The sequence below is a fragment of the Lissotriton helveticus genome, chromosome 2_2 (assembly GCF_964261635.1).
Source record: "Lissotriton helveticus chromosome 2_2, aLisHel1.1, whole genome shotgun sequence".
In the NCBI taxonomy this organism is placed as follows: Eukaryota; Metazoa; Chordata; class Amphibia; order Caudata; family Salamandridae; genus Lissotriton; species Lissotriton helveticus.
Genome location: NC_136060.1, coordinates 6308482 through 6380570, shown reverse-complemented (window position 1 = coordinate 6380570; position 72089 = coordinate 6308482).

The window sequence follows — 72089 nt, the reverse complement described above, 5'->3', positions numbered from 1 at the left end:
CAAGCTTTCTCATTGGCCTTTAATTTCCTTGATACCCCTCTGCCCAAGTGGATTCACATTGAACGGTCCTTGTTAAAAGATTTTACTTTCCAACAATCTCTTTTTATGTCAAATTGTTCATTTCTGACTACCCACCCTGTACTGAAATACTCACATACTCTGCTACACACTGTATTCTCGAAAGGTTTATCTCCCTTACAATGTTTTCTCTCATCAAGTGTGTGGTACAACAAATATCTTAAGTATAAGGGTAAATCTTTCTATTTCAAGTATTGGAAAGAAAAGGACATTGTATTTGTATATCAATTTTTTTCTGATTCATCCATTATTTCATTTCCTGTAATGCAAACCATGTTTGACCTACCTGTTCATTTTCGCAAAGAATATGACATTATCACTTCCGCCATTTTATCTCACTTATCTACCCTTCCTACCTTTGATTCCCTTCCTTCCCTTACTCCTTCCACTCCTCTATACCCTTTGTTTCCCCAACAAATCCCCAAAGCTGCTCTAATTTATAAACTTTTGTTAGATACTATTGTGCTTAGACCTAAAATTCTTACTGAAACTGCTTGGGAAACTGATCTTTCTACTTCATTTTCTGTTGATGTTTGGGATCATCTATGGTGCAAATTGTTTAAGACATCGATTTCAGCTTCAATTACTCAGTCACTTTTTTTATATATCATAGAGCTCTTATCACCCCTGTTAGCATTGCAAAATTCTCGCCACGTCCTCCCCCCTCTGTTGGTCCTGCGCCTCTCTCCCAGGCACACTCAAGCATCTACTGTTTGATTGCGCTTCGGTTCTTGCTTTTTGGAACTCAGTTTGGGATTTTTGCATGCGTATTTTCCATCTCCCTGTTCCCTTTTCCCTGCTACATGTTTTTTTAGGCTCTCAATCTGATATTTTAGACTTACATTCATATAATGCTAAACTATTTGATCTTTTCATTGCAATTGCCTTTAAAGTCATTTTGTCCTGTTGGAAGGATAATACTAAACTGTCTGTTCATACATGGTGGAATTTCATATGTGATGAGCATAGAATTGCAATTGCTTCTTCTTCTTCTGTCACCTTAAAAATTAAATCTGATCTTACCTGGCTTCCTTTTTCTACCTACTTATCATCCCCCTCCTCTTCCTAACTTTTCCTTCTTTTCTCCCTCTCTCTTTCTTTTCCTCTTTCTCTTCCTACTTTCTTCTGTTCCTTTCTTCCCTTTCTCCCATTATCTGAACCACTTCACTTCTTCATCTCCCTTTCCTTGTCTTTTCACATTGGTTCTGCTTTTTGTATACTGTTATATTATGCTGTACTCTTCTTAAACAAAATAAAACTTTATTAAACTGAAAAAAACAATTAAATTAACAATTTCAAATTAAATAAATGAAATGTAATTTAGTACCTTTTGTATATTTACATGTTTCCAGAAGTAGGAGATTTGGGTAGCGGTAAAACATCGTTCCACTTTTCGGTCTGTAAAAACAGGGTAATATGTGGCAGCTGCACATGTGTACCTACAGTGTGTGCTGTTTGAATAAAGGTATAGCCCAAGTGCCACCCCAGAAGTGAGCAAGCCAACTGACATTCAAATTATCAGTGTTCCACTGGCTAATATAACATTGTCTTCTTTTGCATCTGGAGGACAAGAGCACTAGGCAGAAAAAATATTGCCTGTTTTCCTGACATGAAAAGCATGGACAGAGATTAGCACATCGTGGTTGCATTTAGAGTAAATAAGCAAACATCCTCAGAAGCTCATAGCACAAATAGTGCATTAGGCATTGCAGAGAAATGACAGCGGCACTGGGGTAAATTATGAATATCATTTTGCATCTTGAATAACCAACATCTGCAACATAAATGACAATCAATCCAGATAACTATGCATACAATTCTCACAAAAAGTGTCATTATGTTTTCTTGTGTGTAGAAAACAGTGGATTCTTTGGTATAACAGTTTTAAAGGAATTAAAATGTGATACTGAAAATGGATAATAGTATGCACAACAATATTTCACTCAATGAAAAGTCATGATAGCAAAGTAGACAGTAACTGGTATTAGAAAGTATGTAACTGTTCATGGCATCCCGTCACAAAATAAAAGGTACTATAGGTGCTTAAAGTGCAGGGAAAGGAGATTCGCATGAAACATGTTGAAAATGTTATACACAGAAGTATCCATTTATGACCTGGCCATTGGGAAAAAGCAACTGGTTATCCAGAATGATAGTGCACAGCACAAAATGCATAAAACCACAAGAAACTAGTCCCTGCTTCACATGAATGGTGTTTTGAACCCAGGTCAAGTGTGCAGGTAATCAACGGGTCAACAAGTTATTTAAAGATCAGAAGAAGGCTAATAAGGAGAGAGGAGTTACACAAATTAGAGAAATAGAGAGTCCAGCTGCTGGATCTAGCAAACAAAGTGCAGAATACACTTAAATAGCTAGGTGGCCAGAAAATACCCCTTTGTGAATGTGCCACTAGAATAAACATTCTTATAAATGGGCACGTCATAAAATGGTCTTAGAATGTACATTTTGAGAAAGGAAAGAAAAATCAATATTTGCTCAGGAAATATGTTGAATTGTTTTAGCTAAAAAATAATGTAAGAGAGTGAAATGGAGTTGGAATGGTGGAAAGGCTTATCATTTTATATAGAAAGAGCCAGGCCGGGCTTTTTCATTGCAGTCTTCCTTTCCCTGCCCACTCAGTGCAGGTAGGGTACTACATCCTGCAATAGCTGCACAGGTTCACTAAGACATGGACAAAGGGAGCCAGGGCAATTCCACTGCCATTGGGGGGCATGACAGCGCTCCTCCATTCTTTTTAAGTGTGCTGGGGCTTCTAGTTGGGAACCTGGACCCCATGCTTGCTCCAGTCCCTGTGGAGATTGGGGCCCTGGGGGCTATCCATCCATGGAGGAGAGGTCCCACACACACCTTCATCACCCAAACTAATGAAGTAAATAGCTTCCCCGGACCCCTGCGCCATAGCACACTACCTGTGTAATCCTTAACTGGTGCAGTGGGGCCCCAAACCCTTGATCTTCTGTGGGGGTCAAAGATTACCACCCTCAAAACAGCCATAGCTCAGACCCCATTGGGCATATTCAGATTATTCTTGGATTGCTTCACACTTGGTGGAGAGGTCTACACACCAGGAGCAGTTCCTGGCCTCCTGGTCTAAAATGTGGTGCTCCTTGCAGGGAGCTAGTTCCCCTAGCACTCTGTGCCATCTTTCCTCCTCGCCTTTGTTTCTAGGCACATAAACCAGATCTTTCCCCCGACTGGTACTAAGGTGTTGCTAGGGTGTCAGTCCCACTGGCCCCTGAAAAGACTCACTGGTCCTGGACTCAACTGGGACATTGTTCTTGGTCCTTTTGGGCATCACTGGGTTTATCCTTCTACTGATCTATGGCTATTACAGTCCCGGGGTCAAGTAGCAAAAAGCAGAAACAGCCCCCTCGTTCCCTTGTGCAAAAGTTTTCAAAAATGAGTGGAAGGTTTCAAAAGCCAGGCACCCCTGGCCAATACTGGGGTGCCACATCACCTCTCCACCTCTGTCCCAACCCTTCTGCACAGCATGCTAGGAGAGTTCAAGATGGCATCCTCCAGGAATCACTGGTCATATCTGCACTTGGGGTCTCAGCTCCATCCCTCGCTGATATCACTGCCTGGGCCTTTCCCACCAAAATGTCAAAGAGAAACCCCTTACTGTTTTAACTCTTCTTGTCTGAGCTTCCTCCTTTATTCAGTAGGCCTGGGCTGTTCCCAGTCTGGCACAGTTTGACAAGTTTGACAAGTAATTACCAGATGCAGAATTTCTTCCCCATCCTTTCTGCTCAGGAGCTGGGCAAAGCACTGTCAATTGCTCCTTTTGGGTGGGGCAGCTTCCTCTGCGATAAAGAAATGCAATTAGCTCAGACCAGCAGAGTAACAAAAGGTCTGGGCTCTAATGCTGAGCTAAGCCAGAAAGATATGACGATTCTGGATGACCCATAAAATGTAGGTGTATAGTTTAGGGACAATTTTATATTGTGTGTTTGAAAACACCACTTTTAGAAAGTGGGTATGTTCTTGCTTAGGCGTGCCTCTGCTGGTTTGTGGATTGACTGTCTGGCTTTGGAGTGACAGGGGCTGAGGATGTGGATGTGCATTCACTCTAGACAGCCACTGGGGGGTTGAGGTGTGTCTTGTCTTTCCTGGGTGAGTCAGGGCTGGGCTGAATAGAAAAGGGCCGCATTTAGAGTAGGTGGAGGAGATTTGCTTATACCTAAATTGGCCTGGTCTGCCTTACACAATGCTGTCTCCACCTCCTGCCGGAAAGTCAGGCTAGAGAGGACAGAACTGGTTTTGACTGAGCACAGAGCCTCTCTGCCACATGAGAACAAAGAGAAATGCTGTATAAATTTTGGGGCTCAGACCCCACAACTTTAGATTAATTCTGGACTCAATAGGAACCTCTGCCAAGGGGAAGAGCTGGAAAAACTGAAGGAGAAGCACTGCCCCTTTGCTGTGTGCTGTCTGGGGTTGGCGTGCAGTGGCTGTTTCTGCCAAAGAGAGGATACAGGCTTTACGGTGTGCTGTGTATCCTGCTTGAAGAAGGTGTACAAGGGCTTTAAGTAGAGCTTGCCTCCTGTTCTGAAGTCTCAAAGACACTAAGACTTTGCTACATCCTTGCTGGGTGTTCCGACCTGCCAAGAGGTGCCTGATGCTGTGTTGGGCCTCTGGGGGTTGTTCCTGCTGCTAGGAGCTAGGAAAGAGACACAACGAAGAGAAGCGTGATGCATCCTCACCCGTGACCGATGCATCACTACTGTGCCGCTGAAGAAACAGATGCAGCGCCTGGCCCTGGCTGAAGAAATCGCTGCACAATGAATCCTCTGCACCGATTTCCAAAGTCCAAGACCACTGCACCAATTCTGACGCAATCCCTGTTGTGTGGCAACGCATCAAGGGACCATGACTAGAGAGACCAATGCAGCGCCATTGCCACCGCCGCCACATTGAAAACTGATGCATCCCAATCCTCATGCATCGCACTGGATAGCCAAGTCTACAAGAATGCTGTGGCTGCAGTGAGAATCTGATGCATCACCTCTCTGCACAGTAAGAAACCAACACATCACCTCCCCTTCAGTAAGGAACCCACAAATCACCTCCCCTGTGTGGCAGTAAGAAACCAACGCATCACCTCCCCTGGGCTTAAGGAACAAACACATCACCTTCCCTGCTGCTGTTTTTGTGACTCATCCAAAGTACTTTGTGTTGAAAGTGTTGCATCTATAGTTTGCTGTGGACAGAACTGTGTTTACCTTATAAAAGTCACATTTTGATTAGTGTATATGTCTTCTGTGTCAGGTGTGTGTGGAGGTGTTATGGCTGCATCACTGTGTGCCACTGACACATCAGGGGGCGGAGGTGGTAGGGCTGCATCACTGTGGCCAATGACACATCAGGGGGCAGAGATGTGTGTGTCGAAGTTCCTGCAGCAGTCATCTGGGACAGGCTCTGTGGCAGCAATGGTAGGTTGAGGATCTGCAGGGCATGGAAGATCCCAGCTACATCTCGCTGGTGTTCAGCCGTGGCAGCCATCCTTCCAGACTGCATCTGCTCCATGTTCGACATTGTCCTCCGCAGCTGTGCCAACTCTGTGCTGTCATCGCCAAGAATTGTTGTAGAGCATGGAACGGACTGTGGGTGTGCGTTAGGGACTGTAAGTGGTCCCTGATGGGACTTAGGCACCCACGTACGGCATCTAGTTTGTCTGCCATAAGGTCAAAACCCACCCGCACCTGTTCAGCCGGCCCATTCTGGCAGACTAACACATGGCGTTTGAAGGCCATGTGTTTTTCCATGAAGTGCTGGGAGCCAGCCTTGGTGGAGGGTGCTTCCTGCGGTAAACATCACTTACAACGAAACTTTTACAACGCACTACCATTACAACGCGGTCATTACAACGCAAACTATTACAACGCATTGCGCTGGGGGGCGCTCTAGGATAGGGAATAAGTTTAATTTACTATCCAACACCTTCCCTAGTGTCCACGGGGACTGGAGTTGGAATAGTAAATTAAACTATTCACTGTCCAGCACCCAAAAGCGCTATGCGTTGTAATGGTATGCGATGTAAAAACCGCGTTGTAAAGGCAGGCGTTGTAATAGCCTGCGTTGTAACATCATACATCCGCTTCCTGCTGTGTGGTCTGTGCAGGGGGTGGGGTCACCTTGATGCAGCTGGGCTGTCCTGCTCCTGGAAGTGGGGTGTGGAGGCTGTCCAGGATCCATTGGAGGGTGTCGGAGCAGATGGCCAGGGGGTCATCAGGTGATGCATCATCATTGCTGAGTTGTTGGGTCTGCTCTGCAGGAGGTGTTGATTGTCCCTCCGCAATGTAAAGGGGTGATGCAGGTTAACAGTGTGTTCCATGTATGTTGTCATTGTACATGTTTCCAGACAGACAGCATGACAATGTACATTGTGACTGTTTAGGAGGGACTGCCTACTTGATGGGAGACAGTGGACATTTCAACTACATGATGGATGTGAGGTTGTACTCGTACGTCATCATCTCAGAGTTTGCTCCTATGCTAGATGTGATTGGCCAGTTTCTAAGCCCAAGCGGCACCAGTTGTGTCCTCTGTCATGTAGTGAGTGTTGCACTTTGTCCCACATTGTCATCAATGTTGATGTGCTGTGAATACTATGTGTGTGTGTTGCATTGTGGGAGAGTCGCCACTGCTGCTCAAATTTAGCGGCCCCTTGTCCCTTTGATGGGGTGTGCCTTTGACTTGCGTGCTTTTACAGTGCTGAGATGTTAGCGACTTGGGTCATTTGTGCTCTTGGGCAGTTTTTATACTCTTGTGCATTGTTTGCCTGCAGATGTGTTGTTGATGTCTGGGGTTGTATGTGCACGTGGATGTGTCAGAGTGTGACCTGCTCCTTTGAGAATGTGATCTACACTGGGCCATTTCAGTGCCATGTTGTGCACCATGTCATGTATTTTGACTGCAGCCATGCTATCGGTCATGCAGTGTAACTTGCATTGTTAGTGTGGCTCACAGAACCGTACATTTGTTGGATTCAGCACATATGCATGGGTAGGTTGTGGGATTGGTGATAGGGAGGGGGGCCATTGTGCACATAGTAGATGGGGGCCTTCTTGGTTTTGTATGTGTGCTGCAGTGCGCCAAGCGTATCAGGGACATGTTCCACATAATTGTGCATGTGTGCTATTGTTCCCTTCTCCCCCCGTCCCCCCAGTCCCTAACCGTTACTACAAACTCTTTGCACCGTCTCCGGACTGATGACTGTTGCCACCATTTTCTCCAGCTCCTCCTGTGGCGCGGGACTCCCACCTCTAGTCGCCGTTGCTGCCTTCCTGTTGGCAGCGAGTTTCTGATTGGTTTGGCTTTTCACATCATGCCAGCGCCTCTTGACCTCCTCCAATGACCTCCTCGACACTCCAACTGCATTCACGTTGTTAAGAATGGACCGCCATATTTCTGTTTGTGTTGCCAATGACGCAGTGGAGGTGACAAACAGTTGTTGGTAGTGCTTTATCACCTCCATGACGATGATCCGGTCTTCCTGCGGACTGAACCCCGTTTTCCTCTTCCACTTCTCCTTGCCCTTCCCCAAACACTGGGTTCCTGGTTGGTCTTCCATGGGGCTTGTGGGGTTCGAGTTGTCCTCTGCACTCGGTCCTGGTGCATCCATGGCGCCACGCAGTTTGTTTTCGTTTTGGTGTGGTTTTTTTTGTTGCTTTTTTAGTGCATTTTCCCGCATGACTGCTGGGAATTGCAGGCCTGTCGCTGGTTGTCGCTGATTTTTGTATCGTGATTTGGGGGATAGCAACTTTTTTTGCTTTTGTGTTTCGCATTTTTTCGTCGTCACGTTGATTTCTACGCAGTTATTTGGCGCGTTATCGTAATACAATCGCATGGTCCCGCTGGGTTGGGAATACCTCGTTAACACAGTGTCATTTTGTCATGATGAACTGCGATGTGCAAAGTTTCGTTAAGCTAATTTTGCGATGATTAGCACCCGTTCTTGAGAATATCCCCCCCTGTTTCTTCTTAGAAGGTTAACAGAAGTTGAAGTCCTTCAACAAATACGATCCATACTTGCTTTTAAGGGCACATCCAAGCCTATATCATTTTCAACGTTTACTTTTTTCTCTCACTATTTGCACCAGGGCTGTAATATTTGTTTATGACTGGAAAAAGCAAGTTCACATATAGTAGATCTGGCATCTTGGTTTGTATTTCCCCCATTACATATATCTTTCTCCTAATTTTCGGAACTGTAAGGATGTTAAGATGCTTTCACTCTTTGCACTTAATACATTTACAGTGTGATGACGAGGAAATTCAAGGTTAAGAAATCCGATACTGCCTGTGGAGGGCAACTTTTCTGTCAAGCTGACAGAGTGTGTAGATGAGGGTAATGGCACATTTCAGTACTGTGAGAGGAGGTGGTGTGTAACAAGTGCATGGACACATGCACAGCAGTGGGCATGAAGGGAAAATGCAAACTAGCACATTCCATGATGCAACAGTGGATTGTGGAATATTGGCATCACCGACTGGGCATGCACATCTGCTCGTGGGAAGTTACTTGCAGGAAGATTACATTACAAGAGTGTAGTATCCTGGATTGCTATTATTTATGCTGTATCAGTGGAACCCTGCCTGAGTTATGCAAGATGGAATGTTGGGAGTGGGAACTCAAAGTTGGAGAAGGGCTGAGCGCCTAGCTGGGTGCTCCTGGTGGGGCTAATATCTACTGTACTACTTTGCTGTAACCAACCTGAATAAATCCTCATGAAATACTACTACCAGCGTGGACTTGGTTACTACAAAGAGCTACATCCAGTCAACAATAGAAATTATATCCTCTGGAGCTGATGTCCTGATTTAACCCGTCAACCCCTGGACCTTGTAAAGAAGCAGCTTGTTGAGCTTTCATCTGACTCTTGTCTGGTAATGAACTAATGTGGGGGAAAGGAGGAAAGTACTGCCCGATGCAGTCTACCTCCACTCCGCAGTTAATAACGGCACAGATTCGGACCCGGATCCAGACATGTTCCTGCTCCAAGTTCAATATTCTTATTCACTACCCTCTTTCAGGTTCAAATGTTAGTGGTGCATTATAATGTTTTGTTACTTATAGAGTAAAACGTGTTATCTTCATTACAGAGACAGATCGATGCAAAATCAGACTTTTCATTGGCTGCTGTAGAGCGTACTGCTTCCTAACTGAAGTGGAAGCCCCCAATATTTTATATCAGTATTCCTTGGCATCAAGCAGTACAGTACAGTGGCACTTTATCACTGAAACTGTGTCTCTAAAACAATGCTGAGTCACTAAAAAGGAGACTCTTCTTTCAGCAAGCGCTTTAATGATGCTATAAAAACACACCGAATAAATCACCCCTGGTTATTGGTGCGCAGACATGCAGCAGACATTGTCTGTGAATTGTCCAGAGAGGAGGCTGGCAGAGTAGACCTAAGGGGGCACACACATTGCAACTTTTTCTTTTTCAGGTAAACAAAAAGCTGTCTTGTTTTCCGTAGCTGAAATAAAATCTGCTGCTTGTCTAGTGCATTTTGGAAATGTATTTTTCACTGTGAAAAAACAAAAAAAAGGAGAGATTTCATTTGAGTTAAAAGAAATAATAATTTCGATTTGTAATGGCAGTTGTCTTTCATAGGAAGGGCAAGATTAAGTAACTTCAAAGACGTGCAAAATCGTCAGTTCTGCGCGGATTGGTTCAGGTGTTAAACGTCAGCGAATCATATTTTTTCCCTCTCTGGTGTGTGTTTAAACATCTGATTGGAACTACACTAAACAGGTGCAAAGTTTATGTAATATGACCGATATCTTGACATTCATGTACAGCATGACTTGTCAACCTACCATTTTTAAGATGTTCATTTTCCACAAACTTAATAGACAGACCCAAAAATGGAACTCAAAGCAGTTCTGGCAATTTTTGTCTGACCGAGCCGGGTGTGGTGGTGTTGGTGGGAGTTTGGGGGGTGGGGGTGGGATGCAAGTGTACATCACTGCTGCTTTTGTTACTGAGAGGCGATATTGCAGCCTCCTGGGGAAACGCTCCATGCCCAAAGTACGTCAAGTTCGGCCCTGTCACTGGAATTCGATGCACCGTTGATATTCCTTGAGTCACATGGGCACTCTTGGAGGCAGGAAAGTGTCCCATTATGGTTTACCTAGAATTCATGCAGGGGAGGTGCTGATACTGAAATAAGGGTAAGGATGTCTGACAGAATATCTGACCAAATATTGTGCTACACAAATATTGTGCCAAAAATATATACGAAAAAAATGTTGTCTCCCTATACTCATGATAGCAAGTACAACAATATATAATAAAAAATGTCTTAGAAACTTATTTTGTTACAAATAATAAAAGAATAAAGATTTTGATGATATATACATATAAAAGAAGCAGAGAAACTCTGGGTGGTTCTCAAGTTTAGGTGGAAAGCAGGTCCTTTATAGAGCACTATAAACACCAACGACACTCTATGTCTGCTTTTCTGTCAAAGTCCTTAAGCATAGGATTAGCACAGTATCATCCACGCCAAGATAGAAAGGGACATAGGGGGAGATTTACTAGGATTTTGCGCCGTGTTTGCATCACAAAATTGAGATAAAACAGTGCAAAATCTTTTTCTCCTAATGAACTTTCCAGCGCTACACTTGTTTAACGCTGGAAATAACGTAACAGTAATGTGAAGCAGCGCATTGCGGTGCTTCCCATTACTTTGCGCAGTAGGGGCATGCGAAGGGGGATGCATGGGCGTTCCCATGCAGCCACCCTAGCTTTCTCATGCTAATTCCAATTTACTAAAAACAGTAGATTGAGTTTAGCGTGAGAAAACTGTGTCCTTTTCAACCATGAGCAAAGAAGGAGAAATGCTTTCATTTTACCTCATTTTTCCGACTTTGCATGTGTGCTGCATGGTGCACAGCCAAGGCCCGTGGAGGGAGTTCTGGTGGGGCAGAGAGGCGGGCGGGGGAGGGGCAAGGTGGGGGGGTGCTAAAAACCGGAATATGGACAATTGGAGGTGAGTAAAGAATGTAATTAATAAAACTAATTTCGTAGCGCGCACTGCATCTCACTTTGCGATGCAGGGTGCGCCACGAAATTCATTTTATTTATTACATTGTTTACTTACCTCCAATTATCTATATTCTAGTTTTTAGCACCCCACACCCCGCCTTCCTGCCCCACCGTAACTCCCTCCACGGGCCGCGACTGATGGTGCAGCAGGCATACAAAGTGGGAAATGCTTTCCCTTGTATCTAGCATAGTATTTTCTACAGGAAGGGTACTCTTCCTGTGCAAAACCTATGCTACACTCATGCATACGCCCTAGCACTACATCGCTAAGGTGTGTGCATGGCACACGGCTGCTGAAATCAGTGCCTGCTCAAGGCAAAGGGGAGGAGAGAGCCATATCTTTGAAGGTATGGCGCTCTCCTGCTCCCTCCCTGTCGCGCAACGCAGTGCAGCCTCGCGGGGACTGCGTTGTGTGACTTTTTTGTAAATCTCCCCCAAACTCTTTTGCTATATATACATCAAAGTCTTTAAGCATAGGAGTAGCACAGTGCTGTCCATGCCGAGCTGTAAAATGACAAACGCCAATTACCACTCCAGGCACAGTATTACAGCTTTGAATTGGTAAAATACCAACCAAGCCAACCTGAAATGAGTAAAAGCAACCCCTGACACAGTGTTTTGCTCGATTTAGAGCTCTTCAGAAAGCTACAACTTTGTCCAGACACAAGGGAGCACACAGTATAAGTCAAAACAATACCCTTTCAGACATAGACACATACATTATGCAAAAAAGAAGCAGAGAACTCTGGGTAGCTCTCAAGATTAGGTGGAAAGCAGCTCCTGTATAGAGCACTCTCAACACCAATGACCTTTTGTTGAGGTAATGGGGTTCTGTGTTGTGGAGGGATTTGTAGGCATGGGGAGTAGCTTGAAAGTTACTCTCTTCTCGATGGGGAGCGAGGAGAGTTCCTGCAGGTTTTGGGTGATGTGTTGATGTCGTGGGATGCCAAGGACGAGTCTGGCCGTGGTATTCTAGATGGTCTGGAGTTTGCGGAGAAGGGATTTGTTGATATTGGCATAGGGGGCATTTCTGTAGTCCAGGCTGCTTGATATGAGTGCGTGGGTGACAGTCTTTCTGGATTTGGGGGAATCCATTTGAAAGTCTTGCGAAGGATGTGGAGTGTGTTGAAGCAGGAGGAGGCAATGGCGTTGATCTGTTTGGTCATGGTGAGGCAGGAGTATAATATGATGCTGAAATTTTGGGCGTGGTCCTTGGGAGTGGGGGGTTGCCGAGGGCAGTGGGTCACCAGGTGTTGCCTCACACTGAGGGGGAGGGTCTGAGGATGTCTTCTCCCAATTGAGCTTCAGGCAGCTGCTGCTCATCCAGGATGTGCAGTCTTTCATTCCTTCCTGGAAGCTGAGTCTAGTGGTGTGGGTATCCATTGTGAGGGAGTGGATGAGCTGGGTGTCATCATACGCTGACACAGCGGATACTATGCTGCCTCCATGGTCTCTGACGACGGCGGCGAGGGGGGCCATGTAGATGTTGTAGAGCGTGGGGCTGAGCGATGAGCCTTGGGGTACTCCGCAGTTGATCTCTGTGGGTTCGGAGAGGAGGAAGAACGTGTGCCTGATTTTTTGGGTTTCGCTGGTGAGGAAGGAGCAGAGCCAGTCAAGGGCGGTTCCCTGTGTGCCTGCGTCATGGAGTCTGGCAATGAGAGTACGGTGGGTGACAGTGTCGAAGGCTGCAGAGAGATTTAGTAGGATGAGGGCCTCACTGTGGCCTTGGTCGAGGGGAGTGTGGATGTCATCTGTGGCAGCACGGAGGGCGATCTCGGTGCTGTGGTTGCTGTGGAATCCGGATTGGGAAGGGTCGAGGATGAAGTTCTCTTCAATAAAGTTTATTAGCTGGATTTTTCGATCTTCTCAGTGACTTTGGCCACGAAGGGGAGGAGAGAGATGGATCTGTGGTTTTTTAGGTCCGTCGGGTCTGTGGAAGGATTTTTTAGGAGGGGATTGACTTCTGTGCATTTCCAATCATTGGGGAATGTGCTGAATCGAAGATGGTGTTGATAGTGTGTCGGAGCTTGGGTCATATGGTGGTGGCAGCTCTGTGGAAGATGAGCGGCGGGCAGAGGTCCATGGCGGCTCCTGAGTGAATGCTTTTCATGGTCGTGGTGGTGTCTTTGGTGGTGACTGAAGTCCAGGCAGAGATGGTAGGCTGGCTGTCATTGCTGAATGATAGGTGGTTTAGGTGTCTGGTGTCTGTTCATTGAAGTTGTCATAGAGGGACCTGATTTTCAGATAGAAGTAGGAACTAAGTTTGTTGCAAAGGTCCTGGGAGGGTGTGACATCCGTGGCTTTGCTGGGGGGTTTGGTGAATTCTTGAATGATGTTGAAGAGTTCCTTTGAGTTGTTGGAGTTGGCGAGGATTTTGTTCTGGATGAAGGTCCTTTTGGTGGATCTGTTGAGTTGGTTGTATTCAGCCATGGCCATCATGTAGGTGGCCCGGTCTTCCTTAGTGTTTGCAGTTTCTCCATAGCTTCTCAAAATGTCTATAGCTGCGTTTGGATTCTTGGAGGACAGTGGTGAACCAGGTGGCCTTCGTGGGCCACTGTCTGTCGGAGTTGCTGAGGGGGGCAAACTTATCTGCTCAATTGGTGATCCATCAGTGTAGATCATTGGCTGCAGAGTTGGCATCGGTCGAGGTGGGAGGGGGATTGTGGTTGAGGGTGGAGTTGAGGTGCTCTTCGGTTACCTTATTTCAGTTCCTTCATGGAGGGCTTGGTGCAGGTTTGTGAGTGGTGGCTTTGTTGAAAGAGAAATATACAAAGTGGTGGGCTGTCCAGGAGGGTTGCATGGTGTGGCTGAAGTTGATGTTGTTAACTCCTGCGAAGATGGGGCTGAGGGTGAGTCCTCCCTTGTGGGTGGGGGTGGTGGCAAGCTGTTTCAGGCAAATGTTGGTGTGGTTGTCCAGGTGGGGGAGGGGTTGGAGTTGCTGAGGTTGTTGAGGTGGAAGTTGTGGTCTCCCAGCAGTATGTAGTCCATGGTGGGGATGGCGTGGGGTGCGATGAGGTCGGCGATGGAAGTGGTGAATGTGGTTAGAGGTCCGGGTGGTCTGTAGGTGAGGGTGCCACTTAGGGTCTTTCTAGGGCTGGTCTGGATTTGGAAATAGAAGCGTTCCGTGGGGGACGGGGAAAGAGTTGGACTTTGGAGAGGTAAAGTTTAATATCCCACCTCCAGTCAAAGTAGGGAAATTGTTAGACTTCGGAGTGGCACATTTATTATTCCAAATCCAGTCTGTGCAACAGTAGGAAAAGTGTTGTACTTTGAAGGGGTTACATTTACTGTTCCCACTCCAGCCTGCGCAAAATTAGGGAAAGTATTGTACTCCAGAGGGGTAATATTTACTATTCCGACTCCAGTCCGTGCAGCAGTAGGGAAACCGTGTGACTTCGGAGGAGAAATATTTACTATTCCAACTACAGTCTGTGTGTTTATGCAGCAGTAGGGAAAGTACTTCACTTCAAACACATTTCATTAACTCTATTAGTTGACCAGAAATATAAAACTCTTAATATTACAATTATATTCATACAAATAAAAAATATTTAAACAATGTACAGAATTATTAAAAATTGCATTAATTAATTTTGACTCACAAATGTTTTTGCCACACTATAATCCCACAAACATAGCAGCTCACACTGAAAATATAGGTAAAATAACACAATTTACATATATAATTAATCTATTCATTAATGTATGATAAATTACTTATTAATTAATTAGTACTTAAGTAACTTCCCACCCTATACCCCTACAAACTCAACACACACATAAAAATAAGTCAAAAAATATAATACACAATTTACATAATTAGAAATCAATAAAATATTAATGAACACAATAATATTTATTAATTAATTATTACTTGATAAGCTTCCCACCCTATGTCACTACAAACCTAACAAACTGTACCTAATATACAACTTAAAAATGTATAATATGTGCACAATTTACACATTGAACAATCAATTAAATAATTAATAATTGAGTATTAATCAAGTATTACTCAACTACCTACCCTACACCCGTACAAACTCAAAAACCCGCACATAAAATGTAACTTAAAAAACTAAATGAATTACACAATTTACATAATTATAAATTAAATAATAATAAAATGAAAATTATTTATAATTATTTTTACTTAATTAACTTCCTACACTGCATCCCTACAAACTTCACAACCTGCTACAACACTATAAAATACTATTAGCAATTACATAAAAAATTACAAATTACATAAAATTACAAACTATATTTAAAAATATTGTCAACAATTATACAAACAATATTTAACATATACAATTAATATATGAACTACAACAAATAAAGATAATTAAAAACAATATTTTTTACAACTGTATTATAATAAAAGATATTAACAACACAGATATGCTTGAAAACAATATTAGCTAAAAAAATAGATATTCTTGACAGAATATTTCTGTATCACGTTATTTATGTGTCACAATATTTAAAACATGATATTTCTGTTGCTTTCTAAATTTATATATTGTCCAAATACCTCAGGAAGTCTTCCCTTAAAGGCAGACATTATGAATTACATGCTGACCCAGCGAGGCAAATGGCACGCTGACCCAGGAGCACCATTTCCTTCACAGTATGCAGTTTCCAGATTCTAGGGACATTAACATGAACATTTTCAACCCACTCTCATTAGAAGCAAAATGTCTTTGGAATTGGAGAATCAGGTTTGAGCTCAAGCATCGGCTCAATATCCTTTGATTCTAGGCAACACGCTTACTCTCCCAGTGCTCAAAAATTAATTTGACCTTGAGTAAAGTAACAAAGGTATAATTGGGTAAAATCTCACTTCATGGATGTTGTACATTCATGAAGGGTTGAGTTCCACTTAGCTAGACTTGTTACAAATTGTCTCTGGCCATCAAGTGAGTTGCTATGCTTCTGTTTTCAATGTCAGTGAAACAGAGTATGTACACGTCAACAACAGTTCAGGATAATGATGGGGATGGAGACTGGGACAAACATTGGACAGGAAATGTTGGATCTGACATCCTTGGTGTGGTTTTCGCCAACTTTTTGCCTTCCATCCTCCTGTTTTTTCTGACTTTGTCCTATGCACACTTTACCACTTCTAACCTGTGTCAAAGTGCTCAAGCTCTCTTCTTTCAATATGGCAAAATTAGCTTACCCTCAATTGGCACATTTAATTTACTTGCAATCCTTAATAAAGTAGCATTACATTTACCGAGCCTACACATTATATGCATGCAACACTAATTGTGACATACACTTAAGTAGCCTTTTAAACATGTTTCAGGCCTGTCATTGCAGACTGTGTGTGCAATTTTAAACGTCCATTTCGACCTGGCAAAATGAACCTTTAGCCAGGCATAAACATTCCATTTTAATACATTGTAAAAAAACCTGGTGAAGCCCTAAGATGCCCATATGGGAGGGTGCACTGGATTTAAAAAGTTGGACATTATTTTTAACCTTTACACGTCCTAGTAGGGAAAAACTCTTAAACCATTTTTCACTACTGCAAGGGCTACGTCTCCCAAAGCATAACATCTGATTACCTTATTACATTTAATAAGTGCTAACTTTCAATTTGGAGCAAGTAGGAATATCGAGCTTGGTGTCTGAAGAACTGTAATTTAAAACCATTTTTAATGGTAAAGTCAGATTTTAATTCACCATTCTGAAAACGCCACTTTTAGAAAGCTGGCATTTTCTTGTCTTAACCATTTGGAGCCTGCAGCCTGTCTCTTGTGTCACATGACTAGGTGTGGCTGGCAGTTGGTATTTGTGTATTGCTCCCAGACTCTGAAACAAAGGAGGATGAGTGTTGGCTGGATGGGCCATCTCTGACTTGATAGGAGCTGTCACCTACCACACTTGCATATCACAAAAACTCTCCCTGAGTATACTTACAGAGGGTTTGACACTAGTTGTTTGCGTACCTAGGGAAGCTGGGGCCAGGGCAGGGAGACAGGAAATTATAAGCACCTCTGGAGGAGGAAACTTAATGAACCTTCTCCTACTACAAATCTAACACCAGGTACAAATCCTGGATCCTCAGACCCAGCTCTTAGGTACCCCTCTGGAGTTGCAGAATACTCAGAAGAACTGCTGTGCTGCTTCGTAAGAAGGAATGTTACTCTGTTCCCTGTTGTCATGCTGCCCTGCTACCGGAGTAGGAAAGTCTGGACCGGAATCTTGAGCCCAGGGCCACCCGAGTGACTCAAAGGGCTAGTTGGCTGGCCTTTTGATCAGTGTCACAGGGATACAAAAGACTCCAGTCACCATGACATCAGAATCTTGACTCTGTCTGCTGTGGGTCCTACCCACCAAGTGGTGCCACACCTATCCTGAACCCTTAGAGGTGGGGCTGAAGGTGCTCTGAAAGCCCAACCGTGGTCCTGTAAGCAGAACCAATGCAGCATGATGTACCTCATCACAACAACCACATCAGAACCATCACTGTGCAATGTATACCTGATGCAGGACTTCGCATTGCAAGTCCTTCCCTAATTGCACTCTCGACAACAACGCCTAGACTTCGCATCACAGCTGTCTGCTTCTAAGACCCACCACTGTTTGATGCATTCCTGATGCAGGTTTTCAAATTGCAAGTCCCTTGTTGATGGGATCCTCTATGATGCTGTGGAACTTCGCATCACAGCCCTGCGGCTACCTTGGATCTGCTGCTGCGTGATACAGTCTCAATGCAGAATCTCGCAACGCTCCGCAAACCAGAATTAAAGGTACTTTATACTATGGGTCTAACTTGGTCCCTGTATCTTGCTCATGCTTCATCGCTGTCGGCCTGAACCTGTAACCTTTCCCCAGTCCAGCGAAGCCAGATAACCACAGTTGATGCTTTGTGCTTCTAGGTACTATTTTCACTTAAAAATTTGAAATTGCTTATCTCCAGCTCTACTAATGGGTTTTTGCCATTTTGGACTCAAATAATGTAATAAATGTTACTCTATGTTTCTAAATTGTTGTGGAAGTTTTCTTCTGTTGTGTTTTCACTTTATTACTGTTTGTCCTGCTGTATTAATATTGTACACATTGCCTCTAAGTTAAGCCTGACTTCCTTGTGCCAAGCTACCAGAGGGTTCAACATGGGTTAATATGCTTGTGCCACCCTGCAGAGATTGTGGTTGCTGATTGAGTATGGTTTCACCCTCCTTAGCCCGTAACCCACTTTCTTACAGAAGGTAATACCCATTGAAGTTCAAGGCTGTTAGACATGACATCATCGCACAAATAAGAAGGGGAGAGAGCTACTGCTCCTTTTCCATCATCCCCACCACATACACACTATAAACACAAAATGAGGAAATGGAGGAAGAGAAGGGTGTCCAAAATACCATCCCTCACTTGGAAAATGTAGGGTTATTATAACATTTCCCTCACCCACTAAGTAAGTGACCCTACCCCACCCACTAAGGAAGTCACCTCTAAGGTAGGCCCTAAACACCTATAAGGCAGAGTGCATTGTATTTAAAAATTAGGACTTGTGGATTTACATTTTAAATGTCCTAGTACTGAAAAACCTCTACATTTGTTTTTCAGTGCAGTAGGGCCTACCTCTCCCATAGACTAATATTGAGTTACATTAATACAATTAATACGTGCCAACAGAACTTTGATTAGTCTCTAATGAATTGTAATTTAAAATCCAATTTTAAGTCACAATTCTGAAAAGGCCACTTTTGGGCAGTTGGCATTTTCCTGCCCTAACCATTTTTTTGCCTCATCCAGTGTCCTGGGACACTTGACTTTCAGCGGCCTGGCTGTTGGGGTTTTGTGTATTCCTTCCAGACAGAGGAAGGAGACTGAGTGTAGTCAATATGGGCCATCCTGCCTGGTATGCTGATGTTATAGGTGTTCCACTGCCCTACTTGCATTTCAAAGGACTACCTCCAGCACACACACAAAGGAACATGATACCAGTCTTTTGCCACCGCAGACTTCTTGGTGCCATGACAGGGGAAGGGCAGTACTTTTCAGAACTAGATGTGGGGTTAGCCTAGAAGATTCCTCAGGTTCAAAGGTTGGCACTACGTATACATATTAGGTCCTCAGAACAACACTTTAGTACACTCCTAAACTTGTGAAAGATTTCACAAGATTTGCCTAGAACCCCAGTGGACTGCCCTGCTGCTTGAGGTCTGACTTGATCTACACAGGAATGCCCTGCTGCTACCAAAGGACGCCAGTGTTGAATGAGGCCTGATTGCTCCACAGAGGACTGCCTTGCTGCTAAAGACCTGCCTTGCTGCTCGAACCAAGGAGTACCAGAATTACACCAAGGGCTAATTGACTGGCCTTCCGTGTGAGCTACAGGAACATAAAAAGCTCTAGGTACCTTGAGCCCTGTGCAGTGACACTGCTTGAGTTATTCCTGACCCCCCACGGGAAGCCCCCAGGTCCTGGCTCCTTTATAGTGGCGTTAAAGGTGATGACTTGCCTAATCCTGAAAGTTGAGACTTAGAATATATATTTTTTAAAGCACCATAAGAACTGAAAGATGACTGGGACCTACATGCCAGCTAAATCAACCAAGGTTCAGCACCGCTCGGCCTGTTTTCACGGTAGTTTCTGCTATGTTCTTCACCACAGCAGAAAATCTTTTTCAGTGGAACCATTCAGCTATGATTTCCAAAACTGTAGGTCCCAGTCCAATAGTAAAAATCTTCACAAAGCTCTGCAGCGACAAGTTTCCCATTTATGACAATAACCTCCTCCGCCTGGAAATCTAGCTTTTCCCACATCATTTTTAATGGATTCACAAAGGGCCTGACTATGAGTCTGGCGTTCGGCCAGCAAGCGGCTATGTCTGTGATCCGCTGGGAGATGGCCAAACTCGTACACACACTGCCTGACATATTAGAATTACATTCCTGGTCTGGCGGTCGGTGCTTTGGAAGTCTCACGCCGGTGCCTTTCGAAGGCTCATATGTGAGCTTTAGGAAGGCACCACTACTGGACCACCAAAGCACGTTGCTGCAGACATAGACTGCACCATGTTGTGTAGTCCATGCAGTGCAGGAACTGGGGTGCATGCATACAGGGGGGCATGGGCCCCCTGCCTGCAACAGGTTTCCTCACTGCCACCCTTTTCATGACAGGCTCACCACCATGAAAAGGAGGATGGCAAGGAAACTCATATTATGCTAAGCCGTGCCACAGCACCAGCACCACCATATTGCAGCTACACACTGTTGCAACACCGTCAAGGGACCACGGATCCCCGGCAGTTGCAGCAGTCCTTTGGTGGTCCAACCACCAAACTCTTAGTAAATCAGTCAGACCACCGGTGCAGTGGCGCCTGCACTGCTACCACAGCTACTGCCATTTGTAGTACCACCATAGTCATAATAAGCCCATGATCTTTGTCCCGCACCTCCCTGACGAGGACAAAGCCTCCTCAGACACAGCCTGCTGTTTTGCCCTGCTAAGAAGTTTACCTTCTCCTGGACTTTTCTTTTGAAAATGTTTTTAGTCCACAGGTAAGACAAGACCAGACCTAATCCATTCTTTGTAACCCCTTAAATTTCACTAAGACTTTCAAAATTCATAACTCAGGTTCTACTTATTGGATTTTATCTGTTTTGGTGTCATTTTATTTTTTAAATTTTATATATTTTTCTAAATTGGTTTGGGATTTTTCTTGTGTTGTATTTTCACTTTATTACTGTTGGTGTGCTCCATAAATACTTTACACATTGCCTCTAAGTTAAGCCTGATTGCTTTTGAGCCAAGCTACCAGAGAGTTATGCGCAGGTTAATTTAGTGACTTTTGTGGTTCACTCTGACAAGGATAGTAGCTGTTTTCATCCCCCTCAACCAATAACCCTATTATTTTCAAAGGTCACAACAGAAAAGATTAAGGTTAATCTGCTCTCCATTAAGCTCAAGTCAACCATTACCGCGTTCACTCCTTTGTCCGGCCTCTCACTGCATTGCATCACATACTTCTTAACACTCAGCTCATGCATTACATCCGAAAGCATGCTTGGATTTAATTAGCTAGAGTCTGAAATAACAAGAAAGTTGTGCTGTTTCTCTCTCATAAGAACTAGAATTTGAAAAGGAATTCCCAGGTGCCTCTCTTACAAGTGTGTAAAGGTACCAGCATCATAATTACTTTGAATAATAAAAGAAACGAGCTTAGTATATGTTAGTAAGTGTTCCCCAGTAATGCCATGAACGTAGCACTACATTTACGAATAGCTCATACCATGTTCTTTCTGTATCATACTCCTTCGAAAAGGCAACCTAATATACCCCACGTCAAACTGTAAATATATTTAATAGCAAATTAATATTTTCAATTTTTCACCAGAATATATAGAATAAATATAAGAGAAGGAACATGCAACCTAAATATACAAATACGATTTTTAATAAAAGAGTGGTAAGATTTGCAATGCACCAGTGAAAACTGATTGAATCAGCAGAAAACAATTCACGCCGTTATAACAAATACAGTCTTTACAAGCAAGGAATGGGAAGGCCATGCTGTGAACTGCTGCTGAGCATGAGAGTACGGACATCAATGCCAGACATTATTAGAAGCTAGGAATGCTCCTTGAGGGAAAGGTATTAGACAAAGCGCCTCTAATTCGAAAACAGTACCATGGTGAAGATAACATTGTAAATCTCTTGCCAGCGCTAATTTGGAGCGGTGCCAGGGACTGGCAGCAAAAAAACAATACATTTTTCAATGTTTAGGCGCAAAAACAAAGCCAACAATGTACATCAAACACCGACTCAGTGGCGCAGCTTTATGAGCAACTTTAGAAAGAGAGCGTTTGAAATGGAGGATGAAAGTGAATAAGTTTGACAATATCAAACTACTCTAGATCAACGTATATAAACAATCCACTAACATGTATGTTGTTCACACAAAACGTATTTAGGCAACACATAATTTTGCTGATAGAAATAGAATATCCTTCTCTCCTTGCCACACAGATCACATTGCATACGTCATTTTTGAACTCTAAAGAGGAACAAAGCTGAGTATTCAAAAGGTGCACTAAATAACTGGTATTTTGAGTTTTTCTTTGGAAAATGAGAAGTTATATATGGATTAGTGTGTACTGATAAAATGTGTCAGAATTTTTTTTCGTGGTGAGGGGTGCAATTCTGCATTAATCAAATATCCGTGCTTTCTAGAACTCACAATATAGATCAAAATGTTTGTGCTATGTCGTTGATAAGCGTCCTACACAAATGCTAATTCATGCACTAGATTTTTGATTAAAATAAAGTTCCTGAAAACTTCCATTTAGGCAAGATGGCCACATGTGTTTAAAGAAAAAAAGTCTCACAAACCAGCATTGGTCACGCCAGGCTCCCATTTCTTCTCATGCTCAAGCTCTACTTACTCATTTGTGACGTGCAAGCGACCAACAGCGGCAAGGCAGCAAATCAGAGTACTAGAGAACTAGCCAATGTACTTGAAGGTGGTAACAACAATTTCCCATTTCAACTTAGATACAGTATAAGAGACATGAAGTTGAAAACAGATTTGTCAATTTTTGTCTTGTTCAGAAGCGTAGATATCACTGATGTAACAAATGCAAAGGCATACAAGGGGGCCGTTTTGCATGTGTTTCTTTAGTCATAACTTATTACTTACCCCAGAGATAGTTCCCTGCTTGCATTAGAGACCAAGACAAGAATGCTAGAACATTGAATATGAGACTCCAGGCGGCCGAAACTACAACATTTGCTCTATGGGTAAAACTGTAGAGCAGAGAGAATCAAAACTTTTTGACTTCTGAGGACACCTTCTTAATCAATACTGGAAACTGGGGACTCCCCACTGAATTATTATTGGGATCGGGGACCCCAAAGAGAAATTGCTGGAAGTCAGGGAACGTGGCCTAAGCATTTTTTATGATTTGGACTGCTAAATGATACACAGCAATGCAGAAACAAGTATTTATCAAACACATACACAAATTATGAAATAATGTATGTAATTCACAATCAAATATAGCAAAGATTAAAATAGGAGCCTTTCTAAATGTAGTTGCAGCCACTCACGTCCATATTCTAGCAAATTAATCTGAGAATACTAACTTTATAGACTCCAATTGCACATTTCTTCATTTACAAAACATGTTAAACTTTGAAATTGTACATTTAGCTTCTTTATTTACATAAACTTTATTATTTTATTAATATTCCTTAATTTTCTAAGTAATCGAGAACCCCAAGAAAGCTTTGCAGACCCCCAGTGGACCCCGGGCCACAGGCTAGCAATCACTTCTGTATAGAATTATGGTTGTTGTATTTATTTTGCTTCGACCATCGTCTGTCAGAAAATTGTACACCAGACATATACAATTTGATATCAATAGGGGTCTCTAGGTGGCAGTGGGGTGCACCCTGTCTGAGAAGGGACCCTTATTCTAGTCAGGGTAAGCTAAGATTACCCCACCCCCTTGGTAGAGTGGCATGAGCAGTCAGGCCTATCTCAGAGGCAATGTGTAAAGTATTTGTACAAACACTCAGAAACACTGTGAAAGCACTGCAAAATGACACTACACCAGTTTAGAAAAATAAGCAATATTTATCTGAATTAAACAAGACCAAAACGACAAAAATACAGCATATACAAATCAAGATATCCCTTTCTAAAGGTCAAAAATAGTTCAGTCCAGAGGAAACTATGGATGCATCACTTTTATCACAAAGTACCTGGGATGTACCCTCACACCCAAGGAAGTTGATGCATCTGTTCCTAACTGCCAGGGGAGGTGATGTGTCAGTTCCTTACTGCAGTGCAGGGGAGGTTATGCATCGGTTCCTTACTTTCTGGATAGGTGATGTGTTGGATTCTCACAGTGAGGGGAGGTGATGGGTTAGTTTCTGGACACACAGCCTCGGTTCCTTACAGCTGGGCAACATCGGTGGAGAACTTGGCGCACAAGTGCAATGCTTTGAAAATCCTGTCATGCTGGGTTAAAAGCCAGCAGCGAAATAGGCACTATGTCAATTTCTCATCCACGAAGCACGTGATGCGTTAATTTCTTCAGCCAAACAACATGGCCTGCATCGGAGTCAGAGTGGGTGCCACGGACGCTGGTGACATGGTGCTCAGGACTCTGGTTGCAGCGATCTTTCAGCTGCACATCAGACAGTATGTTGATTCTTCAGCTGCACCGCGGTGATTCATCCATTTTTTAACCTCGTGGCGCTGCATCAAGAAAATGCGCAGATTTTCTTAGTCCTTTGCAGCAAAACTACTTCCAAGGGCCCCAAACTGGAATTGGCGCTACATTGTAGATCAGAACTCCCAGCAGAGGAGTTCAGGAGGTGCTGGTGAAGTCTTTGATGGCCCTGAGACATTTAACAGGTGGAAATCACACACAAGCCCTTGAGCAAGATTTAGAAAGCAGAGTCCAGTCCTTATCTGCCCAAGACAGAAGCAGCCCGCAGTAGGCCAGGACAGAAATGAAACAAGCAGAGTGGCAGTTCCCCTCCGACAGAATCCAACTCTTCTTCTTGGTAGAATCTCCTCTTAATATAATAGAATCAGCCATCACCATCTGTAGCAGTGCAGCTAACCTTATCATCCTCGGAGACCTTAATCTCCACTTTGATGACCCGCTGGATAGATCGGCAACCGACCTAGCCTTAGACCTTGCGTCCTAACAGCTATCCCAGAAGGTCCCACCAGCTACACACATCAAAGGACTTCTTCGCGATCCGATCTTTTCAAATCTTGTACACCTAAAAGGGACTGATCCTCTCCCCCTCCCATGGTCTGACCACTTCCTAGTCCCCTTTCTTTGGTGCCCCCCAAAAACGCCCCTCCCTCCCACGCACCGCCAATGCTCACTAAAATCCGCCCCTGGTCGAAACTCTCCATAGACGACTGGACCCTTGCTTTAGAGAATACCAGACCCACCATTAATGACAATCCAACCACATCATGCAGGGACTTCCCCACATGGATTGAAAGTTCCCTAAACATGGTGCTCCCCAAAATACCCATCCGGGAGAAAACTGAACTCAATAAACATGCGTGGTTCACTCCCACACTCCGCCTTTTGAAACAGAACGCAAAAAAACTAGAATGGCTATGGAGGAAAGATTTTGCCCCAAGAAAAAAAGCAGCCTACAGGACAGCCATAGCAACCTATAAGGCTGAAATAAAAATTGCCCAGGCCTCATATTATGAACGAAAACTCTCTCTATCAGCCAACCCCTCCAGAGACTCGTTCCTCTTCATCAAACAGTCACTCAAACTTCTAGACCCCCAGGCAGCACCAGACCCTTCAGGATAGCATTGCAACGAAGTAGCACATTTTTCTCCAGTCAAAAATTCAAAACATCCTGAAGCACATCCCTCCCAAGAAACACTACCCCCACTTCAACCCAGAGACCCAGAACATAATGAGAACAATCCCTCCCTAGACATGTTCATCACTCTCACCCAGGAATCTCTCTTTCCCATTCTGCCCACTGTTAAAAGCAGGTCGCCTCTTGACCCAGTGCCACTCAATATTTTCAAGAGAGTAATACCCACTATCATCCCCCCCATCATCCACTTAATCAATGCGTCCTTAGCAGGAGGACTTGTCCCTTCAGAATGGAAAAATTTGATGGTCAAAGCACTTCTAGAAAAACTTCACCTAGACCCAGTGGAACTGGGCAATTATCGTCCCATCTCGCTCCTCCCCGGCATCAGCAAGCTTGCGGAAAAACATGTCAACAACTCTCTGTCAGCATTCCTTGAATCCCATAGCCATCTCCATTCCTCCCAAACTGGCTTCTGGCCAGACCAATCTGTATATAGCCCCGTTGGTGGATATTGTATCCCCCTTCGGGGTCCATGTTGTCACATACGGGGATGACACCCAGCTGGTTGTCAAACTAAATCAGGCCAAGCAGTCACCCATTGATCTCCACTCCTGCCTCAAGGAAGTCACCAACTAGATGTGCCTATCTTATCTGAAGCTCAATAGTGACAAAACTGAACTGATGGTGCTGGACAACCAGTTGAGCTTGAAATCGAGTACCATGTTGCCAGCCTGCATGGGCCCAGCTCCCACTCCCAAAACCGAAATAAAGAGCCTGGTAATCTGGCTAGACCAAGAACTCACATTCAAGATGCAAGCACATAAGACTGCCGCGGCGTGTTATGGCATTCTCAGAACGACCAGAAAAATCCTCCCCCTGCTCCCTAGTAAAGCCGAAAAACTCTTGATCCAGGCCCTGATCATGTCCAGGTTAGACTTTGGTAACTCCCTCTATCTGGGTGCTCCCAGCTCAGTAACCCCCAGGCAGCAGGTTGTGCAGAACTTGGCGGCGAGACTACTCACTGGAACGAGCAGCCGTTGCTCAGCTAAACCCGCTCTTCGTTCCCTCCACTGGCTCTCGGTACAGGAGAGAATTCACTTCAAGGCTTATTGTATTGCCCATAAATCCTTGATTGGAAATGGCCCACCCCTCAACAAGGCCCAAGGTAGACCCTACAAGGTCTTGAGAAGACTTTGCTCCAATGATCTTCATCTGGCAGTGGTTCCTAGAATTAGGAGGTCCAGATCAGGGGGTCGCCTCTTCTCATATAACTCAGCCAAGCTCTGGAACTCCCTTCCCCTCGCTCTCCGTAAAGAACCCAACTATCTGGCCGTCCGGAAACAGTTGAAGACTTAGCTCTTCCCTTGAGGGCTCTCCCCCTCAATCCCGCAGTCCTGCTACAGCACTGGGATGCTCCGGGTAGCCGCGCTATACAAGAGCCTATTCCATTCCATTCTAAGTCGGAAGTAAACAAGATTCTCCAGGCACACAGAGATAGAATTGAGGTTGTGGTTTCAATAGTTCTATTATTTCTTGTAGTTTAATGTGCCCTTTTGCCAACATGTATTTCGTCTCGGGCAGTTCCTGTTACATCAGACTTCATCAGAACTGAACACCTGCAACAAAGTCATAGTCTAATTTAGGAGGAGTTTTGAAATAAAAAAAATAAAGAGTAGCCCAAAACCTGTGTTAGATGACCCCACACATGCTGTGTGTATTTGGTGAGTATATGGCGTGATTTCACCGGTTAGTGCTTGGAGGATGTATAGGTGGGGTCACCACGTGTCCTATTGGTGAAATAGCAAAATAATGTGCGTGATATTGTGGTAGGTCTCATTGTGTTAAAAGTCCCAGTTGTCGGAGTGATGTTATAAAGCTAAATATAGAAGCATTACTCACTCAGTATCCTACGTTTATTCCTGAGTAATATAGGGTGAGCATCAGGAATAGTTTAAATAAATATTCTGGAAACACTCACAAGCTTCAGTACCTTCCTGATATATATTACTTAAAATGTTGCCAGTAGGTCAAACATAGGAACAGGTAGTATCTTACCTCATGTCATCCCAATTCTGTATATATAGGGCCATATGTAGGTAAATTGCATTTACCGAATCGTAAATACCGAATTTTACCGATTCGGTATTTACAATTCGGTAAATGCAATGTAGGTAATTATTCTTTAACAATTACCGAATCGGTAGGAATCGGTAATTACCGATTCGGTAATTACAGAATCGGTATTTGCCATTGATTCCTATGGGCCTTGAAGCCCATAGGATTCAATAGCAAATACCGAATCAGTAATTACCGATTCGGTAAAATTACCGATTTTACAAGGGGGACAGGGTGTCACTTTGACACCCTGTTGCACCCCTGTTTCTGGCTTGTATGCCATGTGGCACACATACATGCCCTAAGGGTATGTATGTGTGCCACATGGCACAGGTGTACATGCACAGATGTGCATGTACACAGGAATTTGTTATTTACCATGCCATAATATTTCATGGTAAATAACGAATTCCTAAGGGCCTGAGGCACTGTTTCCAGTGCCACCTACATCCCATATTACCGATTCTGTACATTTACCGAATCAGTAATTTACAGATTCAGTAAATTTACCGATTCGGTAAATATACAGAATCGGTAATATTTTGGCCACCTACATCAGAAAATCAAAATACCGGTCGGTAACGGCCGAAATCGGCCGTTACCGACCGGTATTTGGCCACCTACATATGGCCCTCAGGGCCCTATATTGACACTGTAGGTGGTGTATCTATAAGTGATAATTACATACAAACTGTTAAACTAATGTCTCTTTATATTATAATTAAGCATACTAGGTATAGGTTCTATTGATAAATAGAAGTATGATTAATAGATTTGGTAGGTAGAAGTGGCTTGAGCCCCAGTCGGGTACCAACACACCTCGATATTCATAGGTTATAAGCAATGTACTGTTAAAAACAACCGTAATGCAAGTCCGGCTAGTGTTAATGAGTTAATGTTACTCTAATCATTATCTAAACTCTACCAATATAGGAAAGGCTATAGACGTCAAAAGTCCTTATGGGCCGGGAAGCAGTATTATCCACATAGCATGTAGAGTACGATTGAGCATACACAAAGCAATAGTTAAGATGCAGAGTACCCTCACCTGATTTATCAAATCTTATGGCCATTCCTAGCACCTCTAGAGTACAGGAATAACTAATCATGTATTACGGAAATGACCGAAAATTTAGAAAAAGGTATATGGAGATATGAGCAATCTAAGATAGAGCACCGGAGTATACAAATCACAGTTTAGTACTCACTAAATCACTAGTCATTGATATCTGTAATCTTCCATTTTCTCCACAGCCATCCAGTGTGCTGGCGAATCAGGTGTATTACCATGGCGCAGACACCATGTCGGCCATAATAATGTCCACGTCCTCGTGGTCCAAGTGAGAGCTCGAACCTTGCAAGACGGTGGGGGCCATCTTATAGCGGGCAAGTGGTTCTGGTGTGATGTGTCTGCATGAAGGGGTGTAATCTGATAATCACGCACTGATCACAAAAGTAGATTATGATGTTTTGTACTATCATCTCTATTAGGTCTGATTGTTCAGTATTTCCCACTGGGACCATGTGGTTCAATTAGGGTCAAAGTCAGTAGGATCCTCATGACCCGAGTGAGTGTTTGATCTTACAAGTTAGTGGTGGCCAATGTTTCGGGTAAGCTAAATCACCTACCACCTTAATCATCAGCCACTCTTTCATAGTTGGCCTATACACTAATAGCCACCTATGTATCCCTGACAGATAATATCTTGAAAATATAGTTATATACAAGAAGACATCTACGTCGGTTACACCCTGTACCTACAATGGTAAGCATGTGCACACCATTGTTTATGTTCAAGCCCACTTAGTTTTAACACTGCACTTCCAATCAATACTGAATCTTTCCCTCCATAAGTCCCCAGAATTGCTGTCCTGAAGAGACCCTGTATCTCGAGAGGGTCGAAACGTCATTGACTTTTAACCAGGAGAGAGTTTAAGAAAAATTAGCAAAATCTACCTAAAAATTATGTGAAAACCTCCTTCTCCTGTCACCACCAATAACCTTCTCTTCTCCCTCCCATTATTCTATTTCACTACTGTTAGGTTGTGGTCACCACACTGGGGTTCACTAAGTCACACATTTGTTGATAGTGTTAATATTGTACTTTGGAAGTACTGTGTTTGATAAATATTGTGATTGCAAAATAAACCGAACTCATTACGGCTGAAGTGAGTACGAGCTAATATACTACCCGGTGGGCTTTGCCGATATCTGTGTATATATATATATACTGTATCTGTGACTAAATTAAAATAATGTCCTATTGTGCATTTTGTTTGGATTTGTGATTGATTCTAGCAAGTGATACCTTCTTGCAGAGTGTGTAATTCATTGACAAATGAGTTCTTTGAGAACATTTTTTTGCTGTTTAGCAACACCCAGTTCGCAAGGAGATTTGGGTCGCTCGTGTTCTTTAAAATACTAGTATATATTAGGGCATGGCAGTTTAGAGGCTATCAGCCCTTTCTGCACTTGCATACATGCACTGCTGAGCACCTAAGGTCATTAAAAACAGCCTTGTTTTGCAGGACTGCTTTTGAAAGTAAATTCACTGCAAACTCGACTTTGGTGATAGGGGCACTTAAAAAGTGTTATTCTACAATATGTTTGCATATTCTGAACCCCCTAACTCCTAGGTGTTCCAGGGGAGGTGGGGGTCACATATTTATAAGGAGGTCATTACAGAAGATGTTTTCTATGCCCTGGGGTGAGAGAAATTACACATTTGTCTTCCCCAATTGTAGTAAAGTGCCTCCTGAAATTGACGTGGGGCTGTGAGCAATGTGGAGTGTGGATCTACATACGTTTTGCATATTCATAACCTCCAAGGTCTTCCCTAGGTGTTGCAGGGGTAGAGGGTCATGTAATGTTAAGCAGGGACCTTAGAAAATATGTTGTATATGCCCTGGTGAAATTGTACATTTCATTTTCTCCATTGTAGACCCCTAACCACATATGATAACATTGCATTACTTCATGAAGGCATACATATTGTTAGGAATTAAATACAAAAAATATCATTAAAGGACTGAATGGTATTGATAAATCAAACAGTATGCTATTGTTGAATTTATCCTGGAATGTACAGAAAAGAAGTTATACGACTTTCTTGTCTATAAGCCAAAATTCAGCCTTCCTGCAGTTGTCCTTGATTGTTCAGAATTAACAGGATTAGCCCGGCTGCTTTGCAGAAGAGATAAGTGGCTCGACCGGTGGGAGACTATCTGATGCAGAGAGCTCAGCTACACAGGAATGCCAGAGCAGGGGGGAGGGGTCATAAAGCATGAAGCTTCAAAGAAGGAATAGGACAGTCAGGGATTGCCAGGTCTATCTACCCCATCCCCTCTGACTCAGGCAGATAACAGACTTAATACAGGAATCTGCAGAAGTTAGGGGGAGGGTAGCTATGCAAATGAGCCAAACTGGGGGTTGGTTTAACTAGTTCTTACTCCTCTGCTGAGATTTCAGCCATGTTGAATTTTGAAGGAATAGTGTTTTCTGGGAGAAGAATATTTCAAACATTGGAGGAAGTGGTCATGCTCTGGGGTGTTGCCTTGCACCTCATTGGACAGGAATGATCTCCTGCTGGAACCCTGACAACACGGAAAAAATATGTGAGAGGCACAGATCCTCTCAGAAAAAGCCTCATAAGGTGACAAAGTCAACGCGAGATACAAGCTGGCCACCTTCAACCGTAACCGAATCTGAGTTCCAGGTTTGTCTTACTGAAGAGCTCCAGAAGTCCAACTTCTAGAGTTTAACCAGGAGCTCCCTAAAAGTCAAACAGGTAAACCCTCACCAAATCCAGAATGGTGAAGAGCATTGAGGGGCCCTGAGAAAAAAGCTCCAGAAAGGTTCCTAAGTCCAAAGGTACAATTTTGACCAGGGCCTCCTGCTCAGTGTATCTACACAGGGCTCCCTTGCGGTCAGCCTGAAAGTTTGATTTTGTCCCGGTCAAGTGCAACCAGATGTCCCAGAGTGGTACTATAGGTTTAAATGTTAGAAAATGGCTCCCTACATTAGATTGTTGACATTTTGGTGTCATTGTAAAGATGCAAATATTTCCTGTTTATAAATTGGTGTTTGATTATTATTGTGTCTTGTCTCTCAAATATTTAATGAGTTGGTATTTTTAAATGCTTTACATACTAGTCTCCTAAGTTACACCTGCCTGCTCGCAGCCAAGCTACCCAGGGTTGAGAGTGGCAATAATTTACTGAGACCTATTCTGAGTCTTAGACTATGTTAGTGGTCTCATTGCCAGTGATAGATGCATATTTACCCCTACAAATAACCCAATTAAAAAGAAATATATGCAGCTACCACTAGTAATAAGGCCACTAACATGGGATAGGGTCCGGTTATGGTTTTAATAAATTTGCCCCTTGCTCAACCCTTGGTAGCTCACGAGCAGTAAGGCCTAACTTAGGAGACAGGAGTGTGTACAGCATTTAAAAACACCAATAAACCACATAAGTATGACACAATACACAATGAAAATCCCACACCAATTTATAAAAATAGGAAACATTTTATGAACAAATAGTTCCAAAATGACAAAATCCAATGTAAGGAACATATAGAACCACTCTGGGGAAACAGGTTGCAATTTAGTGGGACACGTCAAAGTCTGAGGCTGACCGCAATGGAGCCATGGTCAGATATACTAAGCGGGAGGCTCTGGTCAAAATATTACCTTAGAAACTTTTCTGGAGCGTTTTCTTCCAACATCGCTCGACCCTCCTCAGCAGGCCGACTTGGAAAGCATTCTCTGGCTTGGCTTTCCGCATGGCCCCAGTCAAATCCTGGAAGTCTGGAGCTCTGAAGCTTTCAGCGGGACGAACCTGAAATCCTGGCCGGGTCGGCGGTACAAGTTGTCGTCTAGACTCTCGTGGCCGGATCGGTCACCTAATGGAGCTTTTTCCCAAAAGTTCTCCAAACTTCAGGAGATGCTTCCTGAAGGTAACCTTGTAGGTTCCAAGTGTCTAAAACGCCCATCCAAAGGGATGGGATCTCGTAGATGGTCTCTGGAATGTTTGGACCACAACTCCCAGAATGCACCTGGTAAAATCATTAAAAGTCCACTGGACGCCATCCAGGATGGAGACTCTTGGTGGAGATGAGGCAGGTGGGCTCTCTTAACCTGTAACTTGCAGGGAGTCCACACCTTAATCCTTCTTTAAGTAAGGCAAAGTCCCCAGGGCTGTATTACCAGTTTGTGAAGTAGGCACAATCAGTCAGAGTGCAAACCTTTGGGTGCAAATCCAGATACCAGCAGGGCAGTTATTTTCCTTCTAGTTTAAAGCAGGAGATCTAAGAGACTATGCAGCTATGTATTGGGTGTTCTGTCTAAGCCTTTGTGGAGTTCACTTAGCAATGCTACACAAAACTCTGTGAGGCAGTAAATTACTCCTCTGTGCTACACGGAGGTCCCCGAGCGAGCGGAGTTGCTTGTACTGCCCTTTCAAATGACATTTCCACTCTACCGCAACAGGTTTGCATGTTTGGGGGGAATATCAGGCGAAGTGCACTGGGTGGTGGTGCATGGGTGAGGCCAACTTGTTTTCTTCTCTGTTATGGTGCTGGATCCTACTTTTCAAAACTCCCTAAATCTTTTAAATGCTTCTTTCTGAAAACCTTTTTTATTTATTATCTTTCATTCGGTCTTCTTAAGTGTATATTTTGAATTTTTTTCTACTTTTCATGTGTTTTTTGTGAGTTTTGTACTGTTTTTCTCTCTTACTCGCTTCCTAATTTTTTTACTTCCTTCCTTCTTCTCCCTTAATTTTTGTATACTTTCCACACTTTCTTTTCCGCCCCTCCCACTGCATCCTGGCAGAGACCCGTGCCACTAAAAAGGCAGCAAAGAAGAGTTAGGTCAATATAAGAAGACGAGAGGGGGACCGGGAGCTTGATAAGGTCCAGTGTCTGTGCTCCTAAGTAAGTCGTTGTACCAAAACAGGACAAAGTTCCGTGACAAATGGACGCATGTATGTCGCCCACTGGACAGATATAGGAAGAAAAGAGAGGGTAGAACAGAGGAGAAAAAGAGTGAAAAGAGGTAGATGCTATTCCCCGGTTTCAAGGATACACTCCCGAAGGGGAAGGTCAAGTCTTGCCTCTCTTTCGCCCTCACACACACATGTCATGCTTCATCATCGTGCTTTTTTGTGCTCCTCGTCAGACCGGCGCTGCAATGTCTGACGGGCCCTCGAAGGGTCTCTTTAGCGGAGTTCTTTTAAAGAGAAAGCGCTGTATGGTGTATGCAGGTATGGGGGCAGAGATTGAAGATGGGAGGGTTTCTTTATAAGTGAAATAGTGCGTGCTAGTGAGTTAAAACTACCTAAGGGCATCCAGTCTGGGGTACTTTTATTTACATGGTGTCCTTGGTAAATTAAAAAACCAACAGGTTAGTGTGTCACGTGAGGCTTCTATGTGCCGGTGTGACTGGTCATAAGGTCTACATGTTTCACGCCTGTGTGTCAAACAGATCGGTGGCGTTTCTTCAGGACCTAAGTTAAGTGCATGTCTAATTAAATAAAACAAGGGAATCTAAGAGTGGGGGGGGGCACATACGCAAGGGTATACATTGATAGCCTTGTCACAAGTGGTGTAGTCCCCTAGTCCAGTTCCTAGGGTACTTACCAAGATCTCCGTCGGTAGATACTGAGGTATGTGCCTGTGAAGAAAAAGACAACAAGTGAAACAAAGGAAAAAAGGAAAAAACAGTGAAGGTCTAGTGTTGTACAGTCCCTGGAGTCTGGGACCATTCCAGTCTTACACCGGATTCACACACACACACGTATTGACACTGTTGACAAATGCGTGACCCCAATAGTGGTATAGGGGAGCCAGAGTCGTGTCTGCAGAACACAAGTACAGGTGTGTAGTGCCGATCAAGGTAGGGCACACGGGACCGCGACAGTTGGTGAAGCGTGTCCTCCTGTACCCACCCGTGACGACGCCAGTGCCGTCTGATATTCTCACGACCCTGGCTGTTTATAACAAATGGATACACAGTCATTTCGCAAATTCCGTGTATTAGCACAGCGCAGTGGGCCCGCTACCCCCTCCTGATCCGGTAATCACTGAAACTCGTGGATTGCCATATCTGGGCGGCGCCAGTGCACTCGTCATGCTTAATGGGACATGTGCAGATAGTGCGTATTCACGAGTGCTGGGGTGCCGTTAGTATACTGTAACCCGCTCGATGACTCTCACATGCTCACCCTCTGTCACAGTTCAGGTTCCTGAGGCTGTGCGGTGTTGGTCGTGCAAGCATCCAAGAATACTGAGGAAAAGAGGAATCTTTGTTTAATTAACTCATAGCCCCGTGTGTGGGCTAGAGTCAGTGATACCACGCACTCTTGTCCCCCTAGAGGGAGATGTACTCACAGTTGTAGCAGGATGCTCGTGCTTCCGCACCTACCCCTTCCAGCGGCTGCCTTCAATGGCGATGTTCGGCCCTCTATAAGTATGATGCAGATCTCGTGGCGTCGGGCGTGGTGAGCTCCAGTTCCTGGTACGCGCTGGAGGATCTGCGCATGCGTTAGTGAGCAGTGTTTAAAGTCAGCATGCAGCGGAGGGCGTGAATGAAGACCTGAGGATGAGTTGTTACGTCCGAAATAAGGAAACAGTGACAGCCAACCACTGAACCGGGTGAAAGAAATGCGCCGGCATATTGTGCCTAATTAAAGTGGCACCCGACTAAATAAACATCCCCACAGGGTGGGTGTAATCATATCTGGTGGGTGAAGCCTAAGGTGGCTTACAATGTTATAAACACTATCAATGAGGACAACACCGAACCGATCGACCTCCTCGTCACATTGGACTTGGAGGCACTTTATACAAAAATTCCCCAGGAGGTAGTGGGACAACTCCTGAAAGAAGCTGACCTCCAATCAGACACGCCCGCAGACTTCATACTGGACCTAATCACCCTAGCACTTAAAAACAACTTCTTTAAGTACAATACATCTATATATCATCAAGTGCAGGGGACCAGTATGGGAAGCACATTTGCGCCGAGCCTAGTGGGACTCTATATGTCAATATGTCATCTTTTGAATCAAAGAACATCTTCTCAAATAACAATCCATATCAGGAGAACCTGATAACATGGAAGAGATATATAGATGACGTGCTGATCCTATGGAAGGGCCTCAAGGACACCTGCGACCAATTATTGAGATGGATCAACAGCCTTGATGAACACCTGCACTTCACGTGTACCATGAGCAACTCCGATCTCCCCTTTCTAGATCTTAGAATCGTCCTGGAAGCAGGAGTACTGAGAACCACACTACACAAAAAATGTACAGTCCGCAACAGCCTGCTCAACTACCGAAGCCACCACCCCAAAGCCTTACGGGAAAACCTGCCATATGGTCAGTTCCTGCGGATAAGAAGGAACTGCTCCACCATCCACGACTACGAAGTAGAGGCGGAGCGTCTTGAAAAGAACTTGAGGGACAGACATTATCACACCCAGTCAGTAGCAAGAGCACGGAAACGGGCAAAACATAACAACAGACAATCTCTACTGGAGAACAAAGTAAGGGAAGAAAATCAAACCCTCACTTGTGTAACCACTTTCACACCTTTATCGAACAAGGTGAAGAACATTGTCAGGCGGAACTGGAAAATACTTAACTGTGATACACTTGATTTGGCGCCACCTCAGTTTGCTTTCAGGAGGACAACCAACCTTCGCGACACCCTTGTCCACACTCGCCCCCGCAAAAAGACCAGAACAAACGTAGACACCATTCCCTGGAATTTACCACGAGTAATGGGGCACGCCCCCTGCGGGAACTGTCACGCATGTTCTACGACTAAACATACCAAAATACTACACCTGGGCAACTTTACATGGGATCAACGCACCCATACCAATTGTAACTCTAAGAACTGCGTCTAACTCATTACGTGCCCCTACGACCTGAGATATGTCGGAATGACATCACGGCAGATTAAGACTCGCATCAGCGAGCACAAGAGCAAAATCAGGCGAGGAAGGACGGCAACCGAGACGCCGAGACGCCCAACGGCATTTGTTCGCGCTTTATCAAATCTCATAAATAAATAAACCAAATTGACCAACCACTTCCTGGAGCACAAACACAACTGCAATGACATGATGTGGACGGTCCTAGAATCAAAAGCAAGTTGGGACCCACGAGCACTACTTCGCCAGGAACAACGATGGGTGTTCCGCCTCAGAACTCATGAACAAGGCCTGAACGATGATATCGCGTAGGCAGAACTGTGAGAGGCTACCATCCAGACCGTTCTGGCTATAAGCAGCACAGCTTAGCAATGGTTACGCTACCCAGAGAGTGGCAGGACCCCTCTCTCCCTCTGCCACCCAGAACCTACCTGAGTGAATCTCTCCACACCCACCCGGGTTTGAGGAGATGGGATCATCACTACTAAAGATTGTGTACTTACAATCCTGCCCTATTAATGTCTGCATACTGCACCGCATGACACACGCATATCACAGCCCGTGGTCTGATTGACCCCCACGGCCCCACTGCCCCCTCCAATATGACATCCTTGGCCCGCATCACTAGCTGCCACATTGTAAGCCACCTTAGACTTCACCCAAAAGATATGATTACACCCGCCCTGTGGGGATGTTTATTTAGTCGGGTACCACTTTAATTAGGCACAATATGCCGGCGCATTTCTTTCACCCGGTTTAGTGGTTGGCTGTCACTGTTTCCTTAGTTCGGACGTAACCACGCATGCTCAGGTCTTCATTCACGCCTTCCGCTGCATGCTGACTTTAAACACTGCTCACTAATGCATGCGCAGATCCTCCAGCGCGTACCCGGAAATGGAGCTCACCACGCCTGACGCCACGAGATCTGCATCATACTTATAGAGGGCCGAACATCGCCATTGTAAGGCAGCCGCTGGCAGGGGTAGGTGCGGAAGCACGAGCATCCTGCTACAACTGTGAGTACATCTCCCTCCAGGGGGACAAGAGTGCGTGGTTTCACTGACTCTAGCCCACACACGGGGCTATGAGTTAATTAAACAACGATTCCTCTTTTCCTCAGTATTCTTGGATGCTTGCACGACCAGCGCCGCATAGCCTCAGGAACCTGAACTGTGACAGAGGGTGAGCATGTGAGAGTCATTGAGCGGGTTACAGTATACTAACGGCACCCCAGCACTCGTGAATACGCGCTATCTGCACATGTCCCATTAAGCATGACGAGTGCACTGGTGCCGCCCAGATATGGCAATCCACGAGTTTCAGTGATTACTGGATCGGGAGGGGGTAGCGAGCCCACTGCGCTGTGCTAATACACGGAATTTGCGAAATGACTGTGTATCCATTTGTTATAAACAGCCAGGGTCGTGAGAATATCAGACGGCACTGGCGTCGTCACGGGTGGGTACAGGAGGACAGGCTTCACCAATTGTCGCGGTCCCGTGTGCCCTACCTTGATCGGCGCTACACACCTGTACTTGTGTTCTGCAGACACGACTCTGGCTCCCCTATATCACTATTGAGGTCACGCATTTGTTAACAGTGTCAATATGTGTGTGTGTGAATCCGGTGAAAGACTGGCATGGTCCCTGACTCCAGGGACTGTACCACACTAGACCTTCACCGTTTTTTCCTTTTTTCCTTTGTTTCCTTTGTTTCCCTTGTTGTCTTTTTCTTCACAGGCACATACCTCAGTATCTACCGACGGAGATCCTGGTATGTACCCTAGGAACTGGACTAGGGCACTACACCACTTGTGACAAGGCTATCAATGTATACCCTTGTGTATGTGCCCCCCCTCTTAGATTCCCTAGTTTTATTTAATTAGGCTTGCCCTTCAACTTAGGTCCTAAAGAAACGCCACCGATCTGTTTGACACACAGGCGTGAAACATGTCGACCTTATGACCAGTCACACCGGCACATAGAAGTCTCACGTGACACACTAACCTGTTGGTTTTTTAATTTACCAAGGACACCATGTAAATAAAAGTACCCCAGTTTTAACTCACTAGCACGCACTATTTCACTTATAAAGAAACCCTCCCATCTTCAATCTCTGCCCCCATACCTGCATACACCATACAGCGTTTTCTCTTTAAAAGAACTCCGCTAAAGAGACCTTTCGGGGGCCCGTCAGACATTGCAGCGCCGGTCTGACGAGGAGCAGAAAAAAGCCCGATGATGAAGCATGACATCCTCCGGGGTGTGTGAGGGCGAAAGAGAGGCAAGACTTGACCATCCCCTTCCGGAGTGTATCCTTGAAACCGGGGAATAGCTTCTATCTATTTTCACTCTTTTTTCTGCTCTGTTCTACCCTCTCTTTTCTTCCTATATCTGTCCTGTGGGCGACATACATTCGCCATTTGTCACGGAACTTTGTCCTGTTTTGGTACAAAGCTAAGAAGAGTTGCCTTCCTTTTGGAAGGTGGCGCCCAGAAGGGGTGCAGCCCTGAGTCTTGTTTTCAGAGGCAGAGGTGGCAGAGCTGCTTGTTTTGTGCAGAGCCGCCTCCCACCCACCCTGGTAGCAGGCGGCAGGCCTGGGTACAGATAGGAGAGCACCAGCAGCGGTGGACGAGGGTACACCGGGCAGTGTATAGCAGGTCTGGGGTGCAGCTCACCCACAATCAGTTGACCCACCAGTTGTCCAACATCCTGTACAGAGACCTGGACCTGCTACGGGTTGAGGTCGCAGGACTTGGTGAGTAGCTATTTATTATTATTATCACTTGTGAGTTCTATGTTATTGCTAATATTTTTTTCCCAAATAGCAAGTATGCTGCTCACATGCTGGTAAGTTACGTTTACAAATCTTATATTATGTGATTCTTATTCTAAATAGGTGCTCAGCACTACCTAATCATACTTGTTTGCAACTTTGCGCTTATGTAAGAACTTAAGTTAAGTAATGCAGACTAGAGAGAGACTCCTTTCTTTTGTCCTGTCACTAAGATATTGGTAGTTAGTATTAGTAATTTAGCAGTTCGCGTGCTCTCACTATGTTCTTAGAACTTTTTGTAGCTCGAACAGTGACAAGCAACCAACCATTTTGGTCTATGCCTGCATTCATCTATAAATTTAAAGACAAAATGCAGACATAGTGAATTGGCCCGTCAAAGGGGTTTGAGAAGGATTGCGAATGAGATCAGTACTTATAAGCAAATATACGTTGTTGCAATTTATTCCGAAGGCTTTGGAATAGGCAGGCTAGGTAGGTTTAGGAAATGTGGAATCGATAGGGCGGTCCACGATACTAGTCCACTACTGGTCGATATGATTTAGGAAAGTTCAATGTTATTGCAATTACCGTTTCCTGTCCCATTTTGTTTGGGGAGAGATTCTTTATTTACCACCAATTATTTCTTGTCTCTTAAATTATGTCTTACATTAGCATCCAGGGGCAAGAGGTTGTCTGAAGTGGGTGAGGGAGCTTGGGGTGCGTCCAAGGAAGAACCCTCCTCTGCCGATGGCTCTGCTGACCCCAGTAAGTCGTCCTATCGTTAATATATTTCCAAACCTTTTACTGCTCCTTAATTTGAACTAGTTTCTAATTGTTTCCTAATTGAATTTTTTCCCACATCATCTTCGATCTATCAATTAAAAAAATCTTGTTATTCCTGCATTATCCTATTTACTAAGTTATTTTATATTTCTAGTATCTGTATTTCCCCCCAAACTGCCTCTGTCTGAACTAGTTTGTCTGTAGCTTAATTTCTTCTGGTATTTCAGTCAGTTTTCCCTCTCTGCATATATATTTTGTGGGCTGCCTAGTGGTGGTAGTGTAAGGCTCGGAGAATCCATTGGTCCTTACTACTCCACTAGTACTAGTATGACTACTCTGCAGTGCAGAATGCATGCCCAAGTAAAGTATTCTACGCATGTTTGTTGAGATGAGTAGGCTTTCTTTTAATATCTCATGCTCAATCAGAAAACCAAGAGAGTGGCCTAGTATTATGACAGTTATTATTAATTTCGGCACCTGTTTTTGATTTGGAAACTGAATGGATATATTTCCCAGGAGCATCATTGGATTTTGAAGCCAAAAAATCAATTGGGCTTCATTTGCTTCTTGTTATTCTGGTGTCCGAAAAAGGAAATAAGGCCAAGAAAAGACAATGCCATTTTTTCCTTGTAAATAAACCATCGGGCTTCTTACACAAACCTTGGATTAAGGGTCCACAACTATAAGACATTTGGACCACCTGGATTTAGATTACAAATTTTGTTTCTTGGAATTTCACATGTTATTCCTTACAAGATTAAATATTGTTTGGTCGACTGATTTATATTTGGGATGTATAAAATGAAAAAAGGATCTTTAAAACAATTCACAAACTGTATTACTGTTTTGTTGTGTGGTTTTTTCTTTATTTATTTGTACTTGTAATTTGATAATAACCATCGGATGAACGTCTTAACAGATGAGAGATATATATCATACAACTTAGGTTGTGAAGAGACAAATAATTGACAGTTTTTGTTCTCAGAATTAACTTTTTTTGTAGTAAATACCTTGGCATCACCTTTTTTGTAATTCATCTTTCTAGTATTATTAGCAGCAGCTGATGGTGAACTGATTACAGCACACCAAGGCTGGAATGAAGTATGAGGAGAAGGAAGTCGGCACCATTAGATTTCCCACCTGAGAAGAATTTATATCAGATTTTCTGGGCATTTGGTGACTCTCATTGCTTTTCAAAAACTGATATTCACCATTAGCTCTAACCACTCAGTCCAGTGTTTTACAGGTTGTCTTCTTGGGAGGCTTTTCAAAAATGGTCACAGAAAAAAAAATGCCCAAACGGATATTTTATGATTTTTGATAGAACATACTGTGACTGTACCTGAATTGCTAGTTATGTGTGTGGTGGTGTATGTATTTAAAATTTAGCTACAGTAAAAAATAAATAGGGGAGGCGCTTATGCCGTCTGAAAAATATTTAATGTTTTTTCTAGCAACACCAACCACCAGTGCCAGGGCCAGCGGGGACAGCAACGCCATCCAGGAAGCTGATGCATCAGATGCAGGGAGTGAGCCAGCGTTGAGTTTTTACGGGGTTATGCTCAAGTAAAAACTACCCGGCCTGGGTCACTAATACGGTACGTTTGTATGGGTGGTCGGAGTAGTTGAAAAACATTTAAATATACATCAAGATACAGAAAGACAGATCACCAAAAGTCCAAAAACAATTAAAAAATCAGAGTTTACTGCGTAATCCAGCCGCTTTATATGCAATTAACATTTAAAGCATTAAATGAGTAGGTATGACTTCATATAAGATAGTGCTCAAGGGTGTGGGGAGTGACACAGTGAGGAATAGGGAAGTGGTAGTGAGGGACAGGGTAAAGGTGTTTGTGACATAGATACATTACACACTATATACAAATAAGCCTTTCCAGCCAGTTAAGGTCAATTAGTTCCAATTGGTTCCAATATACATTGCTTATTGGTACATATTTTGTTAGTACATTCTGATCCATGAACATGTTGAGGTTTTGAAAAGACGGTCTACGTTTCGACCATAAAGGTAAAGAGGGTTATTGTTGGCCTCTCAGCGGGGTCTTCATCAGGAAAGTAGAGCACTTGTCTTGTAGGATGAACTGGCAGAGTTTGATCCTAAAAGGGGATTCCAAAGGAGCTCCTGGTCCAATCAAATGTGGTTGGGTGAAGACATGGGGAATCAATCTCCCACTGTCGGTGTTGAACAATCCGAATCAAGAGTCTCAGTCTAGTGGCGGCTGCTCGAAGAAAGGCCTGCGGCAGTGGTCGGCAGTGGTAAGTCATATTGCATGCTTATTGACAATTTATGTACTCGCTGCAAGGGTGTATATTATACTGTTGAGAGTGGGACTAAGTTGTGAACAGATGAAGACACCCCACTTTGCTTAGCATTAGCATATACAGCAGTTGTTGCGTAACTAATGGTGGCCTCTTCTATTTTCAACTCAGCAGAGAAAGTTTCATGAAGAAGAGTCAGACTTTGACAGGTTGATGGGAAAGAATGGTGGAAGGAGGAAAGACGGGTGAAATATAGTATGACTGGCAGAGAAGTATGCATGGGTGAAAGGATGCATCTAGGTGGCTGATAAGATGCATGCATGAAGGATGGATTAAAGGTGAAAGAAATTATGCCTTCCTGCGTGGGTGAAAGTCTATCGGTGAAAGGAATCCACCAGTCGGCTTCATGGGTCAAAGCAAGGACGCATGGGTGGTTAAAATGACAAATGTATGTTGGTGAAATGTTTGTTGAGAATGATAGCCATGCTTAGATGGATGGATGGGACTAGTATTCATAGTGAAGACTGGATGAAGAGAATGTAAAACTTAAATGGTGACTGAGTAGCAAAGTAAAAATTGAAAAATCCCTGAGAAGAACAGTAAAGAAGGAATGTTTTTTTTATCAAACTTTTTTTATTCGTAGGTTTGAGCGAGTTTGTATTTCAGGCTGCTCCCTTGACTCACCGTAGTTTTCAAGCACAACATATATTATGTTATGATTACCTGTCATCATCAATCACCTACCTCCAAGGCCCATTCCCTACCAATGGTATTTCCTTAGTGTCAGCCATGGTTGGCCTTTCGGCTGCATGGTTACAATAGTAGTACCTCACGTCATACTGTAAATCATTCATATATGAGCAACTATTTATATGCTTTGTTGTAATTAGAGTGAAAGTGAACATTTGATTTAACAGAGCATGGCCATGATAGGAAAAGAGATAACTCTGTGGTACAGCTGTCCCACCGGAAGTCAGTAGCACATGAGTATGTCTGTCTACAGTGCAAACTGAGCTGGCGTGCCTACATTAATTTAGCTAAACGAGAGAAAAGAAGAATATTTGTATACTTCATAGTGCTTAATGCCTGTAATGATTTACTGGTAGTGCAACTCTGCCACTATATAATTTTAGGTGTTACTGTTTTGATAACAGTATTGGTTACAATTTGCCATTTTTCTTTCTTGACATAGCTTCCGCCAATTCACCATCATCCTCACAACCCAACAGGCAGGAGACAGCATCCAGGACCTGGCGAAGGAAACTGGAGGCCTTCAGGTCCAAATACCAGTGGCTGGTGGCCAAGCAGGAGGAGGCTGCAGAGGCTGTGGAGGCTGGGGCGGCAGCAGCAGCAGCTGCAGCCTCCAATGCCCCGGGCCCCAGCCAGGCCCCAGTGCCTCTGGTTGTACGGTGCCGTGGTCAGGGAGCCACCCATTTATCAACCACTGCTGCTCTCCCTATAAACACTATAGAGCCTTTCAACTCAACATGCTCCTGAGGATGGCTTGCCTGGAAGCCAGGATAGAGGAGCTGTTCAACTGATTGAAGAGGAAGCTCCTAGCCCACCACTAGGTCTCTTTTGCCCCTTTTTTAATCTTTTGTTTGGTAGATTGGGATTGTTTGGAAGAGGGTGGGAATGTGGGAGTTAGGGAAATCTTGGGGTTGTTGGCATATTTATTTATGGACATTGGATTGGACAATAATTTGGAGTTTGTTTGCTTTGGGCATTGGTTTGGGTTAGGGAGAGGATAGGACCAGGTGTTGTGGGTTTTGTAGTTTATTTGTTAAGGCAATATATTTTTTCTTTTTGTACAAATGATTTAAAACAAATTGGTGGAGTTACTCTTTCACTTCGCACTATTTCCTTTGCCACAGGCCCACAGCCAGTTTTTTTTCAAATCTGCTGATAGTGTAACACACCAATAGTTATGCGGTACCCTCACTTGTCCTACTAATCTCTCCTAATCTCCACAGTCTGCAACTATATTAACCCCTAAGGACTTGGAAAGGGTGTTGGTTCCATAGAATATAGATTATTGTAGCTCACTAATGAATCCCCCACAGTTCTTCTCTTAGCTGTGATTAGGCAAAGTGATGGCTGATTGGTTTCCCAAGGTGCCATAGTGGTGGTAGTAGACAGTAGCAGCATGCTAGCGGACTATTCGAATACCAGTGAAAGCACCAGATCCAGAAGCAGGGTTCCACTCCCTCCTAGCCGAACTCAAACTGTAGGATTGAGTAATATTCATCACCGAAACTAATTAAATTGAAATAAAAAGATACTGAGTCAATGCCATTTTTTATGCAAGCTTTGCACAACAAATGAGACAGTCACCAGAGGGAGACTAGAGTACGACTAGTAGTACACAAGAGGAAGACTGCCAAACGAGAAAACATGATAAGCAATGCTAAAGTAAAATAAGTATCCAGAATGATGGGCAAGTTACAAACTAAAATTGACTTGAGCTATGAAGTAGACAAGCATAACCCTTAGTGCTTTAGTGTTGGAAGGATGATGATGGTATCAATTATGATGGATTATGTTCCTCTGAAAAAAATTGAATATTGAATACTGTGCATGGGTGGGCAGTATAATATATATAATATTGCCTGTGTGGGCTATACTTAGAGCAAAAGAAGATCCTCTCTCTGCCTTGAGTTGGTGTTGCTTTCACCACTTTCGCTGCACCAAGTGTGTGGTCTCTTAATGATGTAAATTTAATTTAGTCTCACCTCAATAAATCACACAGCCCAGTGGAAGAGGGTTAGGGTTTCAATGAATAGATGGGAAGGGGGATTTGAGGGAAAGATTTGACAACAAAAAACACTACACAAGGACAACATTCATCTTGGCAACTGACCATCATGAATCTGTTATGGGAGGAAAAGGAAATATGTGGATAATGATGAGTACTAGTACAAGCAAAGCACATCAAATATTCTGTCTTACCCCAGTGAGACCCAAGTTATATTATGTTCTGTAACTGTTGTACCAAGCTTTGAAAGATATCAAATAAAATTAATATATCTTAAGGAGTCAAGTAAACAAACATTAACAACACACAAAGTTGTAATGATTAAAGAGAAAAAAAGATACTGTATTGCCAAATTGGGAGTTGCAACTGCATTCCTCTTGGACTCTCCGTCAATCTTGGGTGCATGGCAAATGGGGTCCGGTAAGGTAAGTGTGAGTATGTTTCATTGCTTTTCCAGTATGGTACAGGGTAAAGGCTAGGGCCTGTAGATTGAAAAGCAAAAATGATATTGAAGAGTCAAGGAGTAAAGTTAAACTGCATAGGGCAGAGTGCAACAAGAAGAGAAGACTCAGAGGCAACATGGCTAAATGTCTGCTTCTGGCAGTTACCTCATAACAGGCTTCCCACCCATCCACCACTTAGCTTTGAATTAAATGACAAATTTGAGCCAGATAGCACTAAGCAGTGAGCACACACAGCAACATCTCCTGGTGACAGTTCTTGAAGTAGTCACACGCACTCCCACGCCCTGAGTCATTCCATTTTCTCTGATCCTCCTGAGTCTGACCTCGTGTATGGTGTCCAACTCCGTACCAACACAGTTGCGACTCAAAATTCAATAGATCAGCCTGTAGTAGTACAATTTTGTTATTGAACAACAAGAGGGAAAGATTAAATCACTTTTTGTGTAGACTAGATTTGTGTTTTCAAACTTTGCATTATCTAAGGGACTGGTAGGGTCTGAGTCTTTGAGGAGTATAAAGCTGAAAAAAATAAAAAAATAAAGCAGTGTGGATTGTGTGGAGTGGAGTTTGATTTTTTAATGTGCACTATGAAGCCCAAATATTCCGACTAGTCATCCACTAGAATCATATCTTCTTTCAAGTACTCCACATTTTGATCCATCAACAGAATATCGTCTAAGTATATTATCATCCGAACAACTCTTTCTTTAGGAATCCCACACTGGCTTTAAAAACATTTGTAAAACACCAAAGAGAAACTGATATAAGACTCCTTTCCTGTGTTTCCTCCTCTATTGGTATTGTGAAATAAGCATCTTTGAGATCATGTTCACCATCTTGCTCTTGAAGCATGTCTAGTAATAGATGGACCCCTTCCATCTTGAAATATCTGTAAGATACCAGTTAGTTTACATTCCTTAAATGTATTACCCAATAAAAAGTATACTAACACAAATGTGTCTTTTATTTCTTTTTTTTAACTTCCCATGTAACTCATTGTATTAGCATTTGCTGTATTTCTTCCATTAAAATGTCTTCCACATCTTAGTCAAACACCAATTTGTTTGGCTCTCTTATTTGTTAAGGTTGAGTTGTAAACTTTGTTAATAGTCTTTCACGGTTTTAAAAAAAAATCCTTTATCTGTTTTCAATGATCTTGGAACAAATGTAATCTTTCTGCCACCTATAATGTAGTAAAATCAGTAATTGTTTTCATACTCACCTTGTCCTGAACTGGATGATTTGCCCAGCTGAAAGGTTGTCCTCTCCTTCCAGACCAGTCTGGAAAAACTATTTCTATTAAAGACTCTATTCATAACGAAATGGGCTTTATCTAAGCTAGTAAATGACTGTACGTACTTTCATAAGGATTTCACGATGCCATATTCCAAAATGAAATAGGCCTTTGCCATCGTAACGTAATGCTTTTTTGGTCAAATCACCCAATTTTTAGGTCAATTCACATTAATATTGACTTACGGCTCTCCAACAGGAGACCCATATTGGCATTGCCGAGAAAAACATAATGCGCGTTGGCACCAGCCGCTAAGAAGATTTTTATTCAGGTTGTTTCCTTTAAGGTATGCATCCTACATTGAATTGGATATGCTTGCCCTAGAACATCTAAAAGCCTTTCTTGGCATTGTTTGAGAGACCCTTCTAATACTTTCCTAGAATCTCGCCCCATTTTAAATAAGTGAACAGTTCAGGATACATATTCTGAATCTTCGTCACTTTGTCAACGATTATTGGCTATCAGCTTACATAATATTAGCTTGTCTTTCTCTACTGGTCCCCTTTACTAATTTCCAATTGTAATCAAATACATGGTATAAAGGCCACCAGACCCTTCCCTTAGGGTGTCTTATTTTAAGAAGGTCAAAGAGATTTCCCCCATTGGATCTGTCACTTTCTTTATCTATTTGTGCTCTCATCAATGTTATCAATGTTTTTTTGTTTTTTTTATTAATATTTTTTATAGAGTTTTATATAGCGCGAACTTGATCCGAATTGGGTATCAGAGCACTTTACATAGCACCAGGTGCATTACATGTTGACACATTAATTTTTATTAGGCATTGGAGATTAAGTGATTTGCCCAGAATCATAGGATGTTCAGGATGTTCAGGATGTTGTAATACAGACTAAGTATGTATTAATCCATATTGGATTTTCTTCCTCTTAATTCCATCTCATCAGATGGTATATTACCTGCAGTGCTTGACTGCCTTTTATATGTGCCGCTTCAGACACCTTCTCCCTCTGAGCCGCCTAGGACACCTTTCCTCTTGGATGTAACATCAATGTGTTTTCCCTTTTTTACACATTTTCCTCCTGGGCCTCTTTGCTCCTCATCATCATTTGAGATAGAGAAATATTCCTCATCATCTAAATGGGCTGTCTCTCATTTTTTTATTTTTTCATTAAAACGTGTTTTATAGAGTTTATACAGCAGTACCTTTCCCTTGGAAATTATCTTTTTTATTAAGCTCTCTTGGCTATTCTCTACTCTTCCTTGTTCTTCCATTTTTTGTTAAATTTAGTTATTTAATGTAAATTACCCACTTCAATCCTTTGCCACTACTCACGCTCTCCCATGCGCTGTGCTGCTAAGCAATCTGTTTGAAACGCATAATTCTTTGAGAAAAAAGGCAAAATGTTGTGAAAAACGCTCTACCACATGTAAATACCCCGTATTAAGAGACGTTGCTAGGCAACACTTGTCACAATACGTTTGCACTACGTGTATGCCCATCCATTGGCTTGTAATTGGCCTTGGCGATGGGTCACCCCTGCTCAATATGGTGGTAATGCATTGCAAGTGCCTATCTGTAGCTTCTTTTTTTTTAACACTGAGAACAAAGTCATACTTTTCTAATACTCACACGGCTCCCGTGTGTGGCTCAACCGAAACAGCAATGTTTATATTTTTGAAACCATAATTCTTAGAAACAAAATATTATTAAAACATGCATCGCCAAACAAAAGACAGTGCTATATGTGGTTACCATTTAAATCATAACAACAATTACAATTTATTTGAAACCTAACTACATTTTCTTTAAAAAATCTACTTACAGTAAGCTTGCGAACCGATAAATTGAGTTTATATATACATATAACACATATAAGGCATAATGTAAATTATCTCTATGAAACATCTTAACTCGTTTACCGCAGCGAAAATTTCACCGCGGTGCGGGTGTTCGATGGAGTGTGCGGGGCTGTGTCGGCCGTGCTCAGCACCAGGGAGGTAGTGCTCCGTCGGCCAATATCCGACGCGAGCACGGAAGGAGTTCAATAATCTAAACCAATATATTCAAGAGTAATTCTTATCTGCTCAGAAGTAGCAAACAAATGAAGAAGAATATGGAGGACAAGCTGCATTTGTGGGACTGAACGTTCTAGTTCACTGTGATGCTTCAAAGTTCTATGTTGGAAGATTTTAAAGTTACTGCTCAGATGGAGTGAATAAAAGATTTATGCATAATGCTAGACTCCTGTCTTGACATAAAATCTATCCATTTTATATTTTGGGAGAGAAACACACTTTTAAAGCCATCTCACACATCCCCAAATGCAATGCAGTGCACGCAACGAAATTCGTTTTATTTATTTAAATGTTTACTTACCTGTAAAACTCCGTAATCCATACATTACTACCCCCTACCCTGCCCCTCCCCCTCCCCACGTCACCGCCCTGCAGGTACTCCCACTGACGGCCGCGGCTGCCATTAATCCACACTTACATGAAGTTGCGATTTACGTCTATAGCACTACTCCGTGGACAGGTCGGTCACGTACATTTTTTCACAGACACATAATAAACGCTTTTTTTGCAAACCTTAAGTATACATCGGGACAAAGGGAATTAGTCACGACTAATTTACCAAATCTTTACTGCAATTGAACTTCTTTTTATCAAAATCAGGCAAGTTCCAGAAACTATTCGTGTTGGTCTCTCACATGCGTATGTTATATTATTTGCTTATGTGAATCTATACGTGGCATATGTCAAAAGCTTAAAATGCTGCAGTGTATTGTTGTAAATAATACAAAAATACTCCACATTTTCAAGCTACAACATATATTCAAACGTTTCAGAGGTGCAATTTGCTTTATTCCTTATGACTCACGGCATAGCTTTTAATGTGTGCATTCTTAGGAAGGAAGGTGCTATTAAACCATTGAAATGGAGCTCAAGTATCTTTTTCAGGGTCAATAGAGTGAATACAGTCCTCTGATGGACTAAGATGCCCACTACACCTAATGTAATTAGGTAGTCTAGGGACAAACACCAGCATGCTCACTCCTTTATCTTCACATAATTGTCAGTGCTCTTTGCCCAAACATCTATATACGTTCATAAAAGTAGTTACGCTTTGGAATTGAAATGACTATGCTAAAAGGGCTAGAAGAAAGAGGAAGGGAGGCCAACGTGGTCTTTGTAAATAGAAATATGCTTTGCTGCACAGAGTGACATTTGTTCTTCCACTCAGAAAACCTCAGCAACTTGGATGAAACTAGTGAAAACTGTTGTGCTTGTCCTTCCCCTGTATTCTTCCGGGGGCACCCTTGCCAACAAACATTCATTAAGACTTTTCAACTTTCTGATTTCTAAACTTGCACAAGACATTGCTCCCTTCTCCAAAAACGCCTTTTGCAAACTCCTCATTATCAAACACTATATACCACATCAGACCACTTGTCATACACCTGTTACTGGCTCTTTTAAATTAATAAGTTACAAAGCTACAGCTGAGAATCCCTTCAATGAAAAACTTGTAGGATGAAGCCTGGCTAATGAATTGCTCTACACTGCAACATGTCTATGTCAATTTCAGTCTGCATTCATTAGTAGTTGTAGCACTGATAAAGCTATACTTCATGTTGTCTTTGATATGAGCGCACAGAGCTTGATAACAGAGACTCTTACTCCTTTGCTGGTTTTCATTTATCTGGGGCATTAAACACCAGTGATCATGGGACACTTATCTCCAACCTTCATTCCCACATCAGTATCAAAAGAAACAATTTGGCTGGTTCTCTTTACTACTGATTTGTTGCATCTAATTCGTTCAGATCGATTCGTCTATATCTTTTTATTGTTAAATAATTTTTATTTAAGAGAAAGAACACAGAGTTAAAGAATACAGTACAGCTCTCAAACAGTACCATACAATAATATAATATATTAAAAACAAGATTTAAAGATAAATACAAAAGATTGTGAGTATTATAATAAAACTCCTAATATATTCAAATAGAGAGATCATAACAATAATAAAACTGAACCTTATATTGAAATACTGTGTTCTAGCAGAAATTGGGGGAGGATATAATATAGCAATGAAAGATTTTTTTATAAAAAGAAAAGAAGTGAGAAAAACTTAAGAAAAAGGTAGCAGAGAGAAAGGAAAAGAAAAGAAGAAGAAAAAGAAAGAGAGAAACGTGAGTAGAGTGGGTATTATAGGAAAGATGAATGTGATGACAAAAAGGTAGTGAAGGGTAACCATAACAATTCAGATTTAATCTTAAAATGAATAGATGAGTGAGATACAGAAGCAATTCTATTTTCATCACAAATTAAGATTCCCCTGTATCTAATCATTGCTAATTTGCTGTCCTAAAAAACTGCATCCTGTCTATATTAAGCCTGGTCCAAATTTAAATTCCTATAGTGTAATTTGGGGAATTTCATGTTATGTTTCTTACGTCAAATTCCTGAAATTAATTAATTATGCCACTTTGCATAATTGCACACCATTTGTGGTAAGAATGTCCAGCGGATGTTATGATTCAAGGTAAAATGTTACTGCAAATACACGGGAACAACAGAATGCGAGTGGCTGTTGTTCATTGTGCTTTTGATTGAATGCATCCTCATGCCAAAAACTAAAATCTAGCTCGAAATGAGAGATTTGCATTTTGCAAATTTGCGGGAATTTTGCACAGTCCTAATCTACATAGATATTTAATTTATACACAAAGCCTTGTGGGGGCCTCCCAATAAATGAAGTATTATCTGTTTACCAAAGAAAGTGACTCACAGGTATGTGGGTCAGATATAAGTAAAGCAATTTTGATGATATTCAGCTTAAAAACTAACAAATTCAGTTCCACATGGGTCAAACAAACAAATCTCTATAAGAAATGTTGATGCACACCAGAGAGTATTGGCTTAAAGAACCAGCAATTGGGATGCAAGGAAGCCAATAAAAACATCTTCCAGAGATGCTCATTCCTGGCCTACGGAAACCTATATTGGCACCCATTCCAAATAATAGTGGGGCTCCTTGTGATTCTGCCACTCTTCTGGCAGTCCCCCAGCACAAAAATATGTACCTGGTAGTGTCCCTGCCCACCTGGGACACCCTGGTTCAGAATATGCAAATTGTTAAGTTCTATGCTATCACTGTGATGCAGGGGTAAGGGTGGGCTATAGATTCTGTTGGGCAAGGTGAAAGGGACCCTTAATGGAGGCCCAACCTCAAAAGCCCAGTTCAATGTCTGCCTGTACCCATGACACATTCCTCATATATTCCTGTGGCTGTTCCCCACGTATCAAATGTATAACTCACCATCCCTTCTGACCCATTTATAAGAAGCACAGATGGTTTTCTGCCTAGCCTCTGGACCTCACCTGCACAGATAACTATGGTTGTCCCTTGCATATCACAGGCAAAGACCACAGTATCTACTACACATGCACTGATACTTGTAGACACAGTGCTGATTACAAGCACATCTTTGTATTTAGGAACACAGCACCCTCCTTGACTGAGCTGCCATATATGATTACTAATCCCACAGTGCAGCAAGAAGAGAATGTTTCATAAACCCCGCTACCCCCAGGACCATATGGCCCACACTTCCCACAAAGACCAGTCCATCAGACACGTTTTGCTGCAGGTATGTTATAAGAAAGTTGCGTAAAAATTGCTGGTGTAACAAGCGCTGTTATAACACTCTCACAGTACCGTTCGTGGTGATAGGGAAAGGCACTGATTTCCGGTAAGGCAAGCAGAGGTAGACAATGAAGTTCATGCACAGCCTACCCCTCTAGGTTGGTGTTTGAGCAGAACAGGCTATTTGCCAGCACACAGGTTCCTTCACCAACAGCTTCCTTCTTTAACACATCAGGAGAAACATTATTTGCACCCTGCAGGCTCTTTCTCAGTCATCTCAAATGTTTCTGCATAAATCCTCGTAGGTTCCCTAGATGGGCCTCACAGCTTCTTGCCCAGAAAACCCCAACCACTAATTACAGCAATTTACAGGCTCCTTCACTTGCAACACACATGCTCCATCACAGAAAAATCACAAGCTAATGCGTCAACACATCCCAGGATCCTTCCTTTTCACCTCACAAGCTCTTCCCAGAAGTCCACAGACCCTGTTCAGCAGCACACTACAGGCTACTTCCCATACACCTCAGAGGTTTCCTTTCCTAATGACAGGCTCCTTGTTAAAAATTATGGTCTTTAGTTGGCAGTGGTATGCAGCCTGTCCAAGAAGGGACCCTTTCTTCTAGTCAGGGTAAGGGGATTACACTTCTAAAATAACCCCTGCTCACACTCTTGGTTGCTTGGCATGAGCAGTCACGCTTATCTCAGAGGCAATGTGTTAAGTATTTGCACCTAACACACAGATATAAAGTGAAAATACTACAAAAGGATTCAACACACGTTTTTAGAAAAGTAGGCACTATTTATCTGTGTAAAACATGACCAAAATGATAAGATTCCAACATACAGTAATTAAAATATGAATATTGCAAAAATAGACTCAAAATACAGTTCCTTGAAGTCAATAGCTTGGTCTGGGGATTTCACGGTGTCAGGAACATACAAATCCAACAGTTCAGGCCGACTGCAAGATCGCGGGCGCGCTATGGTGTCGGGAATATCCGCAAACAGTACCTTGGAAATGCAGTGTGTTGGGGAGAATTGCGATGAGCTTTGAAGAGGCGGCTTCGGCAGGCTTCAGTTCCCGAGATAGGGGCAGGAGTCGTCGGGCCCTTGAAGTCATACACTTCGCAGAACAAACTCAGTGACAGCCATGTCCCCACACCAACTGAATGGGGCAACCGTGTTTTCACCCACCAAGGGAGTCAGATTGGGATAATTACCCCTGATCTGCTAAATGGGGAATGGTCTGCCTGCTGCCAGGGGGCAGATGGGGGGTAATTATTCCTGACCTGCCCCGCCCCGGGGAGGCAAAAATCCCACTAGACTCCAGGGAAAGTTTAAAAAAAAATATAGGGTGGGGACTGCCAACTGTGGGCATGGCTATGCCCCCCCCAAATAAAGGGGGCAACAGTGTTTCTGCTTTCAAGGAGGCATATTGGGGCAATTAACCCATATCAATCCCCTGGGGGGCAGAAAGTCCACTAGAAGCCAGGGAATACTTAAATAAAATATATAGAGGTGGGACTGCCCAGCTATGCCTCAACCTGAAGTAAATTGGGAAAGTCTTCATGACCCCTGGGGTCAGTTGGGGGTATTTACCCCCGATCTGCCCCCCTAGTGGAGTAGATAATCCACTAGATACCAGGAAATTTAAACAAATAAATATATGTAGGTATTGGGGCTGCCCACATGGGGTCAGCCATGTCCCCACCCCAACTGAATGCGCAACAGTCTTTCTGCCCACCTTTGGAGTCAGATTGGTATAATTACCCCTAGTCTGCCTGGAGCAGAAAACCCACTACAAGCGTGAGAGTTGTTTTTAATTGCAGGGGTCCGGGCTGCCCAACAGGGGCATGGCTATGCCCCACCCCAAGTATACGCGGCAATGGTCTTTCTGCCCCCAGGGGGTAGATGGGGTAATTATTCCTAAGCTACTCCCCCCCCCGAGGCAGAAAGACTTCAGGGAAAGGTTTTTATTTGTTTTAAATATGGGGTGGGAGCTGACCACCATGGGCATTGCTATGCCCCCAGCCCCCACCCCATATAAAGGGGGTAATGGTCTTTCTGCCCCCTAGGGGGGCACATTGGGACAATTAACCCTGATATGCCCTCTCACTAGGTGGGCTGAAAGCCCACTGGATGCTAGGAGATTTTTTTTAAATATAGAAGTGGGGGCTGCCCAGGATGGGCATGGCCATGCCACCCAAAGTAAATGGGGGAACAGTCTTTCTGACAGAAAGCTCACTGAATGGCAGCAATATGTGAGTGAATCTTTCCCATGCTAACACCAGGCCCCACCCTCACCGTTTATATCTCAACATTCTTTCTGCTACCGTACGGACTAAATCATCCCAATGGCAAACAAGAGGACATTTGATTACTTTGGGTGTAGATTTTACATAAGGGCCAGAAGAGTTTGGCTAACTCCGAATATCATCCCACTAGCAATGGTGAACAGCTGCACTTTTTAGGCTTGGGTAGGCTACTACTGGGAAAAATCTACCAGACCCAGACAGTCCTGAAAATAAGACAGCTGGGGGACTCCAGGGTCAAACCAAGGTCAACAGGAGTCCCCACGAACAGCTCCTATTGACCTTGGTTTGATGCTTTCTTGTTGCAGGCACTAAGCCCAGCCGATGCTTTGTGGGGCAGCATTGTTATTGGCACAAGTGGGGTAATGATGGGTGGTAGTCAACTTGTGTATTTCTGCGGGTTCTGGTAGTTTCCATCGCAGAAATGTAAGGAAAATGTGTGATTTCAGCCAAAGGTTGAGGTTTGCAGGGCATTGTGGGTAAAACAAAGTCATGGAAGTGACACAAGTCACCCCATCCTGGATTCCACTACGTATCTAGTTTTAAAAAATGTACAGGTTTTTTAGATTTCCCTAAGTGCTGGCTGAGCTATAATCCAAAATCCTCATCTACTTACTTATCAAAAAGCGTGTCGGGTTTGAATGGAAAAAATATGATGTATCAATGTTGAGTTTTTGGCCATTTTCTGTTGCAGGCTCTAGGCCTAACCACACAAGTGAGGTACCATTTTGGTTAGAAGACATGTGTGGGCATAGAATAGTAGCATATTCGTTATTACCTGTTGGACTTTACTGCATTTGTGCCTTCCAAATGTAATCCAATGTGTCAGAAGAAGACATTTTAAAAAAGCCCTCAAAATCATACACTCCTACGGGTACCCACAAATCCAGGGATGTACAAATAACCACTGCTCCGAAATTCAATATCTTGTTCCCATTTCAGTAATACTTTTTTTTTCTAGTTTTTTAAATTTATTTATTTATTTTAGGTGTTTTCATGTGAGTAGCAATGTACAAATAAACATACAAATCAAAACCCCCCCTCCCACCAATCTGACTTTGTTCACATCCCTGCATTATCTAGCGCGCTACCTCCACCACTCAAGTGTATACACAGCCATTTAGCCAACAACCCATAGTTGGGCAGGCGGCGCTGAAAGATGTATATTAATGTATGCATCAACATAATAGACAGCGCTCGACAATCAAAAAGAAGAAAGGCATGTCACTTGACAACGAAAGACGATCTTGTCTCAGTGTCCCAGAGAGGAGACCCTCCGCCCGAACACCCATAATGATCCTATGTCTCCTCTGTAGAGCGAGTGGTCCCTTTATTAGTTAGGTATGTCTGGTACAGCCCCCAGAAGTTTTTAGGTCTGTTGGTGGGTAGCAGGAGTTCACTGTAGTTCTCCGACTGCGTGCAGCAATACAACATGTCATGTGCCCAACGCTTGAGTGTAGGCATGGGGCCCCTCATCCAACAGCATGCAACAACCCTACGGGCCATAAGCAGGCCCATGTCCACTAGTCTCAGCACCGCCCTAGGGAGCTTTTTGGTATATCCTAGCAGTGCTACCAAGGGGTCAGGAGTGAGGTCAATTTCAGCTAGATCACTAATATCCGCAAATACCTTTTCCCAGAAATCCCAGACACCAGGGCACTGCCAAGCGAGGTGTAGAAAATCAGCATCAGGGGCATGGCACCTCTCACATTCCGCAGTATTTCGTAGACCATATCTGCATAGTCTAGCTGGAGTGTAGTACACTCTGTTAAGAAATTTAAAGTGTACCAGTCTGTGTCGACCATTAAGGGAGAGTTTCCTAGTATTATTGCAGCAGTATGGCCACATATCATCATCAAGAACAGTATGTAGGTCAGTCTGCCATGCCAGCCATGCCTTAGTGTATGTGTGCTCTTTATGCGCCTGAGATAGTTTGTACAAGTTGGACAATAGTTTGTGGGTAGAATCGGCCTTGATGACGTAAGTAAGTTCCGGGACCTCCGGAGGCTCCGCCATGTCACCGCCTAATAAGTCGTAGAGAGCGCTTCAGACTCTATGGAACTGGAAATGTGTCAGGAGCACAGTCTCTCGCGACCCGCTCCCAAGGCTTGACTACCCCATCGCTGAACAAGTTGCCTGCGACTTTGATGTTCAGTTGCTGCAGTGCAAGAATCACCCCTTTCTCCTGGAGAGGAGGCAGCCACCGAGCCCAGTCTACCGGCATCACAGGGGAGTATAGTAGTGCACCATCTTGTGCCTGCAGCAGGCTGTGCCAGGCGTGGTTTGTGGCCATGATTGAGTCTAGTATTCCAATCCTACGGTCTGTCGGTTGGAAGATCGGAGGAGGGAGCGAAAGAGGGCTTGCGAAAAGTGTTTCCATACGCACATGTGGAATATCGCGGTCTCCATGTATCCAGGTGTGCAGATGAGCAGCCTGGGCCACTCTGTAATATAATTCCAGGTCCGGAGCGCTAAGTCCTCCATGGCATAGGGCAGAGTAAGGAGTGTCCATTTGGCCCGTGGTTGCCCTCCCGCCCAGGCAAGTTTAGTCATTAATTGTTGTAGGCGTGAAAAAAAAGATTTGGGGAGGACTATCGGAATGGTCATAAACAGAAATAAAAATCTGGGAAGCACGACCATTTTCATTATGGATATTCGACCCATGAGGGAGAGCGGGAGCCTACACCAGGCCTCTACATCATCTTCCAATCTGCTAATGGCAGTGCCGTAATTAGCTCTGAACAGGATCTCTGCATCAGTGTGAAGTTGGACCCCCAAGTATCTGACCGTGTCGGTGGTCCACTGTAGTGGGTACTCCATAGTCGTGTTTTCCATAATGGGAGTCAGGGGGAAGGCTAGTGACTTTGACCAATTGACCCTCAAGCCCAATAATACGCCAAATCGGACCACTTCTCTAAGTACCGATGGCAGGTTACTATCCGGGTCTCGAACATACAGCAGGGTGTCATCTGCGTACATTGACACCACAATCTTGTACCCTGAAAGCCTATACCCTCGTTCCCGTGGTATTCCCGTAGGCCGCAAGCTAGTGGCTCTGCCACTAGGGCATACAGAAGGGGCAAAAGCGGGCACCCTTGCCTGGTGCCTCTACCGATGGGAAAGGAGTCAGTGACCAGGTCACCCATTCGGAGCCGAGCCCGCGGCTGATTGTATAGTGCTCCTACCATCTGCAGAAAAGGCAGACCTAGGCCCATACGTTGCAGGACCAATCGCATAAAGGGCCACTCTACTGAGTCGAAGGCCTTTTCCATATCAAGGAATACTGCTAACGCCTTCCTGTCCTGTCGCACATGTTGCAACATGGTGGTGGGTTGGACCGACCATCTACTGGTTAAAGTGACATGTCCCCTTGACAACCCTCAACTCAAACCGGTGGATAAACAGATCTTAAAGCGCAATTGGCGTAAACTTAAGCTGGAGGAGTTTGTCATGATATTGGAGGCACAACCTCTAGGCAAACTGCAGAATGTAGAACAGGGTTACGAACAGTTCTGCAACTGGGTTCTTACTGCCCTCGACTCTCTCCTACCTCTGCGCTGGGTAAAATGTCATGCTAAAAAGCGCAGCCCCTGGTATAATGAGACTCTTGCCGAGCTTAAGAGAACTTGCCGGCAAGCTGAGAGGGCCTGGAGAAAATCTTTTGATCCCACGTTAAAATCGCTGTACTTTGCTCAGCTTAAGTCCTACCACAGAGCGATTTGTCAAACCCGGGCTGCATACTATGCAGCTGAGTTTTCCAACAGCCCTAACCCCTCCAAGTTAATCTTTAAGGTACTTAAAGACCTGATGGGGAAACGGGCCACCTCACAAGAAATCTGCACTGACTCGCACTGTGAAAGCTTGGCATCCTTCTTTGTGGAGAAAGTGCAGAAAATCTATCGAGGATTTATACCATCTGCTCCCGGGGATGCTCTTGGTGATGTAAAGGCTTTGGTGTCCGAAACCTTGTCCACCTTGCCGGCCATGTCTAATGAGGTATTCGACACTCTGAGCCTCAAAATTAAATCGGGCTCCCCCTTAGACCCTCTGAAGCCGGAGCTTTTCACCCGTCTCCCGCCTCTTTGTCGTGAGCCCATTTTGGAGCTGATCAATCTCTCCCTTAGTGAGGGCATGGTTCCGCCTTCCTGGAAGCAAGCTGTGGTCAAGCCCATTTTGAAAAAACCTAACGCTGACCCCTTGCTCCCGGAGAATTATAGGCCCATCTCCCTCCTACCTTGGACCGCCAAGGTCACTGAGGCGCACGTGAATACCATTCTGTCTGCCCACCTCTCTCGTAATAATATTCTTGACGAGAGTCAAAATGGGTTCCGCGCTCAACATAGCACTGAAACCGCCCTGCTCTTTATGATCGAGCATTTACGGTCAGTGCTAGATGCGGGGCAGACTGCGGCGCTCTTATTGTTAGATCTGAGCGCCGCGTTTGACACGGTGTCTCATGACATTCTGATGCGGCGTTTGGAGGAAGTGGGTATTGTGGGGAAGGCTCTTCAGTGGTTCCGCTCATTCCTCTCGAACCGGTATTTTAAAGTAGCCATTCCACCTGGCCAGTCCTTGTACCACTCTTTGGAACTGGGAGTCCCTCAGGGCTCTGCCCTTAGCCCCACATTGTTTAACTTGTATGTGAAACCGCTGGCTGCTGTCGTCAGGCAATGTGGCCTTACCATGACATCGTATGCAGACGACACGCAGCTGGCGGTGACACTCAGTGGGGACCCTGAGGTGACGGCGCCCAGATTCCAGGCAGGACTTATAGCTGTGGCTAACTGGATGCGTAACAACTGCCTACAGCTTAATGCCAAGAAGACCGAGGTCCTGATTGTAGGGAAGCAGGCGGAACTCTGGGGAGATCAGTGGTGGCCTCTCGAATTAGGGATGGCCCCCATCCCAGCGGCCGAAGTTAAAAATCTGGGGGTCTGGCTGGATTCCAACCTTTCTTTTACCAGCCATACAAAGAAGATAGCAGCCACCTGCTATGGCATTCTGCGAGGACTGAGACCAGTCCTCAAATTCTTCGACCCTCCCACTCGGCAAATGGTGGTGCAGTCCTCTATCCTTTCCCGGATAGACTACGGGAGTGCCTTGCTTCTTGGAGTCAACCAGGCTGAGGCGACTAGGCTTCAGAGGGTGCAGAATGCTGCTGCACGGGCCATTGTAGGTTGTCCGAGACGTTGTTCGGTCTCCCCTGTCCTGGCCTCTCTTCACTGGCTTCCGGTCAGACAGAGAGTCAAATTTAAGGCTCTCTGTCTGACATTTAAGATTCTGAAGCTTTCCTCTCCACCGGCCCTGGCGAGTCTCATCTCTCTGTATGTTCCTACGCGGTCCCTCAGATCCGAAACTCACCATCTGGCGACTAAGCCTAGGTTTAGGCTGAGCAGGATGGGAGGACGTTCCTTCCGTGTTTTGGCGGCGGACTTATGGAATTCCCTTCCTGTACACATTCGGGCCCTCAACAGCCTGACTCTTTTCAGACGCGCCATCAAAACCCACCTGTTCACTTCTGCTATCTGAACTCTCTTCTTTTCAGCTCTGATCTGTTGTGTTGTGTACATGATCAGGCGCCAGGACGCCCCTTCGCTGGGGCAGCTGTTGCGCCCAATAAATGTTATTAACATAACATAACATAACAAGGACCGTCCTGATATTGTACACCAGGTTCCTGCTAGGGATAAATCCAGCCTGTTCTGGAGCCACCAGCTTGGGTGCAAGGAGCGCCAGTCGGGTGGCCAAAACCTTTGCGAAAAGTTTAGCATCGAAGTTCAGCAGAGATAAAGGCCTGTATGCCTGGTTTCAGTATAGTGAATAGGAGCGCCTCCCTCATGGACTGGGGCATGCTGCACTCCACGCAAATATCGTCAAAGAGGGCTGAGAGGTGGGGATGGAGCTGATCTTTAAAAGCTTTGTAGAAGCCCACTGTGAGGCCGTCCGCACCAGGCGCGCTGCCCGACTTCATACCGGACAGAGCCTCAAGTATCTCATCTTTTTCAATAGGGAGCATAAGGAATTCCATATGTGCATTAGTGAGCGTGGGAAGTTCGATGTGGCTAAGGTAGTCATTTATGTGATCCTCAATGTCCCCCCTCTTTGATGTGTACAGTTCAGCATAGTAGGTCTTGAAAACGTTCGCTATGTCAGTTTCGTCAGTGAGCACCTCTCCGTCTGCAGACTTCACCTCTGTGATATGTTGCCGCCCTCTATGCCCTCCCATTATCCTGGCCAGCACTGCACCGGGTCTTTCTCCCTCCCCGTACACCCTAGCTGTGGCGTATTTCCCCATGTGCCTAATTTCCCTGTCTGCCTCCTCATGGTATTCAGCGAGTAGCGTCTTAATGTCATCGCCTATCGCGCTGTCTGCTAGTCTGCTCTGTCTGCCCTCCAGGTCAGCCAGCTGTCTCTCAAGGTCTGCTAGTCTCTGTCTAATGGACTTAAGTATACCAGAATGTTTGGACATTGCCACGCCCCTTATATATACCTTGAATGCCTCCCATACCACTTGGAAACTGTCCACAGAACCCACATTAGCCTCAAAGAACACATCAATGGCTTCTGCTAGTTCTCCTCTAAACACCGGGTCCAATAGGGAGTATGGTGGGAATCGCCATGTGAATGGCGGTATAGCCTTTCCTGGAATACGCTTCTCCAAAAGAACCGGCGAGTGGTCTGATAGGGTTCTAGGTAACACTCTGCAGTCCCTAATTTGGCCCAACCTGTTGGAGGGTGCCAGCCAGTAGTCTATCCTGGTATGGATGTAATGGTAAGCGGAGTAGTGAGTGTTGCCCCCCTGTTGTGGGTTTCGGGAACGCCACACGTCTTCCAAGTCCAAACATCTCATCACACTTTGCAACTCCAAGGCTGCAGCCGAGGGTCGACGATGAGGGCCTGCTGACCTGTCCAGCGCAGGGTCTAAAATGAGGTTAAGATCTCCCCCCCACAGAAGGTGATTCGGGTCATAGTGTTTGGCTTTGTCAGCGAGGGATCGTTAGAAGTCGGGTGAGTCATAGTTGGGGCCATATGTGTTCATAATTATTAGTTCCAAAGCCGGTCCAGTGCACTTAGATATGACAAATCTACCCTCTGTATCCGCTACTAGGGTTTGTAACGTAAATTTAGATTTTGGGTTTACCCAGGTTAGTACACCCCTTGTATGTGAAGTGAAGCCAGCAGCAGCTATATTGCCCTCTAAGCCTCTGCAACGTAGCATATTGCTGTTCGTAGGGAGATGAGTCTCCTGAATTAGAGCTATGTCTTTGGGGTGACGCTGTAGATAACTAATGACTTTCCTGACTTTTTGGTGGTCATTTAGGCCATGGACATTCCACGTGAGTGCCCTGAGCTTGGTAACATGTGGGGCTTAAGTCTCAATGGTCAAGTCAGTCATTACAGAGGATCGCTGGCGCCTTAAGCGGAAAAAGCACGCTGGTGTCTAATACGCGTGTAGTGTCAGAAGTCAGATAGAGCACCCCCCATATATTAACTGAACATTCCCTCCCCAAAACTCCTCTACCCCCCACCCACAGCAGACCAACCCCAACCCGGCCATGCATGGTTGAACCCCTTCCTCCCCCCTCCCAACCCTGTTAGCTAACTAGTAATCGCCCAAAGGGGCTAACGGTGCATACAGCGTGGGGGCCAAGGTTGCCAGGCAGTCAGTAAGTGTACTGAGCTCAGCACTTGCTTGGGACCCGGTCCGTGTGCTACCGTCCAACATCTTGCTTCGGCTAATAGAAACAGTCCAGCGCTAAGTAACCCGAGCTCTGCGCAGGCTAGGAGCGTATATTACGAGTAGCCACGTCTGCATACTTCTCGGGTACTGATCATAAACCCAATAAACATAGTAGCTATAAACCCAATAGGCTAGTTTCATACATAACACAAGTAACGGAATAGTCTTACCAACGATCAGTACAAACTGTTAACCTGTTCTCGATCCACGTTATTCTGACCACCCCCAATCTAGAAGGGAAGTGTGTGCCAGCTTCAATTCCAGTCTTTGGCTAGGCACAGCTCTGATGATCGAGGTGGATAAGCACATCACAATGAGCAACTAGATAATGTTCAGTTCATGTCAGTCCTGTTCGTCGAGCTGATTCCGGCTTCCCTCACTCCCCGCTTGGCTGCCAGAGTCTCTCCGATGTTCTTTGGGCCACACCTTCAGGGCCTGCTGCAGACCTTTAGTGTCAGTAAAGATATGGGAGTGACCCTGCCATTTAATTCTCAGTCTTGCAGGGTACAACATAGCATAATCGAGCCCTAGATCACGAAGCTGTTTCTTGTATGGGGCGAAATGTCTGCGTTCCTCCTGCACCCTAGCAGTAAAGTCTGGATACAGGGAGATTTCGGATCCCTCATACTGCAGTTTCTTTTTGTCGCGGGCCAGTCATAGGGCCGTGTCCCTGTCTCTGTAGTTTAAGAGCTTGGCGATAATGGGTTGTGGTGGGGCTCCAGGTCGTGGACGAGGGCCCAGCGAGAGGTGCGCCCGCTCCACCACAAACATTGGGGAGAAAGCGTTATCCCCTGGTAGCGTGACCATGAGTTTCTCGACAAACTTTTCCATGTTGCCCGTTGGCGTCGTCTCCGAAACCCCCGTGATTCCTATGTTGGAGCGTCACGAGCGGGCCTCTAAATCCTCCGCCTTGTCCTGTATGACTTGCAGTAGCTTGCCGATTTTCTTGCAGTCGTTGTCCAGTTCCGTTTGAGCCTCCTCCACCTCCGTTAGGCGCCGCTCAGACATGCCTAGATGCTCCGCATGTTTGTCCACGCGCCATGCGGTCCATCCGATACGTGAGGGCATCTATTTTAGTGCCTATAGAGGCTATACTGTCTTGCAGGCCTTCTCCATCGATAAGAGCAAGTTTTTGATATCTGAGTAGGGCGAATTCTCCGTGCCGCCCACATAATGGGCCTGGTCCGCCTCTTGGGTGTCGGCGGTTCTCGAAAGGGAGTTTACTCTGAGTCTTGTCCCCTTTCCCCATTCTGGCATCTGGGCCGGTGGTGTTCTGTGGGCCAGCACCGCAGAGTTTTGGGGGGAACAAGCGTCGTCAAATAGCAGGGTCGCACTCCCGAGTGGTACGTCGTGAGCTGCTCTCCGCAGAAACCCAGTCCTGGTGGACTAATGAAGTTCCCTAGTGCTCAGGGCGACAGCAAGGCCCGCGCAGGGCGTCTGGCAAAGTATCAAAAAAGAACACCCCAGAGCACCGGGGACGACACCCGCCTCAGAGCGTCCTCAAGACCAATTCCTCTCGCGTCGCTTCGAGTTGACCGAGGGTGACTCGCTGCACCACTGGTCCACGCACGGCCTGCAAGGCTCAGGGTCTGCTGTGGAAGAGTTTTTGCGCGCCAAACGTTAACTTCAGGCCTCAGTAACCTGATGTGGTGACGATCCGCAGCCCAGGTGTAGAGGAGGGGCGAGGGGGCTCTCCAGTATTGCAGGGGGTGCCACTTGCCGGAGTACCTGTCCCCAGGTGAGTGCAGCTGGTGAGGTATGTCGCGAGCAGACAGGGTCCAGGAGCCAGAAGGGCCTCTCCCCCAGCGCCCCACAAGCGCAGTAGCCTCCAACAGAATGCAGCCCCACAGTGCGATATTTGGGCCGAGGCGGGGTGAAGGAGGGAGGCAGTAGGGAAGCCTCAGGTGACGTGCGCCTCACCTCCTTGTTGGTCGTCAGATTCGCCCCCCCGGGCACCGGGGACTCGATGCCCGCCGGACTCGGCCAGTTTCCCCCAGCCGCATGTCGCCGCACGGCCTCCAGGGTCAAGGATACGCAAGGCCGCGGACCCACGGCCTAGTCCGCTCTCTCAGCCGTCTCGGGCGCCGGCCTTGTACTACGCCCCCAGGGCCCGGAACTCGGCCCCCGCTGCACACCGGAGCGTGTCAGGCGCTAGCAGATGGTTTCCTGCTGGAATAAAGACAGCCGATGCAGGATTACTGAGGGATTATTGTGGCGGCAGCACGGAGCTCGGGAGTTACGCGACCGCCATGAGTGCCAGCAAGCTCCGCCCCCCCATTTCATTAATACGTAAGTTACCTTGATGACTAGTTTTCACTTTACATATTTCACCATCTGAATTGGTCTATGCTCAGTACAAACTGAAAAAACGTTGTACGGTGCAGCGCAATTGTTGACTCTGGGTACTTCAGGTTATTGGAGAACCTAGCAACTCTTAATATACTCACAATCAAAAGGGTCTAGCGAACATAATGGTACATTTTTCTTGCAAATCAGTCATCGTGACAAAAAGTTACAGATGAAAACAATGTCACTCTTGGCTGTTTTTTCCTACTCGTTTTCAATATTTCTTTATTTCTACACTTAGAGCAGCAGCCGCAAATGACTTAAATATGACACTCTCCTCCCCTTTCACTAGTGCCAGAGCTGAAATCAGCTGTTGTGCACCACGGAGATACCTTTGAACCATGGTGCAAGGGTGTCGCCGTGAGTCTAGCATAGATTTTGCACTGGAAGGCTACCCTTCCAGTTCAAATTAGTATGACTTTAACCATTTTGCCTCTTTGTATGTGTGCTGTACAGCGCAGCACATGTGTAAAGTTGGAGAAAGAAGGGGAAATGAAAGCGTTTCTCCTTCCTTGTGCTTACTTTAAATGGGCGCAGTTTTTTCACGCTAAACGCTGTCTACTTAATTTAGTAAATAGGGCTTAGTGTCAGAAACCTTAAGTGGTTGCATGGGAGGGCCCCTGCTTGACCCATGGTATGTCAGCTTGTCGTTAAGTAATGCAAAGCAGCACTAAGCGCTGCTTTGCATTACGTTCATGTTATTTCTAGTGCTAAAGAGTTTAATGCCATAAAGTAAATAAGAAAAAAAAAGATTTTGCACCGATTTGCGTCACTATTGTGATGCAAACATGGCATAAAATCTTAGTAAATCATCCCTGAGTTTCTTTGGAAAAACCTTGAAGGATCTACACATATGGCCCCGGGGTTTTACACTGGTGTCTACCATAAACTGGAAGTAGGTTAAACGCACAAAACATGTGATAAATGGGCTAGCTGTTTGAAAAATGCCAAAACTGTGGTAAAAAATTTGATTTCTTGATTCAGTACTGCATGTTCCTGAAACCTGTGCAGATGGTGACTTTAGCACAGCAAACCATTTATTGATGCCATTTTTATGGAATAAAATAGACACTTTTTCATCCAGAGCTTTTTATTCTGATTTTTCTCCAAAAATTCAAAATGTAGCTATATTTTGGAACCTTTCTCAGTTCCCCCAGGAGAATTCACAAAGCCTGTGTACCTTTCAAATCCCCAGGATGGTTGGAAAAAAGGTACAAAATTGTTTTGGATAGGTTTTGTGGACAAAACGTTATGGAGGCCTACGCACAAACTACCCCAAAATGCCAAAAAAGGTCAATGCACTGGGGGTGAAGGATGGGGGAGAGGCCGAGCAGCTAAGGGTTTAAGTGCTTACAGGGTTTTCCAAAGTTATATAACAGAAATCGAAGAGAGTGGCAATGGCAGACAAGTAGGACAATAGGGGAGTGAGAGGATGATGGCAGAGGGAGGTGAGGGTGATGGGAGAAAAAGTGGAGGGAAGGGTCATGGCAGAGGAGGAGACTGATGACATAAAACTGTTGGCAAAGAAAGTGAATGCCATAAGGGTGGTAGAAGGAAAACACTGTCAGCATGTTGGCAGAAAAGGTACTCGCGGAAGGTGGTGATGGTGGAGGATGACGATGCCCTGATAAGTTTCCGGAGAGAGTGAGGTTTTGGTGGATCAAAACTATGATAAAACAAGGAATGATGGAAAGTATACCACCCTAACCTTGATTTACAAAATTAAAAAAACGTTCTGTTACCAATACAAATGCACCATTAATAACAAAACCGACTGATGAAGGAATCGGGTGCCATCCTAACTGCTTTTGCACAGTACTTAGCAGAAATGACAGCCCGAATCCCTTGATGCAGAGGGCACACCAATCCGAGCCTGCACAATGAAAGAAACTCACCTGGAAGGGTTCCAGCGGCCTGAGGCAACATAGCAGCAGGCAGGGCTGGGCTAATCTGCACCAGTAACAGACAGGGCTACTACCCCTGTTTGACGATCCTGGGGAGCACCACTGTCCTACTGTGGTGTGCCCGCAGCCGTGGAGTGAATTAGGTGAGTGTGAGCGGGCAACCGAATTTCCCCAAAGTAAGTCCCAGTGGGCGAAGACGATATGGTGGTGGTCGAAGCTGAGGCGCATCTGCGCCGGTATTAAAAAGGGCTGCTGACCGAGGTTGGCTCTTTAAAGGTAGGCCGCAGTCTGCTGTGGAGAGAAGAGCAGAGCAGGGATAAATGCTACAGATGAGACCCCGGCCGCTTGATGCATGACTCTTTAATGGTGGCTGCATCGGACAGGGATCTCTCTGCCCGGGGCCTAGAATGCCTGGTTTAAGGCCGTGGATATGCTGTGGTAAGCTACTAACACTATGTAAACACCTACCGGCAGAAAACAGTCAGGAAGGAGATCACCTAGACTGCACTACAATCTCCACTGACCTCACAGTCAATACCATACACAATGCAGGTCTGGGTGGTGGGCCCCGCCTACTTGTCTGGCTCAGTACTGGATCTGGAGCCGCATGCTTTATGCCGAAGCTAGGCGGGGCCCGTGGACACGTTTTGTTTAATTCCCTGCTGACCTATACCACGACCACCATCTCAATATGACTTTTCCCTATTTATTTTTAATTGCCTTTAGGAATGACTATTTTAGGGACTCAAGATGATAAATAATAGACCTGGATACTACATGCATGAGTGAGTTACATTGCTATGATAACTGGAGTAATATTTTCTGTTCAGCAATGTCTAGCTCCTCAAACAATGGTTATATTCATCCTTGATAAGGCTAGTGCGCATTTTCCCTTCAAGCGTTGTAGATAGGTAAACATTAGGTTATTGTATAAAAAAACTTATAGCGTTCACTTCATAGAATTGGAGCCCCTTGCTGCGAACAATGCATTTGAAGTGCATTTAACGTTTTCCCTACCTTACTAACCATTGCTATTATGATTGCTTGACAGCTGTGAATGATTTTCCCCACTTTGTAAAGCTAGTTAAAAAAAATGAATAACTCTGTATATCGTGCAGGCAGTGTGAACAGAACTGTTAAATTGTTTATACGAATATCGCGTTATTTATAGAGGATTAAACGACTTCCTTAACTGTACGAATTGCAATTCCCAAACACTTCATAATGTTGCCTCTATATAAAGGGTAAAATGCAGGCTTCCATTAAAAAAATACAAACGAAAAGAAACTGGTCACTTACGTTTGGGAGCCCTTTGTTGATCGTGTTCCATTCCTTTTATTTTTGGAAGCTTTATAAGAGTGTTTTGTTGCTGTCGCTAGTCGACAGTTGTAGACAGTTTTAGTATCTCCCCCACTGTCACAAACCACAAAACAGGACTCCTGCTGCTAAAGCAGTTTTACTATTTCATAATCCCAGCGCTGCAGAAAATACTGCAAAACTGATTGTTTTTGCAGACTCATAACATTGTCTATAACTAGCTAGTATTAGACTCATGATTTTGTTAGGAAAATCTGAGGTTAGAAGCTAATGCTCTGAGTTATAAAGGCATGCAGATTTCTAACTTAATATATTTTAAATGCACCAAAGGACGTTCTCTTTTTGATTCTAAAACACACATGTAGCGGTTGGTAAAAATGACCACGTTCCCTTTTCTTCAGCTGCTGGGAGTGTTCTTTCTAGCCAGTTCTGCAGCCCCAGCCCCTCATGGCAGGCTCATGGACTACTACCAGGGTTCCTGCAAGGTCCAGTAATCTGTTGTCAGTTCAACCCTCTTCAAGTCTGAATTCTTTCTACTATTTGTATCTCTGGAGCAGGCAAACAGGAGGTCACCCACTTGGCCCCTGAAGATCCGTTCCAGAACTTCGAGAACAGTTCCGGTTCCTAGATCAGCACAGGTCAGGAGTTTTATTTCTAGAAGCGGGCGTGAGGAGTGTGTGAGTTATTTTCCTCCAGAAGAGTCAGGTGTCTCTGAGGCCTTTCTTTCAGTGGGGCCTTCTTCTTCAGGTGTTGTGCTCCCATGTCCAGTTTTCTCAGGGCCAGTAATGCTCAGTGGAGGTAGTGGTAGGGGAGCTAGTTATATGCTTTGCACACACCAGTGAGTGGAGAAATTCTTCCACCCAATCCTAACTATTTTCTTTCAGTCCTCAAACTCCTAGTGGTGGCTCCTCCGCTAAGGCAGAGGAGCATCGCCCCACTGCTCCACAGAAGGAAACATAAAATGACGATATCTTGCGTTATTACCATTTTTGGTTTTCTTCTGCTGTGGCAGCTTTCTGGGTGGGGCATGGCTGCTATGGGGACAGAGGAGCAGGGGAGGTGTGGTTAGCCCATTGGTAAGTGCACATGGCTGATTGGTCAGCCGACTCAGGACACCCAAAAAAGTCAGGCAGACTTCCCATATTCTCCATGCAGGTTGCTTTACAGCCTGCATGGAGAACATTCCCAGGCCCTCATTGCCTGGCTGAGCTCCGAGCCATGGCAGTGAGACCAAGCACAATGCTGCATTGTAGCATTGTGATTGACTATCGGGAGCCTGGTAGCCGAATGCTTCCTGTATCCTGCTGCAGGACCGTAGCAGGAAGAAGAGGATGGAGGAGAAGAAGGGGTCAGCCTGCCATCACAAGTACGTGTTTTTAAAACGTTTTTTTTTCACCCTCGGTCCACCACCGAGTTAATGTTAATGTTAATGTTATGGTGTGTTTTATATAGCGCTCGGCTACTCCGAGGAGTGTCCCGGCGCTTTAAACCCAAAACGAACAGGGGACAGAGACAAGGAGGGGAAGAACCTACTGAACAAACAACCAGGACTTCAAGTCTTTCCTAAAGGCCAACAGGTTAGGGTTCCTTCGGAGAGTGACCGGCAGAGTGTTCCAGAGCTGAGGTGCTAAGCGCCTGAAAGAACGGCCATCGACCCGCACTCTTCTTATGACCGGGACCGAGGCCAGGGCCAACGACTCTGACCTCAGTGATCTGGCAGGCTGGTAGAAAGCCAGCCGCCTTTAGGTGTATTTAGCTCCGGTCACATGAAGAGCTTTAAAGGCCAAGGTGAGAGCCTTGAAAACAATACGTTTCCGGACGGGCAGTGCAGAGTCTGCAAAAGATCGGAAACTCCGGTGCGCCGATGGAGTCCAAAGATGGCACGCGCAGCAGAGTTCTGAACTATTTGCAGGCGCTGGAGAAGGTATTCTGGCAAACCCAAATACAGAATGTTAACTTAGTCAAGGCGAGATCCAATAGGCGCCTGCACCGTGATTTTCCTGTGTGTCAGCGAGAGAAGTGGGAGAAATTTGCAAAGCATCTTGAGAAGGCCGAAGCATCTTCCTGTGAGGCCGAGAATTTGGGGCTTCATAGACAGATCATTATCAATCTTTATCCCAAGGTTCTTGGCCGTCGTGGAGGCAGCTGAGGGAGGAAACATATTCTCAAGCCACCAGGACTGCCAGATTGGATCCATCCGACAGCCGAAGAAAAGCACCTCGGATTTATCCGAATTACACTTGAGGCTGTGTTGCTGGAATCATTTAAACACAGCCCCAAGGCAGCCTCTAATGCTCTCCCCATCGAAATCAGCCCCTTCCCACACGTGAAGAGGAGCTGAGTATCGTCACCATATGACAGGATCTGGGCCCCAAAGGACTCCGCCAGTGCCGCCAAAGGGGTCATGAAGATATTAAAAAGAGTCGGGCACAAAATAGATCCCTGCGGGACTCCCACCTTCAATGGCGGCACCGCGGCAGAGAAAGGGGGGGCCCAGACCATCTGACACCGGCCCGCTAGGAATGATCTAAACCATCTGTGCACCGTACCCCGCAGACCGATCTCATTAAGTCTGACAAAGAGACCCTTATGGGGGACGGTGTCAAATGCCACCGATAGGTCGAGCATTACCAGCATGGCCTTGCCTCCTGCATCCAGTATGCTCAGTAGACTCAGGTGTCGGTGAACAAGCACACGAACCTTGCTCCTGCTGTTGCTGCCACTGTTTTTTATTCTTCCAGTTCTTTTCAGGCAAGACCGGATGTCCATCCTTTTCAGTCTGGGATTTTTGTTGAGTTTGAGATTGAGTTTGCATTTCAATAAAAGGCTTAATTCCCAGACTGTTGTGGCCTACAGTCTTATAAGCCTTTACAATAATCTTTGGTAACTCGCATGGCTTGTCCACATCAGAGACAGCCTCCATGCGGTTTGCCACTTGAAAGCTTATTGCATCGCCCTTGACATTGGCAAGGATCATATCAGAAACCACGTCGAACACCCCCACCACCACAAAAGACTGTGTTATATTAAGGGCCTAAATTGCAACGGTGGAATTAAAGTGAAAGTTGATCCTTTCTGATGAGCAATAGGAGCCTGCCTGTGAGGCTCTAGACGGACACAGGGAGAAGAAACCCTCTGGCAGTTGGCTTGCACCCTTTTCCGAGTTTAATTTGGACTTTTAGTTAGGATGTACTCCTTTGCCCGATTTGCCCTTGAAGACGAGCGACCCCTTGCTCCGCGACCTTTCGTTGAAAATATTCCCATGTTTTCCGGTTGGGCTACCAGAGTGAAGGTAGCCTTTGTAATAATTATTGCAGTAATCATGATAATATTAATGAGTGTGTTTGTATATTTAGAATTTAAATATCCTATGCATAACGTATTAGGTACTACAACAGCTCCGCCTGAACATTATTTTTATACTTTGCCTCCCCACAAGGAAAGACATCGAGAAACATATGCTAAAAATGTGTTCATTGAAATGTTGCATGAAGCTCATAGCACCACCAATAAGACGAACTGTTGGGTATGTGGCCTTTTGCCATCTGTAATGCATCGTCATGATTTATTCATTTCTCTGCCATTATCACACTTAGTGAGCTGTGAGGCCTGGTTTCAGTTGCTAGCCCTTATGTATCTACACTATGTAGCTGACCCCAAAAGATATACCAAAAAAGATTATGAAGCTGTTTTAAGGTATATAGAACAACATCAGGGATGTGATGCATTGGGAAACCAAGGAGAAGGATCTTTAGACCCAGATGCCTGTATGAATATGTATACCACTTATGAGAATGCTACGTGGTTGAAAGAAGAAATGTTGGATGTTGAGCACTTTAACTCCACGCAATATTTTCAGTATTTCCAAGATCGTAATGTCACAGATGATAAGGCAATGCCGGTTCCCACTTTAAATAGTACTGCTTCCTTTTGTATTCAAGGCAAAGGTCC